The sequence below is a fragment of the Arachis hypogaea genome, chromosome 5, assembly GCF_003086295.3.
Source record: "Arachis hypogaea cultivar Tifrunner chromosome 5, arahy.Tifrunner.gnm2.J5K5, whole genome shotgun sequence".
In the NCBI taxonomy this organism is placed as follows: domain Eukaryota; kingdom Viridiplantae; phylum Streptophyta; class Magnoliopsida; order Fabales; family Fabaceae; genus Arachis; species Arachis hypogaea.
This window is the reverse complement of record NC_092040.1, coordinates 40261520-40331354: the sequence shown is the minus strand read 5'-3', so window position 1 is coordinate 40331354 and position 69835 is coordinate 40261520. Positions and strand designations below refer to the sequence as shown.

At 35.2% G+C, this 69835-nt stretch overlaps 9 protein-coding genes across 11 annotated transcripts; 6 read left to right on the top strand and 3 right to left on the bottom strand.

The window, feature by feature from the left end:
- The first annotated feature begins 8013 nt into the window (after positions 1-8013).
- LOC112801411 (UDP-glucose 4-epimerase GEPI48) lies at positions 8014-12212 on the top strand. Of its 2 annotated transcripts, XM_025844118.2 has the most exons (9): positions 8014-8705; positions 9473-9522; positions 9657-9792; positions 10158-10259; positions 10401-10628; positions 10747-10825; positions 10933-11015; positions 11226-11317; positions 11727-12212. In XM_025844118.2, exons 1-9 carry the CDS (start codon positions 8358-8360, stop codon positions 11827-11829), a joined length of 1221 nt encoding a protein of 406 aa, XP_025699903.1. In that variant the 5' UTR covers positions 8014-8357; the 3' UTR covers positions 11830-12212. The 2 variants fall into 2 exon arrangements, with proteins under 2 accessions (XP_025699903.1, XP_025699904.1); XM_025844119.2 differs by lacking the exon at positions 10401-10628 and having other exon boundaries at positions 8019-8705.
- A 683-nt stretch (positions 12213-12895) lies between these two features.
- Positions 12896-17836, top strand: LOC112801410 (dynamin-related protein 5A). The gene is made up of 15 exons (XM_025844117.3): positions 12896-13219; positions 13342-13449; positions 13577-13678; positions 13798-13848; positions 13952-14013; positions 14168-14258; positions 14404-14468; positions 14825-15019; positions 15119-15238; positions 15486-15556; positions 15673-15898; positions 16316-16366; positions 16898-17126; positions 17241-17380; positions 17518-17836. The coding sequence occupies exons 1-15, from the start codon at positions 13027-13029 to the stop codon at positions 17644-17646; spliced, it is 1833 nt and encodes a 610-aa protein (XP_025699902.1). The 5' UTR covers positions 12896-13026; the 3' UTR covers positions 17647-17836.
- An 8464-nt stretch (positions 17837-26300) lies between these two features.
- LOC112801409 (GDSL esterase/lipase At4g10955) lies at positions 26301-29640 on the top strand. 2 transcript variants are annotated; one of them, XM_025844116.3, is made up of 3 exons: positions 26301-26611; positions 26919-27033; positions 27298-28449. In XM_025844116.3, exons 2-3 carry the CDS (start codon positions 26972-26974, stop codon positions 28262-28264), a joined length of 1029 nt encoding a protein of 342 aa, XP_025699901.1. In that variant the 5' UTR covers positions 26301-26611; positions 26919-26971; the 3' UTR covers positions 28265-28449. The 2 variants fall into 2 exon arrangements, with proteins under 2 accessions (XP_025699901.1, XP_025699900.1); XM_025844115.3 differs by having other exon boundaries at positions 26411-26720; positions 27298-29640.
- A 1991-nt stretch (positions 29641-31631) lies between these two features.
- On the bottom strand, positions 31632-33059 carry LOC112801408 (uncharacterized). Its single transcript, XM_025844114.3, has one exon. The coding sequence runs from the start codon at positions 32348-32350 to the stop codon at positions 31742-31744; it is 609 nt and encodes a 202-aa protein (XP_025699899.1). The 5' UTR covers positions 32351-33059; the 3' UTR covers positions 31632-31741.
- Positions 33060-34786: 1727 nt separating this feature from the next.
- On the bottom strand, positions 34787-37888 carry LOC112801406 (phosphatidylinositol 4-kinase gamma 2). Its single transcript, XM_025844111.3, has 2 exons — positions 35832-37888; positions 34787-35613 (listed from the first exon to the last, which is right to left on the bottom strand). Exons 1-2 carry the CDS (start codon positions 37155-37157, stop codon positions 35236-35238), a joined length of 1704 nt encoding a protein of 567 aa, XP_025699896.1. The 5' UTR covers positions 37158-37888; the 3' UTR covers positions 34787-35235.
- Positions 37889-42376: 4488 nt separating this feature from the next.
- On the top strand, positions 42377-44011 carry LOC112801407 (GDSL esterase/lipase At5g08460-like). The gene is made up of 5 exons (XM_025844112.3): positions 42377-42676; positions 42761-42888; positions 42974-43213; positions 43285-43540; positions 43641-44011. Exons 1-5 carry the CDS (start codon positions 42415-42417, stop codon positions 43871-43873), a joined length of 1119 nt encoding a protein of 372 aa, XP_025699897.1. The 5' UTR covers positions 42377-42414; the 3' UTR covers positions 43874-44011.
- Positions 44012-44071: 60 nt separating this feature from the next.
- On the bottom strand, positions 44072-46823 carry LOC112801404 (SUN domain-containing protein 5-like). Its single transcript, XM_025844109.3, has 4 exons — positions 46541-46823; positions 44923-46220; positions 44741-44826; positions 44072-44449 (listed from the first exon to the last, which is right to left on the bottom strand). Exons 1-4 carry the CDS (start codon positions 46677-46679, stop codon positions 44209-44211), a joined length of 1764 nt encoding a protein of 587 aa, XP_025699894.1. The 5' UTR covers positions 46680-46823; the 3' UTR covers positions 44072-44208.
- Positions 46824-50174: 3351 nt separating this feature from the next.
- On the top strand, positions 50175-55736 carry LOC112801405 (cytochrome P450 97B2, chloroplastic). Its single transcript, XM_025844110.3, has 14 exons — positions 50175-50535; positions 50666-50849; positions 51035-51142; positions 51527-51611; positions 51898-52136; positions 52483-52656; positions 52767-52814; positions 52926-52985; positions 53292-53378; positions 53510-53598; positions 53934-54025; positions 54301-54362; positions 55219-55368; positions 55441-55736. Exons 1-14 carry the CDS (start codon positions 50432-50434, stop codon positions 55663-55665), a joined length of 1707 nt encoding a protein of 568 aa, XP_025699895.1. The 5' UTR covers positions 50175-50431; the 3' UTR covers positions 55666-55736.
- A 3558-nt stretch (positions 55737-59294) lies between these two features.
- Positions 59295-61859, top strand: LOC112801403 (scarecrow-like protein 3). The gene has a single exon (XM_025844108.3). It carries the CDS (start codon positions 60069-60071, stop codon positions 61491-61493), a length of 1425 nt encoding a protein of 474 aa, XP_025699893.1. The 5' UTR covers positions 59295-60068; the 3' UTR covers positions 61494-61859.
- The last annotated feature ends 7976 nt before the right edge of the window (positions 61860-69835 follow it).

The window sequence follows — 69835 nt, the reverse complement described above, 5'->3', positions numbered from 1 at the left end:
TTTTTTTTGGAAGATGCAAAATGCAAGTTGCGTTTTATGAACTGTCAAAATTTTTATTTTGAAAAACTGAGAACGCAGGTTGCGTTTTGTTTAAAAAATAATTTTAATGAAGAGTTCCGCTTATAAATACGAAGCAAGACTCTCATTCAACTTGCCTCACTCTACTTCCACTCATTCTATTCTTTTTTGCACATATGTCGTAGCTCTTAATTTTTTTGGCAGTTAGGTGTGTCAAAAAAGTCGGATTAGGTGAGGTTGAAGTTATGAAAAATATTACAAATTTGTGAGTATATTATAACGGTGAGGTTATACCAAACACACGTGAAGAAGTGACTTTTGTTTGTGAATGTCCGTTGTCATTTGCTATTCCATGTACTGAGTTTTGTAGAGTTGCAAAATGGACTTTGTAATAACATTGAAAGTCACGTTTCGAATTCTATACAAGAATTTGGTGGGCTGATAACATGTACCAGTGAGCAACATTTTATACAAGAATTCTATACAAGTATTTGGTGGGCTGATACACTTTTGAATGATGCCCATCACTGATGATGCCAGTATGCAGCAGATGATATCTCATATACATCATTATTATAAACATGTATGATAAAAAAAACTATTATTGATATCATAGACATCATTATAATAATAATAATAATAATAATAATAATAATAATAATAATAATAATAATAATATTCAATTTATTAGTTAAAACATATAAATAAAGAACATAAAAATAAATATATTTATTCATCATAAAATTAAAAAAAAAATTACTTACCCATTGAGGATGATTCAAATATTCAATAATGTGTTCTTCAGATAAAGTAAAATTACGAACTATTTGTCTTTTTTTGCTAAATGAACCCCCAAACCTTCACTGATTCTTCCTCCTCACAAACTTACTCCCTTTCACCTTTAACCCCAATCCTTTCACTCTCAAAACTCTCACTCACAACAAGTAAAATAAAGGAAAACGGTGAAGCTCTCATGGCCTACGTTTTGCTTTTAAAGGCTGGCTCCACCACTTTTCTTTACACGTGTCACACATGCAGGTGGGGAGGCTGCCAAACGCAGGTTGTGTTTTACCTGTGCACCCTGCCAAACACATGTTGCGTTTTGGAGCTTTGAGGGAATGATCAAACGTGCAAAACATGTTGACATGCAGGAGGTAGGGACACGTTTCGAAGCTTCGTTCTCCTCCCATGCCAAACGCAAGTTGTGTTTTGCAATGTATGCAGTTTTTTTAATTTCAGCTCAGTCAAAACGTAACCTACGTTTTGCAGGTTTGTAGATTACACACTATGACACAATATAGTTATACATCACTTTTTTAACTTTCATAAATAAATTAATTTTTGGTACTTTTGTCAATATTTATAAAGTTCATAAGTACAAATAGTTTTTTTTAAAGAGAAAGACAAAAAAATGTATGAAATAGAGAAAAAAATAAAAAATATACCGAAAATGAAACTATAGTAAATGAATAAATAAATCAATTATATTTTATATACATTAAAAATATGTTACTAAATTAATAATTAATTTAAATATATATTAAAATATAAAATATATATTAAAAATTAATTATTAATTTTTCAAATGTAAAGACACTAACCAACGCACTATGATGAGATTCTGGGAGCTTCCCTGCTTTGACTCCCTGGATTCTCATCGCCATCGACTCGTCAAAGTCTTCATCCTTTTCTCAAAAGTTAATAAAACAAACAAGGAAGCATAGCTCAATGTTTGTCTTTTAATTAGCAATAGTAATTGAATTATTGACCTACAAAATCGTTCTCACCCAACTTCAGACATTTTTTAACCAGCTATATATTTACGTCTTGATATCTGTGAAGTGTCATTTTAGCCCTATACTGTATGATATTTAAAAAAGAGTTTGAGATTAGAAAATAAACACCAAGAAATTAAGATTAATTTAAATTTTTGTATTAAATTTAGTATAAAATGAGTTATATTTTAATATTATATTTAATTTAAAATAAATATAAAAATTATAAAATAAATTTAAAATTTTAAAATTTAAATGAATTTTTTAAAAAAAATATTATTTGAGTTTTAATTGTTACTTTTAAAAATTTTAATCTTTTATATTTTTATCTTTTAGAAGTATTAAAAATATAAAATTTTATATTTTAAATTATAAAATATAATACTAAATTTTAATTTTTTAATTTCAATCTCTAAAAACAAACAAGATTTATATAATAAAGCATTTTCAAATAATATATAAATATTATAAATATCATATGAGTACTATAATAATAATAAAAAAGCGCACAACTTGAGGCCAAACTTTTAAAGGGTCAGTATGAACAATTTAAAAATAATTTATAAATTGTTATAAAATTATTTATTTTAAAAGCTTAAACAGATAGTAAAAGACAATAGTAAATATTAATGGTTATATTTTTAACAAATTTTTTTAATTTAGAGTATCTTTTGATTAATTTTTTTACTTTTAGATTTACTAAAAATTAAACTCTTGACATTTTGAACATGAAATTCTAATACCATATCATAAATCACTAATCTCAAAAGTTAAAACTAATAGAAGAAGACAACATTAATGGTTATATCTCTAACATAAATAAACAATTTTATGTTTAATGTTTTAATTATAAAATTATTTATAAAAAAATTATAAATAGTTTTTTATTATAAAAAAATGACCATTTTTAATTTTTTTCATAAAAAGTAACTTTAAAAAAAATTATAAGTTAGTTTTGAAATGGTTTAATTATTCTGTTGGTATAGGATTACACCAGGGATCATCCTTAAACTCATATCTTTTCACATTAGTCTTGGAAGTACTCACAGAACACATCCAAGAGCCTGTGTCATGGTGCATGCTTTTTGCCGATGATATCGTCCTTATGAGAGAGTTAAGGGAAGACCTAAATAAGAATTTGGACTTTTGGAGAGAAGCTTTAGAAGTGTATGGTCTGCACATAAGCCGTAACAAGATGGAATATATGGAATGTAAGTTCACTCTGAAAAGGGAAAACCCTAATATAGAGGTGAAGATTGGAGAAAACATCCTACCAAAAGTTAAAAGTTTTAAGTATCTTCGGTGCATCATACAGAATAATGGAGAGATTGAACAAGATGTAAATCAGAGGATCCAAGCAGGTTGGTCAAAATGGCGGAATGCATCTGGTTTTATATTCAACAAAAAAGTGCCTTTAAAACTTAAAGGTAAATTCTATAGCACTGCTATAAGACCGGCTATGCTTTATGGTACGGAGTGTTGGGCGGCCAAAGGGGAGCACGAACATAAGCTGAGTGTGGCAGAGATGAAGATGTTGAGATGGATAAGTGGTCATACGCGATTGGATAAAATAAGGAACGAAGACATAAGGGAGAAAGTTAGAGTAGCACCTATTGTGGAAAAGATGGTTGAATCGCGTCTCAGGTGGTTTGGACATGTGAGAAGAAGACCGACAGAACACCCAGTCAGAAGAGTGGATGAGATGGAAGATGGACAAAGGATGAAAGGCAGAGAAAGACTTAAGAAGACCATCCATGAGGTGGTCAAACGAGATCTACATGTAAATGGTCTCTCTGTAGACATGATACATGACAAAGCAAATGGCATCGTTTGATTCATGTAGTCGACCCCACCTAGTAGGACAAGGCTTTGTTGTTGTATTCTGTCTGTCCTATCATTTCATTGAATTTTCAATTAAGTATCTATACTTTTTTTTCTTTTCGATTGAGTTCTTATACCATATCAGATTTTGTAAAAAGAAAATGTTGAAATTAACAGAATATTCCGTTAAACAAAACGAATATGTCTAATACTTGACTAAATATTTTATATAGTTTAATAGAATATTCTGCTAATTTTAATGTTTTTGTCACGTTAGAGACTTAGTTACAAAATTTGATATAGTATAATGACCTAATTAAAAAGAAAAAAAATATAGGGCCTAATTGAAAATTTGTTAAAATTATAAGAGTTAATACTCAATTTGATCCCTAAATTTGCACACAAGACTCAATTTAGTCATTGAAATTTTAATTGATTTTCTTTAGTCTCCAAACTTTACAAACGTGACTCACATTAGTCCCTAGAAAAATTTATAACATAAAAACGTTAACAAAGCATTGATATGGACAACCAAATACCATGCTGGAACTTGTAAAATGCCGTTGTTTTAATTTTGGCACACAAATAGTTCAAAAACAACGTCGGATCACTTATTTTAGGAGAAAAGGTTTCAAGAAATACCACATATGATGTTTTTTTGGCTACTTGAGTTCGAAAACAAAAATAACGTTGTTTTACAAAGTCTAACGTGGCATTCGACTGTCCATGTCAGCGTTCTGTTATGTTTGTACATCGAAAATTATCCTAGGGACTAAAATAAGTCACATTCGCAATGTTTGAGGGCTAAATAGAGGCAATTGAAACTTTAAGGACTAAATTAAGTTTTGCATATAAGTTGAGGGACCAAATTGAATATTATCTCAAATTATAAAGACCGATAGAATAATTAAACTTTTTAAATATTATACCAAACATCAATATTATAATTTTTCATAAGTTAAAATTTTAAAAAAATTACTATAAATTTATCAAAATTAATCCTAAATATTGGAAATATAAGTGAAATTTATTAAAATATTGAGGTTTTCGGTTAAATTTAATAATATGAGATTTGTTATGAAAAATAGAAAATCTTGAGGAATGTTTTTTTCTAAATTTAAAACCATGACTCTTGATTTCATATATTTGAATTTTCTTTTTTTTTCCCTTTAATAAACAAATCATTACCAACGATTATGCATATGAGATAGTATAAGGAACCAATGTATGTATTATACAATATATACAATGAAAGTTAAATTATAATTAAAATTAAATTATAGTCAATTAATTAATTTTAAATAGTTTCTAATTTTAAAACAATAAATTGAAAAAGTCCCAAAATGAAAAACAGATAAATATTCTCTAGTTGTACTCAGACCAAAGAGCCGGACTAGCACCTTACTGGCTCTTACTCAAGACCAGGACCTAAACTAACCGAGAAAGGCAACAAAAGAAGGCGGTAGATCCGGAATGGATCGGTTAAACATTCCATTAGGGAGCCTGGTCTTTACTCTTCTGTGTGGTATTCATTCTTGTTTGGCTCTTGGAATCACATTCAGTAGGGATTGCAATCAGTTACACCAACACACAAACCCTCTCTCTATACGGTCTTATCCTCTCTCTGTCTTTCTCTTCGGTTCTCCCCGTCATGCGCAGAGGTCATCCTCCACCATTACCTTCCGGTCGTGTGCGTTGTTCTCACTGCACCGTACCATGGCAGCGACTCCAGCCAGCACTTTTCTCACCACCGTAAGCCTACTATGCGCAGAGGTCACGCTCCACCATTACCTTCCAATCGTGTGAGTTGTTCTCGCTGCACCGCACCATCGCAGCGACTCCAACCAGCAATCAGATGTTCATTTCAGTATGTATCTGGATGGTTAATTTATCAAACAAAGTGGATGATCATTCTGCGTATATGATACCACTTATTGATTACATGATTATCTTTACGCACAAATGTCGGATGTTCTTGTCTACATATAACTGGATATTCACAATTACTGTACGCGTGGATAGTTGGTTTTTGGACGCAAGGAAGTTCGGTGCTGCAGTTCACGTCCGCCACGATGAATGTTCAGTTGCGTTTGGTGCAAGGCAGTTCCTTCCCGCGAGGGAGTAGGAGCTCAGTTCGGGTCGGAGGAGTTGCGCGCGGAGACTGGACTACAATTCGGGTCGGAAGAGTTGTGTCCGGAGGCTGGGCTGCAGTCACAGTGGGATGTGCAGTGGCGACGGTACGAAGGAGTTGCTGCCAGTGAGGGAGGATGCTCGCAAAGAAGGATGGGCGATGCAGGTCTGCCTGGTACGGATGCAGGTTTCAGCACAGACGGCGAGGTGGCGTGCAGGTTCTGCGAAGTGAACGGGAGGGATTTTGGTGGAGAAGGATAACCGTGAGAGCAAAAAGGTTAATGAGAAAAAATTGAAATTAAGAGTAAATTAATAGTAGGATAAATTGAAATTGAACCGACTATTTAAAATTAAGGTAAATGAGGGTTAATTTATTTTTTTAATTTATATTAAATCAAATAAATAGTCTATTATAACTATTGTATAAATATCTCATTGTCTCCTTAACAATATTTCAAGCATATTGAAGGCTGATTTAATTTGTACGGAAATCATAAATCACGTTTTGGCAAATCATGAATAATGATTTCTCTTATACTTGCCAACATTTTTTTGTATTGTACATTTCTAAGCTAATATTATAATTGTACTATTACCCCAATCTATAATCATAAGAAAAATAATTAAAAAAATACTAGATTTTTTTTAATTATCTACTATATCTTCTAATTTAACAGATTAAAAATTAATCCATCACAAATTTATTAATAAATTATTGTATGCATAAAATATTAGACGATAAATTAGTTTAATAATAAATTATTGTATGCATAAAATATTAGACGATAAATTATTTTTTAAACTAAGTTCGATTAAATTTTTTTTCTCTCTTATATCACATCTCTTTTTCTCGTCCTCATTCTTCCATTAAAATTTTTAGCTATTATTTTTTAAGCTATTAAATCAGTTTGATTAAATTTAATTATTAAAATAACTTGATCTCATGTATCATCATTGAAATAATTAGTGACAACTTGATTGTAATATCAAACACTACATATTTCCCCATTAGGAAATGTGTTTGGCTTTTTAAAATAAATCTATGTTTTCAAATAGTAGAAAAACAATAGCAATATATTTTGTTTCAATTCTTAGTACTCACAAACTCAAATATTAATTTTATCTCTAATATTTAAAATATTTTATTTTAGTCTCAAATATTCTATTTCATCTTATTTTAATTTTTTGATCAAAATTAAATTTTTTTATTTCAAAAATATTCTTTTTTATTTTAAAAATATTCTTTTTTATTAGAGTTTTTTTGTAAATAGCAATAAAAATCGTAATTATAATAATTATAATGATGATTATAGTGATTTGAGAGTGAAAATAATAGAATAATAAAAGAATAATAGAAAAAATGATATTTAAAAAAATTAATTTTGACAAAAGAACTAAGAAAAAGATAAAATTAATATATTTGAGATAAAAATATAATATTTTAAATGTTATAGATAAAGTTAAGATTTAGTTCAAATATTAAAGACTAAAATAATACTTTATTCATTTTTTTCATTGCTTATCTTTTTATTTATTTCTAAAAATACAGAAAAATCAATTATTTTTATACTCTTATATTTTACATAATGAATGTGTTAAAAGACATAAATATATGATTGTAATTACTTTCACTTAATATTATAATTAATTTATTTATATCTAAGAAACCTGATAACTATATATAAGAACCACCTTTTTAGTTTTTATACGAAACATCTATCATGACTTTGTTTGGATAGATTTTTAAGAAAAAAATTTTTTGAGTTATTTTTTTATAAAAAAATTTTATATAAAAATAAAAGTAATTTTATGTTTGAATATTTTATATAAATTTTTTTTATCTATTAATTATATTTAAGTATAATAATATAAAAAATTTTTTTTATTTATTTATCACATAAAAATATTTTTAAAATTTTTTTTAAATATAAATTACAGCTTCTCACAAAAAAAATTATTTTTATTTTTAATATTTTTTTTACTACAAAAAATTTATCAAATACATTAAAAAAATAAAAAAATTATTAAAATCTTTTTATTAAAATAATTACACTCAAACAAACACAATATATAATCTTATAATTTCACTGAGTAAAAAACACACCGTCCTGAATTAAGTTTTACAGTAAAAACAAAATAAAATAAAATAAAAACAATGTACGAGAAGAAAAGTAAAAAACACCATAGACCCGTCCAGCAAAACAGGCCTACCATAAGTGTGGAACCGTCCACCAAATTATAATTTTTTAACGACTCAATCAGTCAATGAAAACTGTTTCCCAAAGAAACCAAAAGGAAAAGAAAAGAAAAGAAAAGAAAACTACTACTAATAAGAAGAGAGGGGAATGAATGAATGAATGAATGAAGGACAGATTGACAGCAATAGAAAGGTGGCCGCAGAAAGGAAAGAGCGAAGACACGGGAATCGTACCTACTGGAAAGCCACGTGGCTGATCTGTTTCCCCCCCTCCCTTCCTTCTTCCCCCTCCATAAATATATTCGCATCAAAATTTGCATTCCCATTCCCAAATTAATTTTACATAACCTCTCCCACTATAACCATCTCTTTCGCGTCACAGAATTCTCGCTTCCTTACTTACTTCCAAAAACAAAATGGCTTCTCGCGTCAGCATCAACTTCCCTTCTTCTACTCCACCTTCCTCCCCTTATTTAAATCCCTTTCGTTCTTCTCATAACAACCTTCCTTCTAATAATACTCAGTCATTTTCTTCCCACTCTTCTTCGTCTCTCAACTCCTCTTTAACTACCTCTAATATGGCTCCTAAAACTGTCCTCGTTACCGGCGGTGCCGGTTACATCGGCAGCCACACCGTCCTTCAGCTCCTTCTCGGCGGCTTCAGGACCGTCGTTGTTGATAACTTGGATAATTCTTCCGAAGTTGCCATCCACAGAGTCAAGGAGCTCGCCGGTGAATTCGCTGGCAACCTCATCTTTCACCAGGTCGGTCCTACTTAATTTAGATATGCTTATTTTTCTCTTGAAGAATCCTTATATAGCTTTTACCGATTTGTGCTTGCTGTTTTAGTATTTTATTTTTGTTAATTTCTGTCATTGGATTCGATTTGAGCTGTGTTTTTATGATTGCGGTGGGTCCGAAAACAGCACAAGTTTTGTGTTTTTGTTTTTAATCTTTTTTTCTCTCTGTGACATTGTTGCGTCTAAACAAGACGCCGACAGTGTAAAGTTTAGCTGTGTTTTTTAGAGTAACGGATTAGGTGCTCTCGGTTTCAATTTTCAAATTCAACTTACAAGTTCATGATGTACTATTTATTTGATTTGATGGCGAATCGGCTGGTATATTATGTTCTTTAGATCCAATCTTGTTCTAGTAGTACTTTCTATGTATGGTGTCAAATTTGATCCACAAGTTGCATCTTTATGTACATAATTCACAATTCATAATTCATTTGTTGATGTAAACTGTCTTGCCTTTTTAAAATCCAAAATTCAACTCAATCGTGATTATTTCTTGGGAACTCGAGACTTTTTTTGGGGGTTAAAAAACTAGTGGTTTCCTTATTTATGAAGTTTGGTTATCAGGGCTGTAGCTTGATTCTACTTTGCATGTGTCATTACTAGGTAAACAACTTAAAACATACATGCTAAGCACTTTTTAATCATGAGATTATGTGTCTTATTGAGCATACTTGAAATCACTTTATTCGGATAGGGATTGACTTGTTTTCATTATGTTTTAATCACTGCAGACTGACCTCAGAGACAGAGCTGCACTTGACCAAATATTTGCTTCCACAAAGTAAGGATTATGGCACAAGTTTCAGTGATAATAATTATAATTTATATGCCCCTCCTTGTTGGTGCTTAATGTTCGGTTATAGTTGTGCTTGATCTTTGAAATAACCGTTCTTATCTTTTTATCATTTTATGTAGGTTTGATGCTGTGATACATTTTGCTGGACTGAAAGCAGTAGGTGAAAGTGTGCAGAAACCGTTACTGTATTATAACAACAACTTGATTGGGACCATCACTCTGTTGGAAGTGATGGCTGCTCATGGATGCAAGAAGGTAAATTCATTGTTGTTTTTTGTCCTGCTTGACAGTCTTCATCTGCATGGAATGAATATTATCAACAGTGTCAGACTTCTATGATACTGTAATGCATTATGTTTCTAGTTCCTTCTTACTGCTTGGAGTATAATTTGTATGGCCTATTGAATTTCCTGAATATTGCTTGTATAATATTCAAATTTCAGTTAAGTACTTAAACTACATCTGTGGAGGAATATTTTTGAGAGCATTGTCAAACACTCGTGTGACTTTTCTGTTGCTTTTTTCTTCTGTGCTGCTAGTTTTTCCCTCCTCTAAAATGATGATACATAGTTGTAATTATGCTTATTTAACTGATTTCTTATTTATTTGAATGATTCCAGCTTGTGTTCTCATCTTCGGCCACCGTATATGGTTGGCCAAAGGAGGTTCCATGTACGGAAGAGTTCCCTCTGTCAGCAATGAATCCATATGGACGAACTAAGGTATGACTTGCAGAGTAAACGGTTTTGATATGGATCCCTACGTAGTTGCCATAGTGCTGGTTGTCATGTAAAATGAATGTCATATTCATATGGGTGATCCGTTTCTTATCTGTCTTAAACGATTAAGTTGCTGTCTTTCAGCTTACCATTGAAGAAATTTGTCGTGATGTTTACCATTCTGAGCAAGACTGGAAAATAATATTGTTGAGATACTTCAACCCAGTGGGCGCACATCCTAGTGGTCATATTGGGGAGGATCCTCGTGGAATTCCAAACAATCTGATGCCATTTGTTCAGCAAGTAGCAGTTGGCAGGCGGCCTGCACTAACAGTCTTTGGAACTGATTATAATACCGTTGATGGCACTGGGGTATGTTCTCATTGGTTGTTAAGTTCTCTCCATCTCTGTTGAGTGCGCAAATTATTTCCAGTTTTGAAGATCTATTTTTTTATCTAGTCACCGAAGTTGGTTCTTGTGTATTTCTCAGGTTCGTGATTACATTCATGTTGTCGATTTAGCAGACGGGCACATTGCCGCATTGCTTAAACTGGATGAACCTAATATAGGTATTATTTGAAATATCATCTTGTTTGCTCAAGTTTTAATGGACTCTCAAGGAAGTCGCAATGAGTTAAAATTATAGGGCATTGATACTTATGGTGTGTGTATACAGGCTGTGAGGTTTATAACTTGGGCACTGGAAAGGGGACATCAGTGCTGGAGATGGTTAAAGCTTTTGAAAAAGCCTCTGGAAAGGTAATAGACTCGCTGCTATTTATGGTCTGGTGATCTGGAATCTGTTTGCAGTATACTTCTTGCTGTCAACCTTGGTGTTATTTGCATAGCAATCCCGAGTCCTTTTTCTTCTGGGGAGTTTAGAACTTTTCAGAGAGATATTCATGTAAATTCGGTGTAGTTATACAGATGTAACATTGGTACTCAACTATGATTATATATTTGTTTCAGAAAATTCCACTTGTGATGGCTGGCCGAAGAGCTGGGGATGCTGAAATTGTTTATGCATCAACAGAGAAAGCAGAAAGAGAACTTAAGTGGAAGTAAGTGCTCGTTTGCTTTCTTGCGAATAGCTTAATGAAACATGTTATCCTATTTGCCGATTTTTCTTTCTTCTTTTGCCATTATGTCTATTTGTAGTCAATCTGTATATTATATATGATGATGTTTCAAAAAATGGTGAGACAAAATTTGGAGGAATAATTTTTCCCTAGAGTGAACATTAATATGCTGTGCTTGATAGGCATTCTCCTCCTGAGTATCCTGGCTAATGTGGCTATACTATGCAAAATTACATCAAATAATTTTCTTCATTCCTTTTTGGGTGATGAAATGTTCTCATGTACGAGATCTGTTTCTTCAAGTCTGCAACTATTATGGAGAATTAGGGAACATTGACAGATCTATTTAGGGTAAGCTTTTGGCTTACAAATTTATCTTACTTGTTGGCAGGGCAAAATACGGCATTGAGGAGATGTGCCGTGACCAATGGAATTGGGCTAGCAAAAACCCTTATGGCTATGGATCTGAAGATTCTAAAGACTCTACTGATTAGCTTTGATAGCCGTTAGACAAATATGTTCTTTTGTGAACACGACCACACACTATAGGTCTTGTAATTTAGTTCTCCATAGTTTGTAATTTTTTACTCTCTCCATAGTATTTTCAAAGTGGTATAGTGGTTCTGTTTCTGTTTTGATTCATAGTTAAATGGTAAATAAGTAGTGGTTTTATAGTGCTGTAATTTTAAAGTTCCATAGGTTCCCCAACATCACAGGTTATTGTTATTTTAGTACTTGGGCTGTCTGATGTTCATGTTGAACATGACAGCGCCCTGTTTTGTAAAGTAATACATATTTCATTTAGAGTATGACTAACAGGTTATTTCACCTAATTAGTCAGACTGGCGGTAATAATAATATATGAAATTTTGCGTTAGTTCTCTCGTGTTTGTGTATATTCTGTCAATATTCCTGCTGTGCTAAAGCTCCATTGCTTCGAGGTTCGAGCCACGGGAATTATTGCTGAAAAAATTGTACTTAAAAGTCGAGCGGCATTTTAAATAATTATTATACTTCTAGTTTATAATTATCAGCAAACCAACTTTTATTATTAAATAGTTAAATATGATGAAAATATGGTATTGAGCCAGAGAATCTCAATTTCCACACACACGAAAACAGTGGTGCGTGAGCAAGGTGGGAGTAAATACAAACCCCACACCACCCACACCTAAAAAGTGGGCAATTCAAATTCACAATCATCGCATGATAACATTCGAATTCGAAAATTGGAAGTTCAGTTTGGGGAAAGAAAGAAACAAAAATCTCTACAACGACTATGTGAAATGGCAAATGGCATCTTAGTGGGCAACGTAAATCCATCGCAATCCAAACTGCCATTTGTCACTTATATATACATGGTGCCAATTGTCCAATTGAATTGTTAAAAGGTAAAAAGTAACAGAGTTATCTCTTGGAAATTTTGATTGGATTTCTCATTTCTTACATAATGATTAAGAAAGATGAAAGGTGAAAACTGAAAAACACTAATTTTGTAGAAAGGTGAAAGTCTCCCCAACGGTCCACAAAATTACTCGTGAGACGAAAATATCGCGAGTTGAAGACTTGGAGACTTAAGTATATACCGTTGTTTTATTACAATAACACGCACGCATCCATCATCCTCTGTGGAAGCTGAAGTGAAACCACGCAGTATAGTTGATAACCCACAGAATTGAGAATTGAAGTAAATGGAGAACCTAATATCTTTGGTGAACAAAATACAGAGAGCATGCACCGCTTTAGGTGACTACGGCGAAGCTACTGCCCTCCCTACTCTCTGGGACTCTCTTCCCGCCATCGCGGTCGTCGGTGGCCAGAGCTCCGGGAAGTCCTCTGTCTTAGAGAGCATTGTTGGCAAGGATTTCTTACCCAGAGGATCCGGTAATTTTTGCCGCTTACTAGTTACATTAGTTAGTTAGTTAGTTAGTTAGTTAGTTAGTTAGTTAGTTGCAACTGCCATGTTATGGAACTAAAGTGCTGCAAGGTGATTTTCGGCTTTGCAGGGATCGTTACTCGGCGACCGCTTGTGTTGCAGCTGCACAAAGGTGAAGAGGGAAGCAAAGAGTACGCTGAGTTTCTTCATCTTCCCAGGAAGAGGTTCACTGATTTCGGTATTTTCCTCAATTTCTATCACTTTTCTTCATTCTTTATATCTTGTTGCTTTCAATTTTGTTTTACCTGTTTCTGCATGCGTCTATTTTATGATGAATTGAAATTCATCATCGTAAATGCGTGTAGCTGCTGTGAGGAAGGAGATTCAAGATGAAACTGATAGGGAGACTGGAAAAACTAAACAGATTTCAAGCGTACCAATTCATCTTAGTATATATTCTCCCTTTGGTATGTCTCTAGTTTCATTTTCCTATTCAGTTAGTTCGTGATTCCTTTAGACTATCCCTATGTAGTGAATCAAGAAGCTAGAATTTGAAATTCATGTCAGGCTGTTGAATCTTTTGCAGTTGTTAACTTGACACTCATCGATCTTCCTGGCCTTACAAAGGTAGCTGTAGGTAAGAAAACAGAATTGTAACTAGTTTATTGTCCTCTTGGGATTTTTATTGTTATGGAAACTGTGCGTAGCAAGATGCTAACTGATGATTTTGGAAAGCACAGAGGGTCAACCAGATAGTATTGTGCAAGACATTGAGAATATGGTTCGCTCTTACATCGAGAAGGTTGGCTTTCTATTGGATTTGATTGACAAGGAAAATGCCTGTAAAAATATATATGAATTCTGAATTCTGAAGTAACTAGTTTCATGCTTTAATTGATTACTAGTTTCTACAACTGGTAACAGTCCGATTTAATGAATTTGACTTTATTTTGCAGCCAAACTGTATAATTTTGGCTATTTCACCAGCCAATCAAGATCTTGCAACATCCGATGCAATCAAAATTTCCCGTGAAGTGGATCCCACTGGTAATTTATTATTTTATTTTCTTTTCTTTAATGTATTTTCTCTTCAATTTCACCCAGATTCTAACGTTCGAACTATATGTTTGATTCGAACAGTTTGAAGTAAACAAACTCTGTGTTCTAATTCAAATTTTCCCCAACCTTTCAGGAGAAAGGACATTTGGTGTGTTGACCAAGATTGATCTTATGGATAAGGGTACTGATGCTGTTGAGGTATGTCGGTCAACTTTTTGTTCTAATTGGGCAACATGAAATGATATGATGTAATTCTTTATAAAGTATTAAAAGATCAAAGCTACTCACAAATTTACACAAAATTGTTTCGTGCTACCATGTTATTACTGAAATCTTGAAGTTGAAGACCTCCCTTCTACTTATTTCCTTTTTTCCAAACTCAGCTATTGGTTATCCGAGTCTGAGGTGCAAAAGCAGTAATTCTTGATAGCTCAAATGGAATTGGAACCTTCTGGTGGATGGCACTTCTCACACTCAGCAATAGCTGTGTGCATTTATCTTCTAAAAGAATATGATGATATTCCTTACTTTTCTGACGGTTTCCCTATCCTCAGATGCTGGAGGGGAGAGCTTTTAGGTTGAAGTATCCCTGGATTGGTGTTGTCAACAGATCACAAGCAGATATTAACAAGAATGTTGACATGATTGCTTCCAGGCGTAGAGAACGTGAATACTTTTCTAGTACCCCTGAATACAAACATCTTGCTCACAGAATGGGTTCCGAGTATCTTGCAAAAGTGCTTTCAAAGGTACCTTTAACTGAACATCAATTGGCACCTTATATTTTTGGGTAATTTCTGTTTCATTGATTTCTAATGATCAAATTTCATTGCTTTGATAAATCTCAGCATTTGGAAGCAGTGATCAAGTCCAAAATTCCAGGCATTCAATCTCTTATTAGTAAAACCATTGCTGAACTTGAAGCTGAATTGAGCCGTTTGGGAAAGCCTATTGCAGCTGATGACGGGGTAATTTTGCTCCTCCTAGCTCACACATAATCTTTGGTTATTTATACATGTCTAGTTCTGAAGAAGAAACATATTTTTACTCTCTTGATTAACTTTTTTTATGTGGTTAATGAAATCTCCATTCCATCTGTTCATCCATTGATTCTGATGTGCTGATTTATGATATCTACGGTGATGTGAAAATGGTATAACCTCATCTCTCCATTTTGAAGAATCTGTCTGACAATTGATTGCACATTGCATGCAGGGAAAGTTGTATGCAATCATGGAAATATGCCGCTCATTTGATCAAATATTTAAAGAGCATCTTGATGGCGTGTATGTGTTATATTTTTGTGTTTGTTCTAATATTTCACTGCTCTGTTCCTTCCATTGTGCTATTATCCTTGTTCTGTTCATTTCTCTAACTTCAATATTTTGTCAATCTGTTATAGGCGGCCTGGAGGGGATAGAATTTACAATGTCTTTGACAATCAGCTCCCTGCTGCTTTAAAAAGGTTGCAGTTTGATAAGCAGCTATCAATGGAAAATATAAAGAAACTCATTACGGAAGCTGATGGATATCAACCTCATCTAATAGCTCCAGAACAAGGATACCGTCGCCTCATTGAATCTTCTTTAATTACTATCAAGGGACCAGCTGAGGCAGCTGTAGACGCGGTATGAATAAAATGGAGAATGGTGATAATATAAATTATTGTGGCATGCTCATCATCCCTGGTCACAATTACTCTCGTCCTTTTTGCAGTTTGATGCAGAGGAAGTGACATAAATCCTGTTTTATCATTTATTATTTGCAGTTATGTGTATCTCTTTCAGTTTTGAACTACAGTGAAATTATTTTTCAAACTTTTATATTGGAATTACTAGTTTCTCTATCATTGCTAAGAAATCATTCATTCATTCCTGCAAAAATAATTATTGTCAGCAATTAAAAGTATTGGTAGCAATGGGATTTCATTTATGGGTGAAAGTATGAGATCGGATAAGATAGTTGGTTTATATTTGCAAGTCTTCATATTTTCTGTTTCTCTTGTTTCATATTTATTGATTTGCCATTTAAATGTGTGCTTCCAGGTTCATTCCCTTTTAAAAGACCTTGTTCACAAATCTATTAGTGAGACTCTGGTATGTTCTTGATAATGCAAAATTTTTATGCTTCTACTTTATTTCTTGCTGCTTTTGTTTATTTATGCTTAATAGGTTTGGCACTTCATGCTGGCTGGTTCTATGATATTGCCAAGTTTAATTTATCAACAAGGTTCTTCTTGCAATAATTACTAAAATACTTGTCTTCGATATTGAGGTTATTGTTAGGGACTTCAGTATTATCGGGTGCCCAAAATTCCAAATCGGGTAGTATGAGATGCTTGATGTTGTATTTGAGGAGATTGATTCCCCCCCCCCCCCCCAAAAAAAGAAACCCTAATAGCTAGCTTTTAAGGTGTAATTTCTGGAATAGGTACTTAACAGTTTAAAAAACTTTTGGAGTTTTGAGGGAGTTCTTTTGGTCAAGTAATTATGATGCTGTTTTTTCTGCTGATTAATCTTCCCATACTAAGAGCTGTAATCTCTTTCTTTTGTCCATTCGTTGAATCATCTGGGGTTCCCACTCAAATCTCTCAGCTGATTTTATATGTTGGTTCGGTTGACACACAGGACTTGAAGCAATATCCTAGTCTTCGCGCTGAGGTGGGGAATGCAGCTATTGATTCCCTAGAAAAAATGAGGGATGAAAGCAAGAAAGCAACACTACAGCTCGTTGATATGGAGTGTGGCTATTTGACTGTTGATTTCTTTCGAAAGCTTCCTCAAGATATTGATAAGGGTGGCAATCCTACACACTCAATCTTTGATAGATATAATGATTCATACCTGAGGCGAATCGGTAAGTTCTAGACTTGGACTCAAAAAAATTCGTTTTTGCTTAGTGAATATGACATGTCCATCTTCAGTTTGTTGAAAATGAGGTTAACTGCTGAAACTCACCGTATATAAACAGGGAGCAATGTTTTGTCCTACGTTGGTATGGTTTGTGCGACTCTACGGCATTTGATTCCCAAGTCAATTGTCCATTGTCAAGTGCGAGAAGCCAAACGAAGCCTACTTGATCACTTCTTCACCGAGCTAGGCAAGATTGAGGTGAGAACAAATCTCTTTTCCATTGTTATATTTTATATTTTGCTTGGTTTTCATTTTGTTTTGTATGTTTCAAAAATTTAAGCATTGAGCCATTGATGAAAAAGGCTGCATAAATGAATACTTTCTTTTTAATGTAGCCTAAGCGTCTGTCTTCATTGCTGAATGAGGATCCTGCAGTCATGGAAAGAAGAAGTGCCCTCAGAAAGAGGCTTGAGTTATACCGAAGTGCACAAGCGGAAATTGATTCAGTTGCTTGGTCCAAGTAGATGTCAGATGTGTATGGATGTGTATATAATATGTATATGTATATGTTCGAGTATAATACTTCTTCAAGTTTGTTCTTGACTCTTTCAGACATCTCTTTTACTTGTTCTTTTGGGCTTCGAGTTGTCCTTAAAATTTCCTATGAATTGTATTGTGACTTTATATTTCATCAATGCAAGTGGTTTAACATTCTATTCTTTTTTATTAGTTTTAACTTTTATTGACTTTTGAAAGGGGGAAAAAAAGATAAGGGGAGTTTGGTTGGGACTTGGATACGTGAAGAAGGATAAAGGGATAAAAGAACCGAATAGTCAATATTTAAATCAAAAGCTTTTATTCTAATTTGAGTGAGTTTAACTAATTCCGCTAGCTAACTAATAAGGGGTAACCAATTAGTACATTTTTCTTTTGAAATTTGTTTTTAAAGGGAATGCAAATTCAAAATCTAATGAAAAAAATATTTAAAATAAAAAAACATCTAATATCATTAACGACTTAACGTCTCTCTCTGTTAGGACTTGTCGTGTTGCTGTTGCTGGGTTCCGCCTTGCTGCCGTCGCAGGGTTTTAACCGCTTCGTCACAGTTGGGCCAGCCCTTTCCTGCTCCCCATCATCTATGTGCATCCGCGAGCTTTCTCTCTGCTGTCGCAGGGCTTGGGCTCTGGTTCCTCTCCTGTTGTGTTGTGCTCTACTACGCTGCCATGGTTGGAGTTTGAGTCACTTCGTCGTTGCTGGGCAATAATTTCGTTGCTCCTCCATCATCGATGTACACCTGCTCTGTCTCTGCTGTCATGGGTCCAAGGCGTTGGTGCCTCTTCCCGCCGTGTTGTGCCTTGTTGCACCATTGTTGCGGGAGGTTCAGCCACCCCTGGCACCTGGTCTGCTTTCCTTTTACTTTCGTGGGTCTTGGGCTTGATTCTCTCTCCGTGTTTCTTCTCTGTTTTCTATTTAGAAAGAAAGAATGGGACACGATCCGGCAACTACGAAGCATCAAGAAAGTCAAATCAAATGGACAAGAAGCCTTGCCGGATGTAGATACTGAATCACAGAGGCTAGGGATGAGGTGAACATGCAGGTGGAGAAAATAACCTCTACGAAAGTTGTGATGGATATGGTCACTGAAGAGAATATGTTAATTGTAGTTGCGAACGAAACAGATGCTCACGCTAGGGCATGCTCGTATAAGGACTGCATGATGGTACTGGAATGATGCTATCACAGGAAGATATCTATCAGACTAAGGATATGCCTTGTGAAGCTTAGGCTCCCTTCGATCCAAAACCTATAGTAGAGGTGTCGTCAGAAGAGTTTTGAGGATTAGTATAAACTATGTAAATGTTCACTAATTGTTAAATTACTCGGGAAAAGTCTTGGTTACTGATCAATATAGTCTTGGGTGAGTGAGTTTGGTCTCGAAATGGGGAGGTGAAGATCATTCATCTCATAGAGGATTTTTTGGGTTCGGTTTACGAATGAAAGAGATTATCAACATGCACTTATTGAAGGACCTTGGCAACTAGCATATCACTATCTTTTAGTACAACATTGGAGACCTCTGTTTTAACCATCTAGGAAGGCAATGCAAAAATTAGCAATGTGGGTAAGAATTCCAGATCTTCTGCTAGAATTATATACTAAAAAATTGTTCTGAAGAGTAGGAGAAAAAATTAGTACAATGTTAAAAATAGACCAAAACACTTCCATCCACTCTAGGGAAAGTTTGTGCGCTTGAGTGTAGAAATTGATCTCTGGCAAAAGTTGGTATCAGCAATTCAGGTGTTGGATCGATACTTTAGAGTTGAATATGAAAGATTGCACTTGGTGTGCTTTGGCTGTGGCAAGTATGGCCATAGACTGGAAACTTGTTAGGAAGGAAATCAGGGAAAAGATATTCAGTTGTCGCCGAGGTTGACTGAGAAATCCCCAACTGTTTCACCTCAACTGGAAGAAGTAGATAATTCTGGTTTGGTTCCAAACTCCTCAAACTTAGATGTCCAGTCAGCAAAGACTACGGATGCAAATTGCAGAAAATTAGGAGCAAGAGATAATACAAAGACAGGGAAAGATTCTAGTATGTTTGGGCCGTGGATGTTAGTGAAAAAAATCCGACGAAGGCCGACTCATAATAAGGATGCTACTGACCTAGGAAAAAAAAGACGCATAGCTCTGGATTGCGCTTTCAAATTCTGGATAATGAGGAGGCTCACGTCTCAAATGATGTCTAAGCACAAAAAATGGATGGAGGGGTCAAACAACCTCATGCCAATATCTCGAAAAGATGAAAGAGACAATCTCCTTCAAAAATTGGCCCGGCTAGTAAAATCCAAACTCATGTCGGTCAAACAGAGAGTCAAAGTGTAAGGAATGATAGCATAAATGTGAGAAAAGGAAGTGCTTAAAGTTCAGAGGCTGCAATAAAAAAAGGCAAGGAAGTAATCACATCTAATCAAACAAAGGATTTGAAGAAAAAACAAGACTATTGGATAACGCTGAAAATGCTTAAACATGTAAGAAATTGGGTGGGAGATGGTGCATTAGCTTAGTGAGGTATTCCGTATGGTTGAACACATTTGCCATCCCAGAAAGATCTTATAGTAGTGGAAGCGATTCGCCAGAGGAATGGGTCAAAGCTCGCAGTGGCAAACCTGCCAAACCCAGGTGCACCTGGGGTAGGGGTAGCTGCATTGTCAACTAGCATTCCGACCCCTGTTGAGGATGATTCGTTGAGGATGGTGGTAGAGTAACCCACCAAAGCTTTTAGTCTTGGTCAAAATTGACTAGTGCCTCATATTCCTTTCTCTCTAAGTGAGTTTTGATGAATATTCTAACATGGAACTACAGGAGGGGTTGGAACCAAGGACTTTTCCAATTCGCTGTGAGAATTGTATTGTAGATGCCATGCTAACCTCGATTGCTTTCTTGAAACGCATGTCTCTGGTGCAAAAGCACATAATCTTGCGAGATGGTTTGGGTTTTCAAACTAACATCTTGAAGAAGGAGTTGGTTTTTCTTGAGGTATCTGGATACTGTGGAACTCTAATAGCTGGAAGGTTGATGTTATTAAGTCTCATAGACATTTTGTACACTTGAAGGTAGCATATGGTATAGATCAGTTTTAGCATTTGACGGTGATTTATGGTTTTCCTCATTTTGGGTTACATTATGCTCTGTGGGAAGGCTTAATGAGAATTGCTGATTCCTTACATGGTGAGTGGTGTGTAGGTGGTGACTTTAAAAGTGTGTTATCAATGGCAGATACATGGGGTAACTCTCAGCTATCAAGAGACTAATAACACTTTGCGGATTGTCTCTTAGGATGTAGGTGGCAAGATATAGGGTTTCAAGGCCAACCTTTCACTTAGAAAAGAGGATCAACTAGAAGAAGACTATAGATAGATATATTGCAAACGATGCATTGTCCCAAAAATTTAATCAAGAAGTAGTGAAACACCCTTCCGAAATTAAAGTCTAACCTACTCCTATTCTTTTTCATTTTGCTAAGTCAAGTGGCGAATATTCTTCTAGGCCTTTTAGATTTATTGTAGCTTGGCAAACATATGCAGAATTTAAGAAATTGCTGGAGAGTGGCTGGTAGAAAAATAGACCCTTGAATGAAAATATTTCAAAGTTTATGGATGTAGCAAACATTGGAACAAAGACGTATTTGAAAACTTGTTCAAAAGAAAACACCGACTGTTTGCAAGATTGGATGGCATTCTTATTGCTCTTTAGTTTAAAATAAACTATTTCCAGATAATTTGCAATCCTCTCTGTGGAAGGAGTTGGAGTTAGTGCTTATTCAGGAAGAGTTTTACTGGAAGTAGTATTCTAAAAGGAGGAGGAAATACCTCCTACTTTCATAGCATTGCGACTTCTAAAAAGAAGAGGAATAAAGTGACTATGTTAAAGAATAATGAAGGGGTTTGGATAGATGATTCCCAATAACTTAAAGATCTTGAGGCACAACACTTTTACAATTTATATATAGAGGATATACCTTATGAGAAGTTGGAGTCCCCTAGCTTGTTTCCTCCACTGACTGAGGAGGAAAGTTGACCAGATACTAGGGTAACTGATGAATCCCTCTTTGTTCTCGGTGCTTGGAAAGCTCAAGGACCTGATCGCCTACCTTCAATGTTTTACCAGAGTAACTGGTACTCGGTTAAATGGTCTTTGGCAAAGTTGGTGAAGAAAGTATTCGTAGATCATGAGAAATTCAAGGCAGTCAACAGCATTTTCATCTCCTTTAGTCCAAAAAAGGACAATTCAGAATATTTTAGTCAGTTTAAGCCGATTGGATTATGCAACGTCACGTATAAGTTGATCACTAAAATCATTTTTCACAGGCTCAAAACAATTATGCCAAAGCTTATTAGTCTATCTCAATGCAATTTTGTTTTGGAGAGGCAGAGCACGAATAATATTCTAATTGCTTAGGAAGTTATTCACACAATGAGGACAAAGAAAGGACAGGTTGGATATATGGCGATCAAGATCAACTTAGAGAGAAAGCATATGATAGATTAAACTGGGAATTTATCCTCTCATCAAAGCTGGTCTACTAGAAAGATTGATTAATTTGATTGTGAAATGTCACACGTCAATAGAAATGAAAGTTCTATGGAATGGTGTTCTATCTAGTTCCTTCTTTCCAACCAGAGCTATTAGACAAGGAGACCCCATGTCCCACTATTTATTTATATTATATGTGGAGAGATTATCTCAGATCATCTCGGTAGAGGTAAATCACAAACTTTTGGAACCAATTATCCTCGATAAAGGTGGTTCGGAACTATCTCAGCTTTCCTTCGCAGATGATATATTATTATTTGAGAAAGCATTCCTTTATCAAGTTGAGATAGTAAAGGATATTTTGGACTTATTCTGCTGGAGTTCAAGTCAAAAGATAAATTAGGAGAAATCAAGTGTCTTTTTCTCTGACAAGATATATTTGGCAAGGAAGCTAGAATTGAGTAGAGCTTCAAGGATGAGGCTGACATCCAATTTGAATAAATACTTGGGAGTTTTCTTGCTGCATGAACGTACAAAAAAGGAAGATTTTTGGTTCATCCATGATAGAATGATATCTCGATGCGCAAAACCTTTATCTTGCAGGCATGGTCACTTTAGCCCAAATACTATCACTGAGTGTGTGTGACAAGATTGATCAAATCTGCAGGAACTTCGTGTGGGACAGCAACAGTGCTAGTAGGAAGATCCATTTAGTTATTTGGGAGAAACTGTGTTTGCCAAAAAAGTTTGATGGCTTGGGATTCAAACTGGCTAAAGTAGTAAACAATGTTAATCTCATGAAATTAGCATGTAACTTGGTGCAAAACAAGAATGCTCTTTGGGTCAAGGTAATCAGAACAAAATATAAATATAGAAAAAATATTATTCCCATCATCAAGAAGTTCCAATCTTGTTCAAATGCTTGGAAGGGTATCGCTCAAGTATGGCCAAAATTTGAAAGAAATTTTGTATGGCAGATCGGTGATGGTGATAGCACCCGATTTTGAAAAAATCATTAGATCTATGACGTGAATAAACTTGAAGGCTTTGTTCAACCAGATATATCAGAGGATATGCTGAACGACATGCTCAGTAAATATGCAGCAAACGGCAATTGGGATTTAAGTAAAATTAAGGAGGTTTTAGGAGAGGATTGGATCACTATTTTCTCATCCTTGAAGGCTCTAGAAGCAAACTTGGGAGATGATTAGGTAGCGTGGCTTCTTAATTCCAACAGTAAACTTATTATTGAGTCATCATGCTCTATCTACTTGAACCCCTCTGAGGACTCTAAGATGAGTTATTTTTGAGAATTTGAAAAGTTGAAGCCTCTTAAAGGATGCACACCTTTTTTTGACTAGTTGCTAATGAAGCTGTTTAGACAAATAAGGTTCGAGCTCGCAGGCACATGACCCAAGAGGACACTTGTCCGTTTGTGGTTCTTCTTCAAATTTTTTACTCCACGTCCTGTGACTGTAGATTCGCAAAGAATACGTGGAAGATCATTGATACTTCATTGAGTTATGGTACATTCTTTAGTCAACCCTTCCTTCCCTGGTTGTTGAAGAACTTTTCATTTCAATCCCATTACCAAGGCATTTTTTGGCCCTTGTTGTTTACTTGCACCCTATGCTCTCTTTGGTATTGTTACAACAAGCATATTTTTTAGAGGGACAATGCAGTAGATAAAGGTAAGATCTATGATTTGGCTGTGTACTTAGCTAAATAGTATAACTTAGTGCATGAGGAGATAGCTTGGGCAAAGAAAAGGGATGAGTGCTTTGCTGAAAAATAAATTCATTGGATCCTCCAAAACCCTCCTTTCATTAAGCTAAATTCTGATGACTCTGTTACAAAAGACGGCTAGGTAACCAGCGGAGGTATGTATATTAAGAGATCACGAAGGTAAGTTTTTAGCTTGTTAATGTGCAAATCTAGACCTGTAAGGTGACTTTAGTAGAGCTCTGGTATTCTGTTGGGGTTGGACTTAACTCTAACCATTGGATACATAAATGCTTGTATGGAAGTGGATTTCAAAGTAGCATTAAGTCTCTGTCTTCAAGAAACCATCAAGTTACATTCTACAAGACCATTAGTTTTGACTATTAAAGATAATTGTAGTAGGATAAGCAATTGGAACATCGTTCATGAATTCCGAGAAGCGAATGCTTTCGCAGATAGATTGGCATGGCAAGGACATGAACTTCAGTTGGGATGTCATTTTTTCTTCTCTATTTTCCTCATGTATTTCGTTAAGTTTTCATATAAACTTCGTTGGAACTACTTTCTCTAGAATAGTTTCTATCTAATTTTCTTTCTTTTTGGGCTTTATGCCCTGATGTCTATAAAAAATCATTTTAAAAATTTCAAAATTTATTTTCAAAATTCCAAAATAAAAAGAAACATCTAACACGTAACAAACAAAAACACCTAAAACTTAACAAAAATGAGATATTCAAAACTATTTTAAAAGTTACAAAACCTAACAAAACAAAACATCTAAAAATTTGAAAAAGAACATCCAAAAAATAAGCAAGAAACCTCTAAAACTATCAAAAAAATAATCTAAAGTCCAAAAGAAGAAATATCCAAAACTTAAGGAGAAAAATTCCGAAACTTAGGAGAAAAAACATTAGTAAAAAGGATCATCCAAAATGAAGAAGAGCGATGCAGTCAGAGCACGACGTCCTTCTTCCTCGCTAGTCGTTCCGTCGCGACCTTCGGCGAGGCAACAATTGTGGCATGTGGCGTTCTCTTTGGTGGCGTGATGCACATCACGACCCTCGGTGGGAAAACAACAACGAACTTATGGCAGTCTCCTCGGTGGCGTGATGTGCGACCTCCTTAGTGTGATGTGTGACCTTCTTCTGCTTCTAAACAAGTGTGTGTTGCGGCGGGTGGTGGTGGAAGGTTGAACGATAGCACTACAATGGCGTGGGTGGTGCGTCCTCAGCGGTTGCAGCTCTGGAGAAAGTAAGAGTGATAAGGGTTTGTGGTTGTGTTTTTAACTATGAATGGGAGAAAAAGTGAAATTAAGGTAACTCTTTTAAGTGTTGTCTCATACTAAAAAAAAAAATTAGCTAACATGTACCGTAATCTTACCACCAGTGGAAAGTTTTAAATATTTTCAATTAATGAATACAAAACAAATGAATTGGAAACTTAAATTTTTTATATTTTCAATGAAAATCTTCTTGTTTTATAATCTTAACATGCGTTTTAAGATAGCGTTTGTTTTGTGGTATTGAGACGGAGATTGAGGAACTGGGACTTAATATCATGTTTGTTGGCCCATTGGCTAGTACTAAAATTTCAGTCATCGTCCCAAAATTTTAGTATTTGAGTACCTCCAAAAAATGGAGACACAGGAAACTGAAACTTTAATAACTTTTTTTCCCCTCGAATGTCCTCATTCAATTTTATTTTTCAAATTTATTCTTCACCCTCAACTTCATCCCACCTCTTACTCCACCACCACACTTTTGCCACCACCAACAACAGTGTCGACAGCAGCAACAACAATCTCATCAATTAGATTCAACAACAACAATAATACCAAAAACAAGAACAATCTCATAAAAAAACAACAATTTTAGAATAGAAAAAAGAAGAATAGTGAGATATAGAGGTGACACGACGGAGTGGAACTGTAATAGAGACGACGCGATGAGCACAAAGAATAGAGACGACACGAAAGACCATTGACAAGCATAGGAAACAGAGGCGCAATAGATTCGACCCCAAGTGTAAGATCGGCTACGGCGGGTTTGGCTCCATCTACCTCGCAGACACTGACAAAAGAGCTTGATAGTTTTGGCCGAGCGAGTAACCAAGAGAGAGAGAGAGCAGAGAGGGAGAGGCAGAGGCAAAGCAAGCAGAAAGCAGATAGGGGAAGAGAAAAGGAGAAGGGGGTAGGTGGGTTTAGGATTTTTATTTTTTTAATTAATAAAAATATTTTAGTCATTTCAAATATTTTAGTTTCTACTTTTATCTCAAATCAAACAAGATATTAAGACATAATTTAATCTTATACACTTTATACCAAACACAATACTATAATTTATTTCAGTCTTCTAGTCTTTATTTCTCATTCTCGGTCTTTCTTTCAAATGCTACATATAAGCACAGATAGATAACGAACAAAAAAAAATCACATTAACAAAGAATCCTTAAAAAACAAAAAAAAAACAAAAAAGAAGAGGAGGAAACAGATGATGGTATATTTATTTATTATGAATTTATTATAGTAGAGGCAACTAGGTGGAAAATGGAAATGATTGGTTAAGGGGTCGCATCGGAAAGCAACCGGAGTACCACGGCTAATCAACCACCATTTACCAGTCACCAAATACCAATAATTCTTAAATACTAAACAACACTGTATCGCTTCCATTTTAAGCTCACCCACCTCAGCATTCAGCTTCTGCATCTCTTCATTCTCATTCTATTGTTTAGGTATCGTATCAATCTTATTTCCATTCACTCCCTGCAATTTGGTTTTCTTACTGTTACAGATGCAATGTAACTCGATCTCTACTTTGCATTTTGCAAGTTGACTTTGTCGGTGAGTTGAATAATTGTTGATATGCAATGTATTGAGAATAATGCGAGCAAATTAATTATTATTTTTTGTTGAAAATTGAAATTATTCATCATGAGAAACCTTTTATTTACCTGTACTGGTTCATCGTTTATAGGGTAGATTTCACAGACTGATAGTAATGACTGACAATTGATCCATTTACCTTTCCTCTTTGCATAGATGCTAATAACTAAGGAAGACATCTGCGGAGTTAGGGTGTTTCTGTTACTGTAATGGCCTCTGAGAGGGAAAGTTTTGACCTCTCTGGACCCTTATATCTAACGCATGTTGACTGGTAAGTTCTTCCAAACAATCATTGTTTATTCATCATGTTTCTTATGCTTAATAAATCTGTGTATCAGTTTCCTTGATTATGCTTTACAGTATATGTTCTCTGCAATATATAAGGAAAATTGATGTGTTTCCATTGCTATCTTTCTCTTCAATATTGAAATACTTGTTGACTAAAGATATAGTCTGCATTCAAAATGTTTAATCTGGGGAGTACTTTCTTTTTGGCTAATAGCCTAATAGACAAGGAGATTTTTATTACATTCAGGGATAATCCGAATCATCGAAAGTCAGTTGCTGCTAGTTTGGTCCAAGGTGTTTATGTGCTAGAAAAGGATAGACAAGATCGACGCGAAGGGACAGATGCTCTAGCATCGCCTTGGTGGGTTTTCTTCAACTTTCAGTTACTCCACAAACTTGTGGATGATGTTGATTCCTCTATTTTTGGTGCAATCTATGAGTTCAAGCCTCCATCAACTTACTGCAATGTCACTCTTCATAGAAGTCCACACTATGTCATTGCCTTCAGGGGAACCATAACGAAGGCAGACTCAGTTTCGCGTGATATTGAGCTGGATATGCATTTTGTGCGAAATGGTCTTCATCAAACTTCGCGCTATGAAATAGCTATCCAAGCTGTTCGAAACATGATAGCTACTGTTGGTGATTCAGGTATCTGGTTGGCTGGTCACTCTTTAGGATCGGCAGTGTCATTGCTTTGTGGGAAAACCATGGCCAAGAGTGGGAATTTCATTGAATCATTTCTTTTCAACCCTCCATATGTGTCTGCTCCAATTGAGAGAATAAAGGATAAGAAAGTGAAGCATGGGCTTAGAATTGCTGGCAGTGTGATAACAGCTGGACTCACCCTTGCTGTGAAAGCTAAGCAGAAGAAGAGTTTGTCATCTGATCCTTTTGCTGCTTTCTCTGCTTGGGTTCCATGCTTGTTTGTGAATCCATCAGATCATATATGCTCTGAGTATATTGGATACTTTGAACATAGAAAAAAAATGGAGGAGATTGGTGCAGGGAGCATTGAGAGGTTAGCCACACAAAACTCCCTTGGGTGTCTGCTGATGGGTGCATTTGGGAAGGAATCTGAACCACTGCACCTCATTCCTTCTGCTTCTGTTACAGTGAATTTGACTCCTTCAAGAGATTTCAAAGATGCTCATGGGATTCACCAGTGGTGGAAACCTCACTTGCACCTTCAATCCAAACTCTACAAATACTAATACTACTTTCTAGTTGCAACTTTTATCTTTTTGGTTTTCCATGTGATGCGAGGTTAAATGGATATCAAGCACATATCACGCTGTTAATTATTAGTTATTGGACATTGTAGATAAACAGTATTGTTTATTTTTAGGAATTGTTAGCTTTCCGGAATCAAATCTCAGCTTGGTTATGTTTATTATTATACCTTATTCCTTTATGCATTGAGTAATTATGTATACAGATCGGCACAACTTATTCTTTGTTATTCAGGTATTCCTGATAGGATACATTTACAGTATCTCAAGTTAGACTATTTTGCAAATGAAACACAATTTCACAATCCAAATACCAAACTCATCAATTTTATCCTCAATTTTCACCGTTTGTCGGTTGTTATGTAATGGAAATCACCTTACTACAATTTTGAGTCACTTTCATCTTAAGCAAAAATGCTTAATTCGTTTCCAATTTTTCAACAACTCATTCTCCATCAGGCCCACAGGCCATAGGCCCAATCATAAATCATCAGCCACAGATACAAAATGACACATGGGCCAGGCTAAAAAGGCCAGGTCGCACCATAAGCTAACGTGTTCCTCACCGTATATACAGCCTTCCCCTTCTGTGCTTATCCGATTGCAGAGTGTCCCCCATTCGCAGTTTGACACGCATCCATCCATAGACTTTAATACCGGGATGCTAAACCAACGTTTTACATGGAATCCCCAAACTACCCTCACCGCCTTCACATATATAAATAAATAAAATGGTCAGGTGATCAATGTTCAAGTGTGAAAAGGGAAAACAGTGAGAATGAAGGACGCCGGAAAGAGTCACAAGGCGAATGGGAAGCTGTCCTCGGAGGCGAGGAGAGACCGGAAATCGGCGACGGGAATCAGCGGATCGCCCAAGAAGGGAGGCCACGGCGGAAAGTTCACGTGGATCGGCGGCCAAGGCTACTCGCACGTCGAGATTGGCCCGGAGGTTCTGGATGCGAAGGATCCAAACTTCGACGATCCGGAGGACGTCGCCGCCGTGTGATCGGCAACGTCGTGGCGCCTCAGCTGAGTCGGCAACGTCGACGGTGGTCAGATCTGTAAATATCAACTTGATCCGTGGAAAATTAGAAATAAAATGAAACGTTCGAATGGGTTTCGTGATCGGATTATTGATATTCTATGTCTGAGTTTGTGGTGGGAGTAACCATGATTTGTGTTATTGTAAATATTTATGGCGAATTCCATTAATGAAATTGTAGTGTAGTACCAGCATCAGTGTCAGTTTCAGTCACTAGTATTGAGCTGTTTCGTTTTCAGTTTATAAATATTGCAAAGTGTCTGCAGTGGTTTATATAGTTTTATAAATGTTACAAACAAATATCAAGTTTTAGAAAGTTGTAATCTGTTAATAATAATTTTAAATCATTTTAATTTCATATTATTATTTTTACTAAAACACTCTTCTAATTTAATGAAATAAAAATATTTTGTTATTTAATTTTATAAAAAGATTTAAATAGTCTTTTTGAAAAAACAATTATTTATATTTGCAAATTTTGTAAACACTAACAAAAATATCTATTAAACTAATATTATATCTATAGAAATAGATTTTATGTGATAAAAGTACTAAAATTTTAATTTTTTTAATTTTTTAATAAAATTTTTAAGTAAAATGCAAAAAATTCGTGTGTTTTAAATTTTTAATTATAAATGGATATAATAAATCTCTATTTCAGTTACAGAATGATTCACATGATCAATTATAATTAAATGTGGATCAAAAATGAAGAATGAAGGACGTGTAGGTAGTAAGTCCTAAATGTAGCTCAATAAAATTAAATAATGTCAATATGAAAAGTTTGAATTATTTTTGCTTAATTTTCATTGATTACTAAATATTTTTGCCAATTTAATAGACCACTTAATATTTTATTTGGTGTCTAAAACGCCACTTAATATTGATGGATACAAGTAGTATAACAACAATTTAATATATCAGTCAAATAATAATAATAATAATAATAATAATAATAATAATAATAATAATAATAATAATAATTCAATTAAAAATGAATATAATAATTTTTTTTATTGAATTTAGAAATTTATTAGATTATAGTATTGAAATATAAATTTTTTATAATTTAATTTAATTTAATTTTTGTTGTATAATTGTTAAAAAAGATATTAATAATTTGAATAAATTAGTGTATAAATAATTATGAATAATTAGTTATTTTATAATATATTTAAAAATTTAAATTAAAAATAAGATAAGATAAATTTTTGATAAGATAAGATTTAATAAGATAAATTTTTGATAAGATAAACTCATACTATATATATATATATATGTATAACAATAGTACTCTAAATACAATTTTTTGTGAGCAATGATTAATTTTTGCTGAATGCGCATAGCACCTTGGTACTATTAGAGGAAGAAAAGTTTTTATCGATAATTAAAGGTCTTCAGGTATTTTCTATTTTGTATCTAATTTATATTGTTTGGTTAGAATTTTAGAATTTACTTTATTACTTTGCTCTATTATGAATACATTATATTCCTTCCTCCTAGTCAGTAATCAGTGTTCAAAGTGTGAAAAACGAAAACAGTGAGAATGAAGTATGCTGGAAAGAACCCCAAAGCGATGGTCTCCGGAAGGAACCGCAAGGCATATAAGAGACTGCTTTTAGAGACGAAGAAAAGCCGGGAATCGACCAGCGGACTCAGCAGATCGTCCAAGAAGGGAGGCCACGGCGGAAAGTTCACGTGGATCGGCCAAGACTACTGGCAGATGGAGATTGGCCCGGTGGCTCTGGATGCCAATGATCCAAACTTCGACGATCCGAGGACGTATGATCGGAACGTCGGATGCGTTTTGTAATTATCTTTCAGTGTCACTGTTTATGCTTTCTATTAAACTTAATCTAGTTTAACCTACCATTTGATATTACTTTTATTATTGATGTAATTTAACACTAAGGTGTCTTTTTTTTTGGTTTCCCACGGTATCCCCCAGCCCGGCAGGACAAGGACTAATCCGCCGCAGTACTGAGCTCCATTTAAGGGTTTGCCGCTGGCCAATGGGTTGCTGCAACACTAAGGTGTCTTTAGTTTAACGGTTCGAGCATCAAACACTAAATAGTAATACGCGGTTTAGTTTTTTTTTTTTTCAAAATTTCAATTATTTTTCTAAAAACAAAGATGATTCTGCTGCTACCTTTCAATTCATGTTTACATAAAGTTAAAAATCTTAATTTTTAGGTTCCTTTTACATTAACATTAACTCATTTTTTATTAAAATTTATTTTATAAAATTAATTTTATATAATTTTTTGTTTACAAATTTTAATCTAGATTGTTTAGCTTTTCGGTAGGTTTAAGCTAAGTTAGCCTTTCGCTTCAATTAAAATAGTAACAAATTTTAAATTTAGAAGATGCAGCATCTACAATTACAAAAGAAAAGTGAAAGGAAGAAAGAATTAATTTTAGCAATGAAAACCTATGATGGATCCATCGGTGACTAAAACTGCAATTCTGCAACGAGTCTTGGCTTCCACGTGATGGCTGAAGAGGTGCAGAACCCTCACGCGCCCAGCCATCGAAATCCTCGACTCCATTTCCAACGCGGGGCCCACTCTACCAATGACGCCGCCACTAGAGACGGCGGCGGGACCCACGCTCAGCGCCTGAGATGAAGGTGACAAGGGGAAAGACTGCACGTGGAAGGTGGCGGCCATGTACTTTGTGGTTTGGGCTTCGATGGTGCCGGCGGGGATGAACATGAAGCCGACCTGGTTGCCGGAGTAGAGGAGCTGGAGGGAGCTGTCGTAGTGGGAGAAGGTAGCGCGGTTGGGGTTGGTGACGGAGGCGTACTGTGAGAAGGTGAAGTTGGCGGTGGCGTTGGAGGCGGAGAAGGAGAAGGAGGGGAGCTGGACGGCGCTGACGGCGATCTTGGGATCCTGAGGCCTGAAGAGTATGAAGTAAACAAGAAAGATGGCGATGAGGATGAAGATCAAGAAGATGGTGGCCACCAAACAAGACGCTAGGTTGGTGCCCCCTGACGGTGGCGGCCTTTGCGGCTTCGCAATCATCATGACTGGTGGCGGTTCCGGTGGAGTGGAGTGGAGTGAAGTGAAGGGAACTAAACAGGATAAGTAGATCTCTAATGAATGAATGGTAATTTTACTAATTTATGTTGGAAGCATGTGGATTTGTTATGATATGGAGGGGATCTTGTCTGTTACCTGTTAATTACCTATATGTCAGTAAAATTTCTCTCTCTGTATTTTTCTCTTTCTCTTTTCACAGTGATGTGCGTTACAGCTACACGAAATTATGGTCCGCTAAGAGCCTAAGATAGTGCTGTTGCTTCTTACTCTTGCCCCCTATGTGATGTCGTTTGGAACTTTGGGTCCCCATCTGTCATGTTTTTTTATGGCTCTATCTGTGTTCTTTTAGTACGCTGTGCATATTGAGATCTCAATTCAACAAGATGCAAACATCTCGTCGTTCTGCGACTGCGTTTCATAAAAGAAGATGCTATTTTTTTTTTTTTCTGGGGCTTGATAAAAGAAGATGCTGAATTGAGAATTCCTCTTTTTTGGAATTGCTGGATTGAGAATTTTAGATAATAGATATCTCAACAAGCCCTTTTTTTTGTCGTGGGTAGAATTGGCTAGGGCAACCCAGCCCGAAACTACCCGAAGCCCACCCACCCGGATCCATCACTTGGAGCATCATCTTCTTCGAGCGCACTTTTTTTTTGTTGGTCACAAAGTCACTATACAAGTTTAATTTCTTTTCTAACAATCATGTGTCAATTGGTTTTCGTTATTTCTGGACTTAATTATTGATATCTATATGGGTCACCACTTGGATCAGCAGCCCATTTATCTTTCTTGGTGTAAACTTGGCCCAACCAATTATATTTTCTGATATAAAGAAAAAGATCTAAGGCAAGTTAACAATCGGATGGAGTGTGAAGCACGGATTCGCTCATGGTGCTGGCGTATTTGTGTTGGACGCGAATTCGACGTCGACACACGGTAGATTCGTCAAACAAGCGTATCAGTGGCGTGTCTTTTTGCGGTGCAGAATTTTGGTGAAGCGGTCACGAATTCAAACGAGTCCGACCCGATTCAGATGACGAATCTTTCTGTTGGGCTGCAAATTTGCAATTAATTTTGTGATTTTATGCCCAATTAACCGATTTTCTCTTTTTAATTTAAAATATTTTAAAATAAAAACAAATCAAAATTTAAATTTAAAATAAAATAATTAATAAATCAAAACTTAAATCTACTTATCATTTGTTTTTGGTGGCTTACTTACTCACTAGTTTAGCCGTTTTTGGTTCTCTGCATTATATTGAAGAACAAGAAGAAGAATAGAAGATAGAGAGGATGATGGACTTAAAGTTGTGGTGCTTGCGTATCATGGACTTGGAGGAGAAGAAATTGATACATTTTCTATTAGCGAGATGGCAAGAGTAGATTAAAGTTTTTTATTTTTTTTTAATAATTACATAATTTTAAGACTTTTTTATTTACTCTTATATTTACAATAATATATTTTATTAATTAAATATATTATTTAAATTTTAATTCACAACATTCCTAAACGTGTCGTATCCAATTTTTTTATAAAAAGAACGTATCGACGTATTCGTATCGTGTCGTATCGGTGCTTCCTTTTGTCAACCTTTGTCTTTGAAGGTATTTTTTGTTGTTTTAATCTTTTCAGAATTTAGCACCAAAATCTTTTTGAGATTCATTTTAATGGTTATTAAAAATAAAGGATAAATATTTGTACTTGGTAGTTGGTACCATCTGCTGCATCATAGATTTCGATCTTTAGTCCCATACATAATATCCCAAGCATTTCTACAATACCCTGCTGGTCCCTGCCAATAATCTCATTCATATACTAGTATGTATGACAGCAATGAGAAACTAGAGTATACTAAGCTCCATATTGCAGCTTTAACAAAACTCGGACAATGTTTACATAGCCGCCTAGCCAGTCCCAAGCCCGAAAAAACAAGGAAGGTTGTTCAGTGTGTGACTGCCAACGTAAAACAATGTTGCATCCCAATGGATTGTCCCGACGCAGTGACGTCTTTGAAGCCATGTTGGGTTATGTTAGGCCTGCGACAGTCAATGCAAAACAATGATAGCTTTATTCATATAGCCGACCTCACTTAGTCGAGAAAGACTTTGTTAAGTAACTAAGTATTGCAGCTTTAACAAAATCTTCAAGCCAAAATGAGTTCCTGCAATGCAGCCCTCTGCACTATTTTTCTATTTCTATGCAAACAGAAAATTTAGCTACCACTACCAAGCACTTGTTTTACTTTCTATTCACAAAGACCAGCCTTATAGTCTTTAGCCAATCCACTAAGTTCCTTGAAAATCTTAGATCCCAAACCGATTTCAGTCTTGCAGTTATAATATGTTTTGAATCATGATCAGACCATGACATACATGATCACAACTGAATGGTAAAGAACAGAAGGTTACACAAAAAAGAAATTACAAAAAGGTCTGTGTTGTAGTATATAATTGAATATATTACATGATAACGTTAATATTTTCATGCAAATCGCATGAAATTCAACAAGTTTCCTTTTTTTTTCTTCTCTTCCATCAATACAAAAAATAGAAAGGAAATTTAAATTTCCAAATGGCACCTGCTTACTTACCTAGGTGCACAATTAATGAACACCTAACAAAAGACACTTATGTACAGAATACAAGGCCAAGACAGATCCAACTCTTGTGTCAGCCTCCATGAAAAACCTACAATATGTTAAATTTCTGTAGAAGACAGACTCTTCTTATTCAGACCTTTAACTTCTGCTCAAAATGACAATACAATCCTGAAAGAAAAATATGGACTACTCATTCACTCAATCCATGCACGTCCATATTTATATATATATCCTTATATACGCATATGTATATATGACTCAGAAAAAAGCCTATTTTGAAAGCTTATCGAGCCAGGAATCCATGATCTTCGAGACAGATTCAAGAAATGCAGATTCCTCCATGCCAGGTAACAATGATTCCTGTGCCTCATAAACAATCTTCTCAATCGCTGATTCTTGCTTGAAATTTTGCCTGCACATGATGCTTCCAATGTCATAAGGAGTGAGACCTCTCTCAACCCCTTTCTTCAATAACATTGTGGAGACGCGGAGTATACGTGCACACTCAACTGGAACATCCCACCCATAATATTTCAGAAGTTCTATATCTTTCTCAGCATCCAGGGACCTAATATAATCAACTGTATCAGCAGAGTAAGGTTGGCGTGCTTGGGGCCAGTATAGCCAATCAAATGTGCAATCTTCAAACTGCATATAGAACAAATAAAAAACAGGTAAGCCCTGATATTCAACTAAGGTTAATAAGAATCATCTTAATTTCAACAGGCCAATACTTTTTTCTACCAATGCAACACCCAATTTCAAGCCTGCATAGATAACACATTTATCCACATTCACCAATTTTACATATACTAATCAGATATGCAGACAAAAGATATCAATGCACAGAAAGTGAAATTGCTTACTTGTTCCGGTAGACAGTAGCCGTGATCAATAGGAATGAGAGAAATGTGGCCACCTGCCTCCTTCTTGAACAAAATGTTCCCAGCATGCCTATCTGCATTGGCCATTCTTATATCAAGAAGAGTAATCTTATGTACCTCCTCCACTGGAAAAGCACCGGGTCCAATGTCCTCGCAGTTGCCATCATTGTTCATGTACATCTGCAATGACCCCATCTTGACATGCTTGGCTGAGCAAGCATATCCATCTGGGTGATTAAATGCTTCATGCAAACACCTGACCATAGCAGTAGGTGGAACACCAGCAAAGCCTACAGCCTCACCAGACACCAAACGCGGCCCGGCCCTTGGATGATCCAATACATATGCAGCGACTTCTCTCACGGCGCCTTCCCCCACCTTTGTCCCTCTTTTCAACCCTTCGCCGTTTGACGAAAGTGGCAGGCCTTGAGGATTGTTCACGGCCATTGGCTCCTCATCAATTGGCTTAAACACAGAAACATATTCCATCCCTGATGAATCTTGCATGAGGTAAGCACCACCTGTGCCCTCAGAAGACCTAATAGGATTATGTTTATTCTTCAAACCATCAAATGTGGAGTTGATCATGTCCCAAAGGAAAGGGAAAAAATTGATCTTAGGATTCACAATAACTGGTTCCAACAAAAAATCTACACCAGGTGGAGGAATCTTAGTTGCTTGATTAGTATTCTCTCCATCTACACATGGTGCAGTTGCAGCCTCAACAGAAAGCTCCAAATCCTTTTGAACTGGTGTGGCCTTAACCTGTGCTGATGATTTCTTAACTATCAAATGAATCACATCATCATCACTCTTGCATATGTCATGGAATAGCTTTTGATCATCAAGCTTTTCCCCATCACAGAAAAATTCTTCATTTTCAATATCAATGGAGCCTTTCCCCTTCTTCTTAATATGCTGCTTGAGGTACGCAACATTCCTATGCCGATCGACACGAAACTCCACCTCCTTCTCAGTCGTGGTCCTTACAACAATGAAGATAAGATCAGAGAGACGAAGAACCAAATGAACAACATTCCCAGAAGTGACACCGTAATCCTTGATGAGTGAATCATTGCGGGCAAGCTCTCTGCCATTAGAGACAAGCTTTTGCTTCTTCCCTGAGACTCCAGTGCATGTTTGAATCCTCATTTTCACTGAAGAAATGGAATCTGACTCCAACACACGCATTGGAGTCATAACACCATCCACAGTGAGATATATCAATATGGATTCACCAGAGAGAGGTCCAAGCCAATGTGCCGATTCTTGCCGAATCGGACTCAAAGCAACATCAGCAGCTGACATCTTTCGAAGAGCAGGATCACCAACTTTTTTTTGTTTTTTTTTTTTTTGCTTTTAATTATTTTTCCCTTGATTCTAAAACTCAAGTTTTCTATGCAGATAGAAAAAACTTGAGTTCTCAAAAAGGGTACTAATTAGCGAAGTGATTCCATTAATTATGAGACAAAGAAGGCCTCCCAATCAAAACGATCGAAAAGACCCCCTCAAAAACCCTAAAACTTGAGGAAGAAAAAGAAGAAAAAAAGAAAAAAAGGATAATCAAATGATTCTTATTTTATTTTCAATGGAAAATATGTATTCACAGAAGGATACTTCATTTGCTGTATGAATAATAACAGACCAACTCAAACTAAAAAAATTGGGTGAAAGTGTATTGTGTTTGGGTTGGGATCACTCGAGAAAAAAAGCATGCGTGAAAATGCAGCGAGCGAGAATGGATTCTTACCAACGGAAAGAACCAAATGGGAATGTGCGAAAGGAGAGAGCTTAAATTGGAAGAGAAGGGAATAACCGAGAATAACCGAATAAGGAGGTTGCAGAGATTTGATTGATAATGGGTTTAGCGGTAGATTGAAACTAATTCGAGGTAGTAGAACCGATTTTGGTGGCGCTCTTCTCTGAGAGAGAAAGTTGAAGAAAAGTAACGGTATTTTAGTCGTTGCCTTTATTTATCAATACAAAAATTGGCTCCTTACTCCCTATAACGGGAACATTGCTTTCTTTCAGAGCAACACAAAGTAAATATTATTCTATTTTCTTTTCTACCAACCCCACAAGCACCAGGAGCGTTTCTATTTTTGGAGGAGTTTTTTTTTTTTTAAATAGAATATTATCTTATTTTAGAAAAAAATTAAAAATACACATAAGGTATTATAAACATTATTTATAAGATAAATATAAAATATTAGTTTCTGAAACTATATAAAGACTACTATTCATATGAAGTTTTTTATATAAAAATAATAGATGAAATAATTTAACATATTTAATTAAATTATTTAAGATAATATTTTAGCCACCAATTTGTGATCCATCACCACTGTATTCCATATTCTCTTCTAATTTCATTCCAAATCATCACCACCTAATCAGCTTTATTTAACTTTTATATAAATAAAATATATATTAAAAATAAATAAAATTACACATATATTTATATATATTATATGATGACTGATTTAGTAAATTTTTAGTGTAAAATTGTATTTTTTTTTTAAATAAATAAGAGACATGTAACACATGAACACTAACTACTAAACGTTAGTTAGGGAAATATGATAGTAAGTTCTTGTTAACTAATTTCATGGTTACGACTTATGAATGAGATAAATTAACTACACACAATATGTAACCACTAACCATAGTTGTCAGAACCGAACCGGTAATCGAACCGGTCAAGTCATTGGGTCACTGGATTATTGGTTCAACCGGTGGGTCACTAGTTGAACCGGTTGACTCGGTACTATGTAAATAAAAAATAAAAATAGTCAAAAGTCTAAAATTAAATTTTGAAAAATACATATTTTTACTAACATTTTAAGAATAATTAAGTCGAATTCTATAAATAACTAATACAAAAATAGACATATAATTAGTTCATACTACTATATAGTATCTTAATTAGACACAATAAGAATAACAATCTATGAATTATATCCAAAAAATAATTTCAAGGTCTAAATATTTTTGTATAATTAAATGATTATATAAATTAATTTTTTTCTTAGAATAAATAATTTTTATTTTATTTTTATATTCATTATTATTTTTTATTTTAAAATTAATTAATTTATACTTTAATTAAAAAATAATTAATTTAAAAAATATTGAGTTAAGTATTTTTATGTATATATATATATATATATATATATATATATATATATATATATATATATATATATGTATTAGTTATTAAAAGTTGAAATATATATTATAAAAAGCATTAGTAGTACTTAGGGGTGGCAAGCGGGGAAGCCCGCCCCGCCCCGCCCCGTCCCGCCAGAAGCCCGCCCTTTGGCGGGCTGGCTCGCCCCGCCCCGCCTAATTAGGCGGTCCTAGAATCCTAGCCCGCCCCACCTAACCGCGGGCTGGCGGGCTGGCGGGCTAAACCCGCCAAAACTCCTCTTTTTTTTTTACTATTAACTACTAAGTAATATATATAATTTCACAACCATATTAATAAATTTATAATTTCTAATGGCATAAAAAATTATATTTTTTATATTCACAAACATTAAAGTCTTTGTAATTATAAATATCTAATAAATATAATTATAAACCAAATTTTCATTCAAAATATAAGTATAAATATTCTCTCCAAAGCAAAATAAACATAATCCAAAACATAATTACAAATATTGTCTCCAAAATAACATAAACATAATTCAAAACACTCAATTTTTATCTTCATACTCTTGTAAGTTAGGTTGGGGGAAGTTAGGTTTTAGGAAAAAAATTGCAAAAATACCCCCTCACTAAAAAAAACCTTAGCCCGGCGGGGAAGCCCGCCCCGCCCCGCCAAAACCCACGGTTTAAGCGGTGCGGGTTAGGCGGGCTTTTGCTATTTGGCGGTCCCAATTTTCCAGCCCAGCCCGCCTTTTTTGGCGGGTTACGCGGGCCGGCCCGGCGGGTTTAGACCCGTTTGCCACCCCTAGTAGTACTAAAGAAATAGGTAGCGCAGTGGTTGTCAACTTGGTCTTCAATTCAGAAAACTCAAGTTTGACTCCTACTCTCTTCATTGTATTTTTTCAAATTTAACAACCCGCGTGCTGACGTCAGCGTGACGTCATCGACGCGCAGGTTGACCGTTGACTGGACCGGTTCGGTTCTGATCCGTATCGGGTTTGATCGGTTCGTACCGGTTTTGACCGGTTCATTTCCTCAAACGGTCAATATACTAAACCGGACCGGTACATGGTCCGGTTCACCGGTTTTTCGGTCGAACCGGCCGGTCCGGTTCGGTTTTTACAACTATGCCACTAACAACCAATGTACATGTGATAGAGGGTTAATAAGAGTATAAGACATTGCACCCACATTCAAAAGTAAAATTAGTTGTGGTTGTGGTAATATGGTGTTAAGCTATTTCTCTAGCTAGTAAACTACTCATTGTTTTCCCGACCTTTTACCTCACGTAATCACATAATACTTTCTTATGCATCCACGAAGCATGCTTTGCATATTCAAACTAAAAGCACTCTTCAATGCACACTCATTTTATTTGTTTTTGTTTGTACAATTGATATTGATTATGGAGCGAGTATGCTTTTTATTTTATGGGAAAGTACGAGGAGCCAATGAAATATTTATACAATGTGTACAATAGAGGTTTATAGAGTATTAGAGATATAATTATTAGTGTTACATTTTCTCATCAGTTAAAACTTTTGGGATGAGTGGTATCATGACATGGTATTAAAACGTTAGATTCGAAAGGTTAAGAGTTCGATCCTTGGTGAACCTTATTTTATATATGCATGCTTTTGTTATACGATGATGATTCAATTAAATGAACTTGAAGAGTAGGTTCACTGAATATTATTGGAATTGTAATCTGTGATGTGGCACATGGGTTCGCATCTAAAATAGGCAAAATAATTCCCATTAGTGTCCCATGATCTTGATATATACATAATATATAGTAGCAGTGCTAAGTGCTAACTAATAATGCAGTATAATAATGGGGAATAAGGTTGAGCTTTAATTTATTTTATCTAGTTTAGAGTATCATCACTCTTCATGTGCGCTTGATCCCACTATGTCCCCATAACATATTAACGTACCTCAATCATCATATCTGAGACGAACCAACTAGAACAACAATAATCAATGGGTGAAGGAAGCAGCCGTTTTATTAGGATTCGAATATGGATAATGGATTTTACTTAGAACATATCTAATTTAAGTTTTGTGCAAGTAAGTCATTTATATAAAAATGGTAGACGACACAAAAAAAAAAAAATGGTAGAGACTAAAAAATTAAAATATGGAAGCGTCAGAGGCGTATATACCCTGAAATAGTTTTGATAGTATGATTTTTACATGTATACGAGACACGCGAAAAGCCTTTCCAATGAAAGCGAAATTTTCGTTTTGTTGGAAGCAAGATTTTTTTAATAAAAACTAAGAGCCTTGCAAATTACAGCAATATTTTAATAAAAATGTGAACATTTTAACACATAGAATAACTTTTTCTGAATTTTTTTTTTTATCAAAATTGTGCTCTATTTTTATCTCTATCAAAATATATTGATCTATATATTAATATTTTACCATTCTAATTCACATTTGAATAATACACTAATATTACATTCTTTTAAAATCTACAGTTGAGATGCATTTATGTATATATACATAATTATATACATGTAAGTGAATATTTTCTTGATGTAAAAAAAATTAACTTAAGAAAACATAGAATAAAAAAATTTTTAATGTACTGTCGTATAAATTATTTTATACATATATTTAAGGTGAAAATTCAGATACAGTCAATTTTATTTGAAGTTGGTAACTGAATACTTGGATAAAAATTTAGTCAAATCATTTAACGACTCTTAATTATTAACTTAATGTTAAATTTTAACTGCACATAAATTTTTACCTATATTTAATCATAATATCCATTAACAAAATAAATTATTTGTTATCTTAATCACGTGAATAATAATTTAAAAAAATAAATAATTAGATAATTATATAAAACGTTACATTAAATTAAACTCTATATTTCACACAAAGAAAACATAATGATTTTGCGAAAATATGTTTGTTAATGTTTAGGGTATCTTTCAGGTGACCGTTTTGGTCGGTGGGGCAGTTCGCTAGTTAGGCACGCGTCAACCTGAGACTATTGTTTCATTTTTTTATTTTATTTTTTGTTTTTCAAGCAATTATTAGATTCCAGATTTTTTACCGACATTTTTTATTTTATGAAATAAAGTAACAATAAACTATAAAGATTTAGTAATGGACTACTAATGGGTATGGTAGTTGAACTTATTTTTATATTTTTTTTTGGAATTGGTAGTTGATTAGAATTAGATTACAAAGCCAATTACAAAAAACTAACTTGGGCTCAAAATGACGACTGAAGCCCACTATTGAAAATTTGGGCCCTTAATGGCATATCAAAACAAAACAAAACAAAAAGAAAAAAGAAAACAGTAGATAGCATATTTAAAAAAAATATTAGTCATTATTATGGTTACCCGCCAAAATTGCTGAGCATATCTGAGAAGTGCAAGAAGAAGAAGAAGAAATGGGTGTGAACGTTATTCTGAACCTTTTGGCAATGTGCACTCTCTTTTCTTCTTCTTTTGCTTCTTCGTTGAAGTCGGCGATTACATTTCCTCCTCTAGCGCCGGCGCTATTCGTGATCGGAGACTCCTCCGTCGACTGTGGAACCAACAACTTCCTTGGAACCTTTGCGCGCGCCAACCACCTCCCTTATGGAAGAGACTTCGACACTCACCAACCCACTGGCAGATTCTCCAATGGCAGAATCCCCGTCGATTATCTTGGTTCGTTCGTTCCTTTCAAGATCCTTACTTTACCTTTTCTTTCTTCTCAAGATTCTAATATCTCATCCAATTTTGCATAAGCAGCTATGCGTCTTGGGCTTCCATTGGTGCCGAGTTATCTAGGGCAAGCTGGAGATGTGAAAGATATGATTCATGGAGTCAACTACGCTTCTGCAGGTGCTGGCATTATCTTTTCAAGTGGCTCTGAATTGGTGTGTTTCTTTTACTTTTATCCCTTTTTTCTTTCTTCCGTCTCCAAAATATTTGTTGAGTTTGATTGAATAATTAACTTTGCAGGGTCAACATATCTCGTTTGCTCAACAAATTCAGCAATTTACTGACACCTTTCAGCAGTTTGTAATAAGTATGGGGGAGGATGCTGCAACCAACCTCATATCTAACTCTGTCTTCTATATTTCTATCGGAATCAATGATTACATTCACTACTATTTGCTCAATGTTTCCAACGTTGATAATTTGTACCTACCCTGGAGCTTCAACCAGTTTTTAGCTTCTTCAGTTAGGCAAGAAATCAAGGTAACAATACAGCAATTTCGCTGCATAGTTTAAGATAATTTGGTACCTGACATGTGATCTTTGTGGCACAGAACTTGTACAATTTAAATGTTAGGAAAGTGGTGGTAACGGGACTGGCCCCTATTGGTTGTGCCCCTCAGTACCTGTGGCAGTATGGTAGTGAAAATGGAGAGTGTGTTGAACAGATAAATGACATGGCCACTGAGTTTAACTATCTCATGAGATACATGGTTATCAAGCTTGGTAGAGAGCTCTCTGATGCCAGTATCATCTTCTGTGACGTGTTTGAAGGCTCCATGGATATCTTGAAGAATCATCAAAGTTATGGTAAAGTACCCACTTTCTTCTTTTAAAAATTTTTTTTTCCTTCTCGGTTTTGATATTCTGGGACATCAAATCTCGCTAAGCTTTTATGTTGTATAATTAGGATTCAATGTCACTAACGAGGCATGCTGTGGATTTGGGAATTACAAGGGTTGGATCATGTGCTTATCACCAGAAATGGCATGCAGTAACGCTTCAAACCATATCTGGTGGGACCAGTTCCATCCAACTGATGCAGTCAATGAAATTTTAGCAGACAACATATGGAATGGTCGGCACACAAAAATGTGCCATCCTATGAACCTGGAGGACATGGTAATTCGAAAGGAAAAATGATTGATTTGTGATGTTAGTTTAGGGTATTATGATTTCTTGCATATATTACTGTAAAGAACCGTGTATATATACAATTATACATATAAGGTTGTACAATGAGAATCTCTTTTATTTGGGCAAATATTCATACTGACACCAGCGAAATTGTTCTCCATTAAACCGACTGAATCAAAGACAATCCTTGCATTTCTTTTAACATTTATCAGCAAGCAGTGACCTTAGTGAGGAGGCACTGAACAAAGTGTTCACTCTTCAGTATACAAAGTGTTCTGTGTTGATTTGATAACCTTATCAAAATTGTATTTACAAGTATCCAAATTTCTACAAGTAACTGCTTAGTTATAGAACAAAATAACGAATATCATTATACTGCAGCATACAAGCAAGGTAACCCATCCTTTTATTGTCCGAGGTCCCTTATCAGCATTATTGTGTGCTTCAGAAAACATCAACGACATGTGGACTGAAGTTATCTTGAGAATCGACATGCAAACAAAAAGAAGACTCATTCCTAACACAGCAAGCTCTTTGATTTCTAGGGCTGCATAATCACTTGCAACCTTTTGAACATCTGATCTGAAATGGGATTGTATGAATGGCATGTCAGGCATCATAGAATATAAAATAGATATCAAAATAAAGAAACATCATGGAACACATGGTAAGGAACATTGGTCATGGAAGAACAGTTACAACCGGAGAAAATTATCAAACAGGAAGAGGAGTGGCTAACAGAGGTTAAATTTAAATTCGGCGCAAGACAAAGACATGCATTTTTATAACCAACAATGGGTTTTAATGAAAGGTACCACAAAGATCCATTATTTATCATATCAAGTAACTTCATTATAATCATATTAAATTAACCTTAGCAATAAATTTTGTCTGGCCAGTTCATCAAGTTGGGATGAGACAGCATCTTTCCATGACTCAACTTCGGATATTTCTTTTTCCTGGGAAAGGAAAGAGACAAAATAACTAGCACATTCAGACAGAATAACAATGATGAGAAGACATGAAATAGGGAAAGAAATAGCAAATGGTAATACCATATTTGCATTCCTCTCCCGTAGGTCTTTAATCTCTGACTTGCTTTGTCCCAGGCATTCTGATAATTTTTGCAACTCTTTCTCAAAAGCAGGTATTGTATCGCATTGTCTCCTGTTCAACTCTTTGATATAATTCCCGATTGTGGATAAGTTCGCCTCCACTGACCTCACTTTTTGCACTAAAATCCTCATAACAGTGTCACCAGCTATCCTACCATTTAGCTGTTGCCTCAATTCTAGTACAGGATCAGGAACCAAGTTCACCATTGGTGGAGTTTTTGCCACCTCCACAACAATCTTCTGAGCGTCATCATTAACAGTTGATATCTCAGTAGGCACACTATCATTCATACTTTCATTGTCTTTTCTTTTCTCAATTTGACCAGCTTCTAGCTTCAAAGAAGGGGTATCACTGGCATTGTGCTCTGAAGACTTCTCTGGCATGGCTCCCACAGAAGCAACAATAAGATCCTCAAGCATTCTCTCTATTGCATCAATACCATAAACCTCCACAACACTCAAAGTGCAGTAAAACTCAGATCCATAATGACTAAGCAAGCTCAACTTCAAATACCTGGCCCATTTGGGTTCAAGAAGCCTAAAGGTCTGAGCATGCTTCACATTTGCGGCAATGAAGTTTCCCATCATTGTCCATGATTCAGTTGGATAGCTCATACTACCAGCCAATTCAAATTCCTTGAAGTTCGAAGAATAATGCTCAAAGTTTGCAATTTTCACAGTATCAACCAGAGTCGCTTCTGCAAGCTCAATAACAACAAACTTATCTCCAACAGAACAAGGATTCCTCAAGTACTTATCATGATCCTTCCCTAGTATATTGTTGGCACCTTTGGCCTCTTTATTGTGAGCCACCACCTTGGCACCTTTGGACTCAGAGGCATAGTTGTACACTGAGCCATCAGGTTCAAGCCTGTGAGTTATATTAACGACCACAGGGGTGATCACCTCCTTGGGTTTTTCTTGCTTCACTATGGTGATCACTTCCTTGGGTTTTTCTTGCTTTGCTATGTTTTGGAATTCGACATAACTGAGGTATGAAGTAGGTTGATGAACTTTTTCATCAGCATTTTGTGCTAGTGGAAGAATCTTCTCTTCTTGCTCTTCTTCAGAAGGTTGCAGTTTGCACACTAAATCAGTGCTGCTACCTAAAACTTTCCAAAATGCTATCTCTAATCTACTTGTTTTGGAAAGAGAGTAACTGTGCTTTGTAGTTTTTTGTTTAAGGCAGCCGAGACTATTGGAGCTAGCTGAGTCACTGAACTCTATTACAGCTGCATCTGTGAATAAAGCATTGCTTGTTACTGCTGTAGATAGGAATATAGGAATATTCATACTACTACTATTTCTGTTGTTATTATAGTCACAGTATAGCAACTAAGCCTTATTCCACTAGCTAGAACCAACTGCATGAATCAAACCAAGTCATTGCAAACTGTTTACGATAATTTCAGTACAGAACATAATATCGAGGAACAAATTGGTATTATTAATGGAATTAGAGCTTGTATTTTTGTTATTAACATTTTTTGTTTCCTGATAAATGCGAGAGACCTAGAAATGGGGGAAATATAAACATATATGAATAAAAAAAAGTAACCTGAAGTTGCATGAAGGAGGCGAAGATTGGAGCGCAATGTGAAGAAAGAGAATAGGAAGAAGGTGAAAAGTGACGGTATTGCATGGTTGCATTGGCATTTGCAGTTTAATTTCGGTGGATAAAGAGGTTGATGCTTCATATTTCATTCGAATTGTTGAATCATCTTCTTCGTCGCTGGGTGATTGAGATGCAGCTAAAAGTGGTAAAACTACACGAAACAGTATACAAAGTTTTTGCGTTTTATGCTCAATTTTCTGTTGTCGTTAACAAAAAGGATGGCGAGGAAGGAGAGTAGGGTGCCTTTGGTTTGAGTTTTTATTTTTTTTTTTTATTTTTAATATTTTTTTGTTTTTTAGATTTTATTAAAAAAATAATAGAAAAATAATAAATTTTATTTTTATTTTTTTTTTATTTTTACTTTAATTTTTGTAAAATATAAAAAATAAAAAACATAAAAAATAAAAATGCAACCAAATGTACTTTTAGTTTTTCATTTTTTTCATTAACTTTTAAAAAATATTTATATAATTCATTAACTAATTTGTCACAAATTTAATTTTTATTTAAAATCTTGAGTTATTTTATATACAGTATTTAAACTTTAACATTAGTTTAAACGGACAAATAATTTAAATTGGTTATATAATTTTTTTATAGAGTAAAGTGATAATTAGATTCTCGAAAATTTTTATTTAAGATTAATTAGCCTTTGAAAAAAAAGTATTAATTAGATTCTCTAAACAGTAAACATATTTTTCAAAAAGTATTAATTAGATTCTCTAAACAGTAAACATGCATATCTTTTTGTGTCAATGGAGAGTAAGAAACAAAATAAAATTAGTTATGTATTTATGCTTCCGTGTCAATAGATAGTGCAAAAACGAAATGGAATTGATTATGTATTCTGTTATCTATAATAGTGTATGTTCCATTACTATCACATGAGTATGAAAATGATGTTTTTTAGACAATGAAATATTTATTATTTATTAAGTTTTTATATAATATTTATGAATTACTTTTTATTTATCACAAATCATATTAAAACAGGTAAATTTTTACTCTAAAAGGTGTTATCTACATAATAATCTTTTATAAATGGATACGTCCCAATAAGTAAAGTAATAGTATATATAAGCATAACCATTAAATTTTACGCAATAAATTGATAAAATGACATAACATGCTTACCGTTTGCTTCGTGAAAGATCAAATGTACTTTTTTTTTCTTCAAGTACTAATTAGGCTCAATTTGGATAAATAGCTTAATTAAGTTTGATGATTTATCAGTGGCTAAGAGAAGGGGGTTGAATCTTAGCCCCTTATTTTTGCTTAATAACTCTTGCTGTCTTTCAGAACACTTGAGCAGATATTTCTTATATTTGTCTCGTGCCTAGCCAAGAGACTTTTTCGTTTTGTCTCGTGACTAGCCAAGAGATATTTTTCAGTTTTGTGTCCTATGCAGCAGAATCAGAAATGGAGTAGAAGAGAGAGAAAATTACACCAAAATATATCCTGGTTCAGCTGCTAAGTGCAATGCAGCCTATATCCAGTCTCCATCACAACAATGATAGAATTTCACTATAATAATCTTTGATTACAAACACCAATTCTCCCTAGGAACTACCCTTCCTATCTGGGACAAGTCCAAAATCTATTCCCAAAACTGAATTTGACTTGGTAACCCACCAAGCTTTCAACTGCTAAGTGCTAACCCAACTTGCAAGGAGATTCCCACAGAATCATGAGACACAACACAGATGTACAAAGGATCTCTAAGGACATCTATGGCTTTTTCTTTTAATTTTACACTCTCTGCCTTTTTTCGCTCTATGGTTTTTTCTTATAAACCTCACTGTTTGTCTTTTTCCATGAGACTCAAGACAGACAAAATTAAACAGAAAATTACAAAATAGAAAACATTGAAGGAGAAGAACTTCTGTTAGGTTAGGTAGCTATGTGAACATTGTGCTTTCACTCTTTTCCTTACTTCAAGCCCTGGCTGTTCTCCCTTATTTATAGAAGGGAAGCTTCCACGGTTGAGACTGTTGAACCAAGCTAAACTTCTTCTTCTTCATGTAAAATCGGTTCGGCCAAAGAGAGAGGAGAGATAACCGAATGTAAAACCCAACATGCAATTACCTTTGTGTCTTCCCTTCACACTAAGTTTCATCAATCCGGGCCATCCATCTTGACTTGCACTTGAAGAAGGATTCCTAGCCCTTGATGCGTTCTTGATGCATGACAGCTCCATCTGCTCAAACTTCTGCCTCTTCCTCCACGTAGCTACAATAGCTACCTCCTGTGGTGGTTGATCAAAAGTTGAGACGAGCCATCCCTCCAAGGATCTTCTTCCTCTGACCGAGATCATCTTCTTCTATTTTTGGTATGGAAAGCATGAGTTTACTTTACCAAATCTTACCCATTTTTGGTGAAGATCTTAGCCACAGCATACTTTTTGTTTTATTTGTCTTGCCATCATTACAATGGTCTTTAACTTGCATCTAGCTTCTTCTTCTTTACTTTGATAGTTTGCAAAAGTTTCCATGCTTTCTCTGTGAAGTGACCAAATGCAAGAAGAGAGATGAGAGAGAAAAGAGAAAACTTTTAATGGATTTGAATAAAGGAATTAAAATGAATTAATTTTGCTTTTCTTTGCTGAGTAGCGTGTAGCATTAATACTAGCAATCAAATTAATTTCTCTTTCTTTTTCATGTTTCTAATGTCTGCATTAACTCTACTTAATAGAATTTGAATTCCATCAAACAAAGGATGTGGGATCCGTTGGAGCATGCAACATTGAAGGAAATGGATTTTATAAAGTTAAAAGAGTATAAATTTTTTTTTGGCCCATTTTCTTTTTTATTTTGGACCAGCAACTTTGTTGGATTTTAAAATTTGTTTTCCTAGTCCAAACAAGTATAACAATTCAGCCATAATTCATATAACAATTTTGCATAGAACTGAATGTATTTTTAGCACAATTGGGCTTGCTATATTTTTTATGTTCTTTTCTGCCTAATGCTAAATCTGCAAGTAACAAAATTATTAATTAGCAAATATGAATTAAAGATCAAATTAATAATTTTGTAATTAATTATATTAATAATGTTTGATCATCATCAATTTAAATTAGAGTTTTCCAAACTCATTAAAGTTCCTTTTGAAAAAATAATAAATAATTATATTAAAAGTAGTTTATAAATAAGTTATTTTGTATTTAAATTTTTAGTTCTAAAAGTGTTTATTTTATAGAAATGTAATAAAAAGTAGTAGTAGTATTATGAAAGAAGTCATTTTTTAACTTCTCTATAAACTCCAAAATAACTTTTTAAAAAGCTACCATTTGGTTTTGAAAATTGCACTAAACATTAATACTACTGCTTTTCATAAGTAAAAAACTCAAAAAAATTACTTTTAAAACTTTCCAAACAGAACCCTTAGTTCGAAATCGAAATTTTCAAGAACTTAATTGTCATTTTACTCTTTTTTATATAAGATTAAAAATAAAAATAGAATTAATTATTCCTATAAAATTATCTTTACAAAAATAATTAAAAATTATTAAATAATTTATTACATTTAATTAAATTATTATTTTTATATGAACACATCATTTAAAAAAGAGAAAAATATTTGAATGGAGTTTAGCACCGCCCGGGCCAACGGAGAGTAATCCGAAAAAATGAAAATATCCAATGAAGTGAGTTTTGCAAGTAACCATAACAGGACACACATGGTGGTGATGGTGGTTTTCACTTTCCACCTCATCCTTCTTCATTCTCCCACTTCCCACTTCCCATTTCCAAAATCAATAAATCAATAAACAAAGCAACAGTGAGTGTCAACTGTCAACTGGCAACTTCACCGTGCAGTGTGCACCCAACCACCATGGCTATGGTACTCTCACACACCTCAACCTTCACTACTTTCAATTTACACACACAGAAACCGCTTCTTCGCTCAACCGCCTTCCATTTCCCGCTCACTATCAGGTACCACCTGGACTTTGTTAATTTAGTAATAATATTGATATTTGATATTTCTGTCTAATGTTCGCGAGGATTATGTGTTAATCAATTGAGGTTTTAGTTAATTAAGGGTTGTTTATTGTGGATGACGTAGATGCCAATCTTTTAACACCGATAAGCAGCGCAAATCAAACAGGAACCTGCTTGATAATGCTAGCAACCTGCTTACAAACTTCCTCAGCGGTGGAAGCATAGGGTCCATGCCAATTGCTGAAGGTGCTGTCACCGATCTCTTTGGTCGACCTCTCTTTTTTTCGCTATACGATTGGTTCTTGGAGGTACCTACTTCACACTTTCAGTTACTTAGCTTAAAATTCTATGTTTCAGAATCAGAGTTAGTAGGCTTATTATGTACGAGAATATATGGCATAGGGTGCTCAAATTACTTGTATTTCCATTGTTTTCATCTCAGTTGACTTTGCTAGTTTTAATTATCCTCTCAAGATGTTGTTGAATGTGACAGCACGGTTCTGTTTACAAACTTGCGTTTGGGCCCAAAGCATTTGTTGTTGTATCGGATCCCATAGTTGCAAGACATATTCTGCGAGAAAATGCATTCTCTTATGACAAGGTACCCCCGTCTCTTGTTATGATTGGGTCAATCCTTTATCTATAGATTTGTTAAAATGATATTCTGATATTGAATATGTTCATTGTGATTAGTACCTTGCAGTATTGCCCAAATTGGTCGGGTTGAGGATCCATTGTAACAGTAGTGGCTACTACTTTAGCATTTCTAATAATAAATTAATTACTGTAGTATAGGATAAACATATGAATCGTGAAGTTTGTAACTGGTTGTCCATTAAAATATTGACGAAGAGGTTGTAGAAAATGTGTTGTACTTTTATGAGCTTGAATTTGTTGGTTTCTCTGATGTGCTTTCTAGACTCTAGTTAAAACCATTTTCTAATTCTCTCTAGTTTCTATTCTGCTTGTTTACTAAAATAATTAGGGAGTACTTGCTGATATCCTAGAGCCAATAATGGGAAAAGGACTCATACCTGCGGACCTTGATACTTGGAAGCAAAGAAGAAGAGGTGTGCAAACTGTATTTATTTTCTTCCTTTTCCATTTCCCCCTTATTTCTACTGTGTTACGTATCCCAAAAGAACTGCCAAAGAGCCTCTAGCACTCAAAATAATGTCAACAAATATGCTGTCAGAATGTCAGATATAACTCTCAAATCGGTGAATGGAGCTAGTATTTTCTATTGGTGGACTGCTGTCCTGAACTGGATTAACACCACTAATCTGCCGTGGTAATATTATCAAGAGTTTTATGAATGTAACCTGATGCTTAACTGGGTATTCCTGAAAATTTCAGTTATTGCTCCGGGTTTCCATGCCTCGTACTTGGAAGCCATGGTCAAAATATTCAGAACTTGCTCAGAAAGAACAATATCAAAGATCAATCAGCTTCTTGAACAAGAGGGCAATGATGGACAGAAGTTGATTGAATTAGATCTTGAGGCGGAGTTTTCTAATTTGGCTCTTGATATTATTGGGCTTGGTGTGTTCAACTATGATTTTGGTTCTGTCACCAAAGAATCTCCTGTTATTAAGGTTTGACAAAAGGTTTATACATTTCAAGTATATGACATCGATGTTGCCTACAGTATAAAATGCAAATAGAAATGCTGCTGTTCTTTCTTATATTTCTTTCATTTTAATATGTATGCTCAATCTTTTGTATAGTTTTTGAGAGAGAATTTCTAGAAACAATTATGTGGGTAGAAAACAAACAGAATTGTCATCATTAATATAAGTAGACAGCTAAAGTTTTGTCATATTTTCAGCAATTAACTGATTGTTTATTCAATGTATGAACATACAATTCAGAATTTTAGGCTATATTTGCTGTCCCTAGCTAAGAGAGCTTACATACCCTATACTATTATATCCATTATAGGCAGTATATGGCACTCTTTTTGAAGCCGAGCATAGGTCCACTTTCTACATTCCATATTGGAAAGTTCCATTGGCATCATATATAGTCCCGAGGCAGAGGAAGTTTCAAAGTGACCTCAAGGTCATCAATGCTTGTCTTGATGAACTTATCAGAAACGCAAAAGAGAGCAGACAGGTGAGATAATACTTTGGTTCAGTGACTGATTGCACGAATAGTATCTGCATTTGGCTATTATATTGTGTTGACTTTACATAAACATCATCCTGATTGCATTCTATTTGCAGGAAACTGATGTTGAGAAACTGCAGCAAAGGGACTACTTAAATTTGAAGGTGTCTGTTTATCTGTATGAGATCTAATGTCTATGTCAAATGTTAACTATCCAGTTCATTCCCTGAAATATAGGAGTTCTATAAATGCCGCAATGTTTAAAATTTTTACAGGATGCAAGTCTTCTGCGTTTCCTGGTTGATATGCGAGGAGCTGATGTTGATGATCGTCAGGTATATCTCTTCCACAAAAAGCGATCCTGAATTCCTGACTAAAACTTAGGTTGGTTTTGGATAGTTGGTAAAAATCATGTCTTGACAACATTATCTCCTTGTCTAGAAACATGTGAAACTATTCGGTTCTTTTAAATTCTGTTGATCCAGTTATACATTTTAGGTATTAATAGTATGTTTAGTTTGGGTGTAAATATACAAGTATAGGGTAAAGTTACATGGTTAATAGTATGCTAAGTATAGGGTAAAGCTACATGGTTAATAGTATGCTTTATTTACTTCTTACTTCTCTCTCCATTTTGACAGTTGAGGGATGATTTAATGACAATGCTTATTGCTGGTCATGAGACAACAGCTGCAGTTCTTACTTGGGCAACTTTCCTTCTATCTCAAGTATGTTAATCTCAAAGTTGATATAATTGCCTGTTCGTGAAAGACAATTCTGGATCTTTGGTTATCGTAGCTTCTCTTCAGATTCTTCTCTTTGGCCAATACCATCTTACTGATTATTGAACTCACTGCAGAACCCGGACAAAATGAGGAAGGCTCAAGCAGAGGTAGATTCAGTGCTGGGTACAGGAACACCAACTTACGAATCACTTAAAAAACTGCAGTAGGTGCTCATTTCATGTCAGATTTTTACTTGCTTCCACCTGTTTGATAGCCAATATTTTATTAGGAAATACAAGATATATAAATTTATCATAAACGGTCAGTAATCTTATTTACTAGGGAAAAGGGAAAGGAAGAGAGAGAAAAAGGAAGGGGGGGGGGGGCGGACGCCATGTCAAGATGAAAAACTGGCAGCATTATGCATCTAATTTCAGTCATTATTTCATCAATTGAACCTTATATTCATTTAGTTCTTCCAAAATGGGATCTGGTTTAACTTTGAGCGTTGAAGTTGGTGTTTTACACTTGAAATTTATTGCATGTATAATGTGTCAGGTACATTAGACTTATTGTTGTGGAGTCTCTCCGTTTGTATCCTCAACCACCTTTGCTGATTAGGCGTTCACTCAAACCCGATGTTTTACCAGGTATTGACTTGACTTTTAATGATTACTTGTCGAAACGGAGTGGAAAATGGAAACCCGTGTATGAAGCCTATGCACCTCTAAGTCTCTAACAAACCGTTAATGTGATTTTAGTATTTTTTTTCCCAAAACATTGATGTTAATCCTATTCATTACTTTTATGATGGATTTCTATTTGTCACTGAACATGTGACTATTTATGTTTCTTGTCTAGATAATTTTTTATTTGTTGCTTCCATCTGAGATGATGTATCTATGGACATACGTCACTTTTTCAGGAGGGTACAAAGGTGATAAAGATGGTTATGCGATTCCTGCCGGGACTGATGTCTTCCTTTCTGTGAGTAAAAACTTTTCTAGCACCTGCTTTTCAGTGAGCAAGTGGATGCTGCATATGCATGAATTATATATAAAAAAAAATGTTTTATATACCCATTTTGGCATACTAAGCCCGCACATACTGAGTCATACTCCTCCACTATTGAATGGTGTGTAGTTATACTTGTTAGAATCTTGATATAACTCTTAAAATCTTTTAGTATTACAATTTTAAATGAGTTAATAATTTTACAAATTTTCTATTAGGTTAGATGAGTTTACATATTTAATTTATTTTTCTGACGTAAAATCTTGATTCTCTACCTTGCCTATGAGATCAACGGGTGATAACTTTGAAAGAGGAAATCCAATTTTTTTTTTTTTGTGTGGGCAAATAAATTTATTTATTTAGTGAATAGCATTGCAAATTTGCAATCTTTTAAAGTGGGCCTTTTGCGTGTTCTGTGGAGTTCACTAAACAGACATTTTGCTGATGCATTGACAGTGGTGTTGGACTGTTGGAGAGTACCCCATATTTCCTAACTTCCACTTTTATTATAAACAAAAAATAAAGCCTGTTTCTTGTGATTTTGGTTTATTTTGTACATATTTGGCAGATAATGCTAGGAAGACAATCACCAAAATTATTTTATTTTATTTAACATCTATAATTTCATGTATATCATATTTATAATTACTCATTTATTACATTTAAAATTATCTAATTATTCCAAAGACAATTAAAGAATGCAAAATAAAGTAACTTTGAGCTATCTTGAGTCGACTCTCAAATATTTTTATATTTCACGAAGTTTACATTTTTAGTTTTTTACTCTCCCTTAGAAGTGGCTGGCTGCTCTAAATATTCCTATGTGCAGGTATATAATCTGCATAGATCTCCATATTTTTGGGAGCGCCCTGATGAATTTGAACCAGAGAGGTTTTTGGTGCAAAGAACCAACGAACAAATTGAAGGATGGGCTGGTTTTGACCCATCTCGAAGTCTTGGAGCCTTATATCCAAACGAGGTTTCTCTCTTTTCATAATGTTTATTTATTGTGTGTTTTATTTATCGATTGATATATATAATATTTGATCAGATCATATCGGATTTTGCATTCTTGCCTTTTGGTGGTGGACCACGAAAATGCGTTGGGGACCAATTTGCTCTGATGGAGTCCACTGTAGCGTTGGCTATGCTGCTACAGAACTTTGATGTGCAATTGAAGGGGACCCCCGATTCGGTTGAGCTAGTTACCGGGGCAACTATCCATACCAAAAATGGATTGTGGTGCAAATTGACAAAGAGATCTAATTTGCACTGAACTTAACCATCATCAACTGTATCATCATTTATCAAGTCAAATAAAATAGTAATAATTGCTTTTGGTCTGAATTTGGCTCCCAACTGAAAACTGTTGCATTCTCAGATAAGTGTTTCATAACGAATATATGATTGTTTGGAACACTAAGTATTAAAATTACTGAATACATAATCAAAACTTCATCAAAATTATAATGGATCCTAGACCATGCTACGTAGGTTAATCAAGTAGTTTAACTAAATGCCGTCAAAAACAACAAAGTAGACTTAATTGAAGGGTGATCTTTGTAGATTCTTTGATGAGATGCAGCCCACTAGAACAGCTTCGGATAAACTATTAAACATTTATAGAAAATCAAGTTATTTGGCTTTTTTATTTTACCAATAAGGTTGTAATATTTTAAATAAATATATAAGCTACTTATGAGTATTAAACAAAATTGTATTATTTGTAACCATGTTTTAATTTTTCTTACAATGTCTTTAAATATTATAATGTCTCTTTAAATATGTTCTAGAAATAGTTTCAACTTTCAAATAATATTAGTCTGAGACGATAACAAAGGTGAAGAGGCCTCTACAATCTACCTTGGATACTTTCATTTATTGGATGCGTAGACTTTTGTATATACGTGTGATAATTTAATCAACTACAAAATTAAAAATATTAGCATAATAAGTAAAGACTCAATTACTCACATCTCCTAAAATTAAGTTACATACAATACCGTCTTATTCATTAAACTATTCAATAACTTTCTTTGATCCTTATATAATAATAATATTATGGACAAATTACATAAATAAATAAAGTATAAATTTAAATTATCTAATTATAATATTTTTAAATTAATTATATTTTTGATCCTGTACTTATTCTATATAAACAGTTACGGACAATAAAGATTTTAAAATTTATATGTAAATCATAATAAATTGTAATGATTTACGAAAATATTTAAATTTTATATCCAGATTTACTAAATACATACATAAATTAGATAAATAATTTTCAATATTAAAATATAAATATTATAAAAATCTATTTAAATTTAAAAAATGTAATGTTTTAAATTAAAGTGTAAATAATACCTAATTTTTTTCTTATCTCACTTTACTTAATTGATTAATATTGGCTTAAAAAAATTATAACCTTTCTTATTTCATTTTAAGCTAATTGAATTTTAATTAATTATATTTTAAATTAAAATCTTACATTTTAAAAATATTTTTAAATTTTTTAATATCAAAATTTTAATATTTAAATTATTTTGTAGAGAGATATAAATAACTCCTTGCAAACTTATAAATTCTTAAAATGTATCATAAAATAGTTCTTTAAGTTTACAGAAGTTATAAGGAGTTATATTAATATCATATTTATACTCTAAAAGAAAAAAAATTATAATTAATATTCATCAATAAATATTATAAACACATCATTGTTATATATATATATATATATATATATATATATATATATATATATATATATATATATATATATATATATATATATATATATATTCTAATTACTATATGCACACAAAATTTTATTCTCTTAAAAGACTTAAACACCTATGCATGTCAATTTGAACAAAACATAATGTAAAATTTATTCATACATCTTAATCTTAATTTTTTAAAAATTAATATAATTTTAGATAAAATAAATTACTATTAATTCTAAACCTTTTGAAAATTGCATATATATAATTTTTTAAAATACATAATAATATTTATTTCTTAAATTTTTGTAAATTTTCGTACGTAGTTTACGTGTTGAAGTTATTCTTCACGTTACTTTACTGCATCTAGTAGTTTATAACTTTAGTCACTTCTCTCGTAAATCTCTACTAAAATATAAATGTTTATACCTGACCTAAAAACATTAAATCAGATTCAAAAAGAATAAAAATCCACCCACAAAAGGTGGCCTCCTCCACTTACTCGACCTCCTAGAGATAGGAGGTCCGGCGCCACAAAAAAAGTTCTTCTTTAATTATCGGAATAAGCAACGAACTTCTTAAATATCTCCTACAATCTCTTTCTTTTATCTAAAAAAGAAATCTCAACAAATTTTCAAGAATAAGGGACGGTTATGTATCATCAAAAGTAGAACTATTCTAATGTTGATTATCTTTCTACTATAAATATTAAATACACTGACATCCTCAGATATATTCAAAATTCAATCTACTAAAAACTTGCTTAAAATCCTTGCTAACTTAAGTATCGGAGTTTCTTGCAGGTATCACCTCCATCTCCTCATGAGGAATTCGGACGGCGGTACCTCGACACCAGCACAAGTCGGATGCTGCCTCAGAATGAGTATGGACCTCACATTCAGGACCAATATTCCGAGGGTTACAAATAGTGATTTGGGCCTGAATGAGGACCAGACTTCTGAGGCAGCATTAGCAAGAGACTCCAATACTTAACTTAGCAAGGGTTTTAAGCAGGTTTTTAGTAGATTGAGTTTTGAATATACTTAAATATGTTAGTATATTTATAGTAGAAAGATAGTCACCTTTAGAGTAGTTCCACTTTTGATGATGGATAACCGTTCCCTTATTTTTGGGAATTTGTTGAAATCTTCCTTCTAGATAAATGGGAGAAATTGTAGAAGATATTTCAGGAGTTCGTTGCTTGTTCAGATAAGTAGGGTAGAACTTCTTTTGTCGCTAGAGGTCGAGTAAAGTAGAGGAAGCCACCTTTTTTGGGTGGCTTTTAATTTTTTTTTTTACTTGATTTAGTGTTTTTGGACTAGAATATGGATAATAACTATTTTAAAAATATTATAATTAAATAATTTTAGACTATATTTTATTTATTTATGTAATTTACTTTAATATTATATTTAATATTTCATAAATATGACACAATTTGTGTGTGTACACTCCACATATAATAATAATCTGACAAAACATCAAATGAAAATGGTTGATTCGAATATACTATCAATGCATAAGGCTTAATTTTCGGTATCACTTAACTTTTATAGTTGTTATTCATTTTCGCTGATCTTCATACATTTTATTAGTAAAAGTTGATCTAGAATCCGGTTTTGGAGAATTTAATAACATTCCGATTCGATGGATAGCAGAGTAGTTTATAGTTAAAAGACAATATAGTGATTTGGTTTGAGAGACAGGGCCACCTAACCAGCAGGTCAGGTGGCATGTTATTAGAGTATGGTAATTTCCTAAGGAATTGGCAATTTCTAAGAAGAAAAATGGAATTTAGCTTAGGGTATGTCCTAAAAATGCCACCTAAGAATCCACAAGTAGAGATAAATGTGCAATCTACTTTTGGAGGTATCCTTAACCCCCTTGTCTGTTTGTCTTAATTGAAGAAGATAATACCAATTGTATGGTCATTGCGTTTGAAAATAAAACAAAACCATGTTTTGGCATCACATTGGGAGGCTTTCTTGCTATTCTCACACTCTCACTCACAACCCACTAGGAAACAAAATTGAGGGCAATGTTTGTCTTTGCTAAGGCATGTTTGGATTGTTGTAACCTTAGGGAATATTAAAACCCCTTGGCCAGCCCCGATTCCCTATCCACCTAAGAACAAGACAAAAGAAAAAAACGTTTAAAGTTGGAAAAAGTTTAGGTCTTTAGAGAGAGAAAACGAACTAAAAGACAGAAACTGCCGAGAGAGAGAGCTTGGCACTCTCGCACACAAATTCCATATACTCCACTCAGCACTCAGGACTGAGTGAAGTTAATGACAAACAAAACGATAAAGACAAACGCACCCTTCACGCATTGTCGACAAAACAACGTTGCCATGAACAAGTAACAACAACAACCTCTTCCTCCTTGAATCCTGAGCCCAAACTCCAACCCTTGAATTCCACTCCACTCCCCATTACCGGTTCACACTTTTCCAAGGGGCAAGCTTTGGAATTTTCGTGGGGCTTCCTCTCCATTCTTCTTCAATTACAAAACCCACTAACCGATTAGATTTCCCTTCTCTCCTTCTCATAACTCTGCTAATGTGCTTTTTCTGTAGGGTTCCCTTTCCTCTGCTCTTTCTCCTTCACTTTCTCGGATGAAGCTTGAGCTTCCTAATCTGATCAACCTTTTCTACTTCTAATCTTTCTTTTTCTTTTGTTTTTATCTGGACCAGCAACCACCCTGCTTTGCGTGTGGGATCTGCACAACTTGACTGTGAAATCATCTTCATTATAATAACCATAGTCCCTTTCACCAACCGCTGTGCTTGCCTTAATATCTGTATATGCTTATTCGTTATGTGTTCTTTGGGTTCTTCAAGTTTATCCCTTGTTTTGTATAACATGTGATGCTGATATATTAGAGCCTAAAACTAAAGCCTTTTTTTTTTTGAGCGCTCTCTTTTCAATCATCGCTCTTTTTCTGTTGCTGTTGTTACATGGGATCAATGTTTCAAGAAGAAGGGTCATCTTCTGTAACTTCGTCACCCCTTCAATTCTTCTCGATGATGTCACTGTCACCTAGCATAGGATCTCCATACACATGGCTAAGAGAGCTTAAATCAGAGGAAAGGGGATTGGCCTTGATCCATTTGTTGCTGACTTGTGCAAACCATGTGGCTGCTGGTAGTCTTGAGAATGCAAATGTAATGCTTGATCAAATTTCCCAGTTAGCTTCCCCTGATGGCGACACTATGCAACGAATCGCCGCATACTTCAATGAAGCGCTGGCCGATAGGATACTCAAGACATGGCCTGGTCTCCACAGGGCCCTCAATTCCACCAGGATTGTCATGGTTTCAGAAGAAATTCTTGTCCAAAAGCTCTTTCTGGAGCTTTTCCCGTTCTTGAAGGTGTCATATATACTGACAAATCAGGCTATTGTTGAAGCAATGGAAGGAGAGAAAATGGTGCACATAATTGATCTCAATGCTGCCGAACCTGCGCAATGGATTGCTCTCCTCCAAGTTTTTAGCGCACGCCCTGAAGGCCCTCCTCATTTGAGAATTACCGGGGTTCATCACCAAAAAGAGATTCTAGAGCAGATGGCTCACAAGCTTACTGAAGAAGCAGAAAAGTTGGATATCCCCTTCCAATTCCATCCTGTAATCAGCAAATTAGAGAATCTTGATTTTGACAAGCTTCGGGTGAAAACCGGAGAAGCATTAGCAATAAGTTCTATTCTGCAATTGCATTCCCTTTTAGGCCTGGATGATGAGGCCTTGCGAAGAAGATCTCCTCTTTTGTCGAAAAACTCAAACGGAATTCACCTGCAGAAAGCCTTGCTGATGAATCAAAGCACATTAGGTGATTTGCTTGAGAAAGATACACTGAATGGCTACAGTCCAAGTCCTGACTCGGCCTCATCCTCGCCGGTTTCTTTAACAGCTTCAATGACTGCAGAGAGCTTTCTCAATGCCCTATGGGGATTATCACCAAAAGTGATGATTGTGACAGAACAAGACTCTAATCATAATGGTTCAACCCTGATGGAGAGAGTACTAGAAGCTCTGTATTCTTATGCGGCATTGTTCGATTGTTTGGAATCCACTGTCTCTAGGACATCAGTGGAGAGATTAAAGGTGGAGAAGATGCTTTTTGGTGAAGAAATCAAGAATATCATTGCTTGTGAGGGAGCTGAAAGAAGGGAAAGACATGAAAAGCTAGATAAGTGGATCCAGAGACTGGATTTGTCCGGGTTTGGCAATGTGCCGTTGAGCTATTACGGCATGTTGCAGGCGCGGAGATTCCTGCAGAGCTGTGGTTGTGAGGGATACAAGATGAGGGAGGAGAATGGTTGTCTAGTAATTTGCTGGCAGGATAGACCTTTGTTTTCAATATCTGCTTGGAGATCTAGGAAGTGAGAACTAAGAACAAGCCAGACAATGATTCAAAGACAACAAAATTAGTCTTAAGGTTTATATTTTGTTTTGTTTTATTTTTCTTTGTTGGTATGGAAGAGACTTTGCCAATATGGTAAGGCAAGTCATCAAAATTAGCTTAGAGATAGTCCTATTTCCCAGTTAAACTCCATCATGAGGAGGAAAGAAAAAGTGGGAATACAGAGAAAGTTGTGAGGGAATGAAGAACTTGTTCTTTTTTTTCTTTCTTTCTTTTTTTCTGGTTCTGTTCATCAGTGTTTCAATGCTGCTCATTTTTATTTTTCATGAACTCTTATACCCTAACTTGTATCTGCCATTTGGTGTGTATATTATAAGCTATTTCTCTCATTTACTTGTTCAGTGTTAGTTGAAGACATAAATTGATTCTCTTTGTCCCCAATCACTAGTACTTCAGATGACAATGGAGCTGAAAACTTGTGTTTTGTATTTGTAAGATCTAACCTATTTTATTTTGTTTGATTTTCGTTTGAACTATATTTCACATTGTTGTACTATGATAGTATGATTCGCATTATTGTGTTGAACTCTAAAAAGAAAAAGAGTAAAGGACATTTTCGTCCCTGACCTTTTTTTTTGCGAACATTTTCGTCATCAAGCAATGGAAAATACATTAAAGCCACTGACTGTTGAAAAACGTGGACATTTGTGTCCCTCCGTTGATTTACTCCATTTCCACTCAACGGAAAAGGCTGAGGTGGCACAGTTGGCACTGAGGTGGCACGTAACGGAGGCCATGTGGCATTGGGGCAAAAAGTTATAGGACATATAAGTCCCTGGAGACGAAAACGACGCCGTTTCGTCTCCTCCCCCAATCTTTGAAATTCGTCTTCCCTCACCCCTGGTCTGCACAGTGACAGCGCAGTGGGTGTAGTGGGGAGTTGTGGCAGAAAGGAAATTCCTCCTTCCATGGCATCTGAAGGGGTATCATCCAGCTGGAGAAGAGGGGGAGGTCCGGTGGCCTCGAGCTCGCGTCCTAAGGAGAAAGACAGCAAACATGGCGTCTCACCAAAGTGCTTCTGTGGAGAAAACCCAGTCCTTTTCATGTCGAAGACTCGAAGCAATCCGGATAGATTGTTTCTGGGCTGTCCCTTTTACAAGGTATGAAAACGAAATGTGATGCACGTTTGGTTGAAGATTTGTTAGGGTTACTAATTTTTATGGTTTGAATTATGTGGGTTGATTTGCTGCAGGCAAGACAACCGTATTGCAAATTTTTTGTGTGGCTTGATGAGCACGTTGCTGGACTTGGATTGACAGCAACAAAGTATATGGGAGAGAAGGAATCTGTAGATGTAGAAGATTATCACAGGCAGCAGGACATGGAAATGAGGATAAGTTGCTTGGAGAAGAGGATATTAGCTCTAGAGATGAAAAGAAAGCCAATAAGATGGTGTATCTGTGTCATTGTCATTGTGTTGATTTTTGTTGTTCTAAGTTGTAAGAGTTGACAAATGAATCAAAAATTGTGTAATATTGTTGCAGCAATTATAGGTGAATTCAGTGTTATTTATATGATTGATGATTGTATTGCCCTGTACTTGTTATGTAAGATGTGGAGGAAATTAAAATTGATTCCCTAATACATAACATACCATTGCATTAGTCATCCAAAAAAGTTGTTTAGTTAACATCCATGTTTATCTGACCCACAAAGGGTGTTCAAAAAGTATGGGACAGAAACCTAAATTGTTTGTACAACTTGTCAACAACCATTACATAGACAAAAAGTTATCACAAAAAGCACCTAATGACAGTAGTCTTCATTCTTTCGAGTCCTTTGTTTTTGGAGAATTTGGCAAACTTTGGGGTCGAGCTTTTTGATTTGGAGCTGCAGATGGGATGGTTGGTGGAGTTGGCTGTTGTGTAGTAGTGTTGATTGTGGATGCAGCGACTGGAGCCGACGGCCTGAAGATCTTCTGCTTTGGTCTGAACCTGGACTGTTGTGGGCGAGATGTGTCATTGGCTTTCGTTGGAGGTTTAAATGGACGGCCTATAGTTGGGGCTGGTGACCTGGTTTGAGTAGTTGTTGGCCCTGGAGGTGAAATGATAAGTGTGGATCTTGTCACCCTTGTTGGAGCTTGTGGCATAGGTGGATTGCTTGTGGCAGGTGATTCCACAACAGTGGGGTTTGGGGAGCTGACTGGTTGGCTGTTGGATGCATCCTGCAAATATGCATGTAAGATGTGAACAGAGTAGTATTAGGAAGATAGATTAGTCCCTAAGCTTAGCAGTACTAATACAGAATAGTCCCTAGGCATATCAGTAATCAGACATGGTAGTCCTTAACTATTTCTATACTAAGACAGATTAATCCCTAACCTTAGTAGTACTAATACTAAGACAGAGTAATCACTATAGGGTTCTTACCTCTGAACCTGGAGCAGATTGTGACAGTGGAAGCACAATCAGTGCCTGAGAGGCAGTAGCTGATTTCTTGCTAGGGCGCCTTGTCTTCGGCTTCCAGTTTGGGTTGGAAGGGGCTCCTTTACATGTTTTGTAGTTGTGACCCTTCTCACCACACTTGCTGCAGGATACAACGAATGACCTTTTCAGTTTTCCTTCTTGCATGAGTGGCTCAGCCGGATCCTTTTGCCTATTATGAACCTTTGGCCATCCAATTGGCCTTTTGATAATAGGTGGGTCTGGCTTCGAGAACTCAGTTCCAACCCAAAATTCTGGACTTGGAACAGGCTTAATACAGTGTGCATATGTCCTCCTAATGGACTCCATGCATAGCCAAGGGTGAACATAGTCCTGAGGTGTGTCATGTCTCTTCCTTATGGCAGCAAATGCATGTAAGCAGGGCATGCCTAAGGTAATGCAGCGAATGTGAGTAATATAACCAAAGTAACAGTAAAAGAAATTCATATCAACATAGCAATGAAACTGGACCAAGTACTGTATAGGAGTTACCAGTCAGTTGCCATCGATTGCATGAGAAACTGTGCCTAATGAGGTCCACATCCACCTTAGTTCCTTTCCGAGAAACCTCAAACCTCTTTCGTTCATTATCACCAACCTATTCAGCCGTCCACTTGGTGCTTAGGTTTAACAGCTTCTCCATCCTCTTTTTCTGAACTGGTGCTAGCCTCCCTGAGTGATTCTCCAAGACCCGTTTATGATTCACCATCCGCCTCATGAGATAGCATCTGATTTCTTCACACATGTCAGGATAGGCTTGCAGCGATAGCTTACTATTTTTGCATTAAAAACCTCCAACATATTGTTTGTGAGGTTATCCACTTTTGGCCCATGGGAGAAGTAAGCCTTCACCCATGTCTCAGGTTCAAATTTGCTGAGGTACTCCCAGGCACCCTTGTTAACTGTCTTCAACTTCTCCATGCATTCCTTGAACTCAGCAACAGTCGTGCACCTGGCACGCTCCCACACAACTTGTTGAATGTACAGATCCTTGTAACGATTGATGAAGTTTTTCCACATATGCATAACGCAATTGCGGAGCTTAGCATGAGGCATGACCTCCTTCAACGCAGGCAGCAAACCCTGGCCACAACATAATCAACCACACAACAATGAAATTAACCAAGTAGGTAGCAATGAATATCATCAACAAATTATAAATGATCTAAACCAAATGCAGAGCAATGACAATAACCATAAACTGGAGTTACCTTCTGTTGGTCTGAAATGAAGTTCCAGCCATGGTTAGCATCGTCTCCTATGTCCCCTTGCAGATTGGTCAGGAACCACTTCCAGGCTTCCTTAGTCTCAGCCCTGACCACTCCATAGGCAACAACATAGAATTGGTTGTTTGCATCCTGAGCAACTGCTGCTAGAAGCCAACCACCGTAATATGTCTTCAGAAAGCACCCATCCAAATGCAACAGGGGACGACAACCATCTTTGAAACCTTGTTTGCAGGCCTCTAGGCAAATGTATAGTTTATCAAAAACAGGGGGACCATCTGGAATTGGCATGAGCTCAAGCCTGGCTGATGAGCCTGGATTGCTCCTCAGTATTTCCTCACAATAATCCCTAGATCTCTTGTATTGTTCCTTTTCATTTCCTTGGATCTTCTCCCTAGCCTCCTTCACTGCTCTATAAACCATTTTAGGATGGGGACAGAGGGAAAAGTCCTCCTTAAGAAAATCAGTAGCCTCCTTTGTATTCATGTGTGGTTGGGTGGACATCCGCTTTTCAATCTTCTTACTTAGCCAGTGTTGATCAGCAGCGTTGCTGCCCAAATCCCTCGCACAAGTGTGTTCTGGATGGTAGGTCTTCACTTGATAACACTGCAGACTTTTGTTGTATGACAAGTGAACCAAGTAAGGGCACTCCTTATCCCCACACCCCACTCTCACTCTCTCTTTGTCATTTTTTATCCATTTCACTTCCCGACCCTCAGCGATGAAACAATCCTTAACTACCTCCTTGAACCTGTCTACAGTGGCAAACCTAGTTCCTAGCTCAAACCTGCCCTCACCATGAGCATACTCATCATTAAACTCTAGAAACTTTTCACCTCTGCCTTCATCATCAGATGATATGGGAGTATGTAAGTCTTCAGACTCATACTCAAACATTATCTCCTCCACCTCCGTTGGGAGCTCACTGACATAAAACCCACCCCCGACTGCATAATCCGACTGGACATCAGGTCCTTGATCCCTGCTTCACCACGTGCATCAGTCCCATTCCCACTCCCTTCCCCTCTTTCATTAACCCTTGTGCAAAATTGTCTTTTCTTCTTCCCTTGCTTCCTTGGTGTAACTACCTTCTTTCTAGGAGTATTTACCTTCTTCTTAGGAGTAACTACCTTCTTCTTACCCTTCACACATCTTTTCCTCTTCCCAGCAGTGACCCCACCATTGCTGTCACTCTCACTGCTGTCACTCTCAATTCCAGCCGGTGGAGGTTTGTACAAGATGTCCTCTGTGCTCTCGTACCCGTCATCAGATGAAGAGGAAGAATTCACTTCCTCTGTAGTTTCATCCACCTCCCCTGCAGTGTCTCTGTCCTGGGCAGCATCCTGAACAACCTCCGGCTCGTCGACAGGATGGTCAAAGTATATATGGAACTCACCTCGCCCTAGGTGCTTCATTAGGTTCTCTCGCATTGCATTGATCCCGACATCCCCAGTCAATATGTTCATCCCGGATTCAAATTCAGTGCTCGATGGATCATACCAGTATACTGCCTTGTATGACTGGTAGCCCAAACCCTTAAATAGTGTCACTAGGTCTCCGAAATTCACAAAGTCTAGGTCCATCTCAGGGAACCTCTCCTCCTTTCCATTCTGATAAACCATTTTTCCACCAACTCCTCTTACGAAGTTCCCTCCATGATGAAAGACCGGAACCACAAACACGTCAACCATCTGAAATTGACCAGTGCAGAACTAGGATTAAAAAAGGAAACACCACAACATATGGAAGACACTACATTTCCCGAACACAATCCCTCCCCCTAATCCTACACAGCACGTAATACACCCCTTTTTCACTTTCTTTCTTACTCTGTAAACATGCAAACACATTGCATTCCTAGCTAAGCATAACAATCTTATCTTGTGACGACGACACCAGCCACGACCTCAGACGAAGCTTCTTCTCAGCCTCTGCCACCAGCGATCACCCCTGGCCTTTTGCTCTTCTACGTGTTGTATGTTTTGGAGGGAGAAACAGAGACGCAGGAGTTTGATCGTTTAGGTTAGGGTTTTATGTAATTCTCTCACTCAACTATGGGTCTTCTGGGTATTGTATATGGGGATTCAACTGTGTTGATTGGGGGAGGAGACGAAATGGCGTTGTTTTCGTCTCCAGGGACTTATATGTCCTATAACTTTTTGCCCCAGTGCCACGTGACCTCCGTTACGTGCCACCTTAGCGCCAACTGTTCCACCTCAGTCTTTTCCGTTGAGTGAAAACGGAGTAAATCAACGGAGGGACACAAATGTCCATGTTTTTCAACGGTCAGGGGCTTTAATGTATTTTCCATTGCTTGAGGACGAAAATATCCGCAAAAAAAAGGTTAGGGACAAAAATTTCCTTTACTCAAAGAAAAAAGAAAAAAACCTAGATTCTTAAAAGCAAAAGAAAAACACAGGCCATAACATAAGAGAAAGACAAAGCCATGTTTGTCATTTGGTAAAGTTGGCAAGTTTCCTTTCTAAATCTTAATCTTAATAATGGATAAATACAAACTATTTTTAGTTTGCCGTTTTGGTCACGGTTGCTATTTTCGAATGGCATGTTTGAAAAGAAGTGAAGTTAAATGTTAATGTCTTGCAATTTTAGTACAATCATAGCATCTTGTTCCAATTCATGTTCTATCACATTTTATTTAAACATATCTATTTATATAAATTTGATTGGACTGGTTATTCTTTATTGGAAAGTCCTCAATGAGAATCCACTAGAGGAAGAACATGATATTCCCTATCTTATGCTGGAGGATTTAATTCATCTTTAATTTTTTTTTATTATCTAATTGTTATTAGTTGGGAATTGAACTCGGTTGTAGCATTTTATTTTTGAGACAACCAATTTGTCATTCAAGTCTCAGTTGCACTACTAAGTTATAATTATTTGTATATATATACAGGCATACATTGCACTCTCACAAACACTTTTTTTTGGTCTAATTTTGTTTATTTTATTTGGAAAGAATTATACAATATTATGAACATATAATTTTGTATTAATAAATAAAAATGTGTACCAAATTCAGGTGAAGAGAAAATATACAAAATTTAGTTTTTATAAATATTTTATTTTGTTATTTTTCAAAGTTCCAATTTGGCAATTCGCACGGAGACCTTCTGTATTTAGTATTTACACTATCAGCACAATTTGTAGCATCATATGTGGGCTCATTTATTTAGTTATGAATTTGAAATATGTGTTATGCTTAGATATGGAAACTTGGTGTATTTTTGAAAAAGAGTAATGCTAGGGGCCAGTAATTTTTGTGATTGTTAGCCATCAACTAACCATCAATGATGATTTGATGGTGTGAGATTGGTGTGAGATTTCATCCAATGGCTCACCTTCTTCTGCTAGTTACATGCTGGCCAAAATTCAATAAAACTGCTGGCCCCTAGACTTTTCCTTTGAGAAATATGGAGTTGATTTTTTTTTATTTGGAAAATATAAATCGGATAGGCTCAGATTTTAGTAATGTAAAATTCAAATTAAGGAGTGAATATATTGGTGCCTCCAATTTGTGTGGATTTAGATTTTTTTTCTTTAATAGAAGAAAGTAAATCGGAAAGTAAGTTTTGAATTTAAAAAAAATTATGAAATGCAAAATTGAAATCAGTGGGTCAGTTTTTAGAATTAAAAAAAAAATTAATTCATTAAAATTGAAAACTGAGGGTTAGATTTGTAATATATATATACTCCCCCACACACTTCGTCTTCTTCGATTCATCTTTCCCTTCTTCGTTCTAAGCATGTGTTTAGTTTGTTTCTTTTTTATTTTTGCAACTTTGAACTAATGTTGAGAGGAGAGACATTGTTTTGAAAAAAAATGGAGGATAGAGTTATGTTAAAATTATATTATCATGATAAGATATTATTACAAACACCTGAAGGAGTAAGATTTGTATGCGAGAATCCATGTGATGTTATTGTTCCTTTTACAATACTATTTGAAGAACTAAAAGGTGTTATTTGCGAAAGAATAGATCCGCATATACCGAAGATGATATCGAGTATTTTATATCGGTATCCTGTATCAGTGTTTAGTGGATTTGTTCATTTCCAGACGAAGTATGTCATGGATGAAAGGAGCATGCAAGAGATATTTTCAGTCTACTTCGAAATTCAATCACAAGTGTCATTTATCGAGCTGTACATTGAGTTCCAGCAATCTGAAGCTGATCGGAATATCGAATGAAGATATTACAACAGTGACAGCGAGGAAGAGTTCGAAAGCAACTATGAAGTTGTTCAGCCAAACAAAGACGATGATGAAACTGCTGACATTATGGAAACAGATGTGGCGAAAGTGACAAATGCACTAGCAAATCAGCAACCATTCGAAGAGCCATCTTTTATGCGTGCATTGGATTTGGAGGTTATGCATGCACCAAAATATCCTGAAAACTTTAATGCAGGTATGTAGTTTAAATAATTATATAGTAACTTTATGATATAAATAATTAAATTTGATGTCAAATAGTATAGTTATTATTAGGTTTTGTACGCAATTAGTGATGTATAACTGCATTTGTAGAATTAAAATATAAATTGCACTATTATATATTATTATTGAAGACAATTAGTATGATTATTATTATGTGTATAAAATTAAATTATATATATTAAAGTTAAATTATA

Bases quoted from the DNA above. Each gene is read 5' to 3' on its own strand.
- LOC112801411 (XM_025844118.2), top strand. From the start codon at position 8,358: ATGGCTTCTCGCGTCAGCATCAACTTCCCTTCTTCTACTCCACCTTCC. The intron at 10,260-10,400 runs GTATGACTTGCA...GCTGTCTTTCAG, and splicing joins ATCCATATGGACGAACTAAG to CTTACCATTGAAGAAATTTG. The intron at 11,318-11,726 runs GTAAGTGCTCGT...ACTTGTTGGCAG, and splicing joins GAAAGAGAACTTAAGTGGAA to GGCAAAATACGGCATTGAGG.
- LOC112801410 (XM_025844117.3), top strand. From the start codon at position 13,027: ATGGAGAACCTAATATCTTTGGTGAACAAAATACAGAGAGCATGCACC. The intron at 15,899-16,315 runs GTATGAATAAAA...GTGTGCTTCCAG, and splicing joins CTGAGGCAGCTGTAGACGCG to GTTCATTCCCTTTTAAAAGA. The intron at 16,367-16,897 runs GTATGTTCTTGA...GTTGACACACAG, and splicing joins AATCTATTAGTGAGACTCTG to GACTTGAAGCAATATCCTAG.
- LOC112801409 (XM_025844115.3), top strand. From the start codon at position 26,972: ATGGCCTCTGAGAGGGAAAGTTTTGACCTCTCTGGACCCTTATATCTA. The intron at 27,034-27,297 runs GTAAGTTCTTCC...TATTACATTCAG, and splicing joins TATCTAACGCATGTTGACTG to GGATAATCCGAATCATCGAA.
- LOC112801408 (XM_025844114.3), bottom strand. From the start codon at position 32,350: ATGATGATTGCGAAGCCGCAAAGGCCGCCACCGTCAGGGGGCACCAAC.
- LOC112801406 (XM_025844111.3), bottom strand. From the start codon at position 37,157: ATGTCAGCTGCTGATGTTGCTTTGAGTCCGATTCGGCAAGAATCGGCA. The intron at 35,614-35,831 runs GTAAGCAATTTC...TTCTATATGCAG, and splicing joins GCTACTGTCTACCGGAACAA to TTTGAAGATTGCACATTTGA.
- LOC112801407 (XM_025844112.3), top strand. From the start codon at position 42,415: ATGGGTGTGAACGTTATTCTGAACCTTTTGGCAATGTGCACTCTCTTT. The intron at 42,677-42,760 runs GTTCGTTCGTTC...TTGCATAAGCAG, and splicing joins AATCCCCGTCGATTATCTTG to CTATGCGTCTTGGGCTTCCA. The intron at 43,541-43,640 runs GTAAAGTACCCA...TTGTATAATTAG, and splicing joins GAAGAATCATCAAAGTTATG to GATTCAATGTCACTAACGAG.
- LOC112801404 (XM_025844109.3), bottom strand. From the start codon at position 46,679: ATGAAGCATCAACCTCTTTATCCACCGAAATTAAACTGCAAATGCCAA. The intron at 46,221-46,540 runs GTTACTTTTTTT...CTTTATTCACAG, and splicing joins CCTCCTTCATGCAACTTCAG to ATGCAGCTGTAATAGAGTTC. The intron at 44,450-44,740 runs GTTAATTTAATA...ATCCCATTTCAG, and splicing joins AGACAAAATTTATTGCTAAG to ATCAGATGTTCAAAAGGTTG.
- LOC112801405 (XM_025844110.3), top strand. From the start codon at position 50,432: ATGGCTATGGTACTCTCACACACCTCAACCTTCACTACTTTCAATTTA. The intron at 50,536-50,665 runs GTACCACCTGGA...TGGATGACGTAG, and splicing joins CATTTCCCGCTCACTATCAG to ATGCCAATCTTTTAACACCG. The intron at 52,815-52,925 runs GTGTCTGTTTAT...AAATTTTTACAG, and splicing joins GGGACTACTTAAATTTGAAG to GATGCAAGTCTTCTGCGTTT.
- LOC112801403 (XM_025844108.3), top strand. From the start codon at position 60,069: ATGGGATCAATGTTTCAAGAAGAAGGGTCATCTTCTGTAACTTCGTCA.